The sequence below is a fragment of the Periplaneta americana genome, chromosome 4 (assembly GCF_040183065.1).
Source record: "Periplaneta americana isolate PAMFEO1 chromosome 4, P.americana_PAMFEO1_priV1, whole genome shotgun sequence".
NCBI classification, from domain to species: domain Eukaryota; kingdom Metazoa; phylum Arthropoda; class Insecta; order Blattodea; family Blattidae; genus Periplaneta; species Periplaneta americana.
The window spans coordinates 87,049,544-87,121,632 of record NC_091120.1 but is presented as its reverse complement, the minus strand read 5'-3'; positions in this window follow the sequence as shown (position 1 = coordinate 87,121,632).

Below are 72,089 nucleotides of genomic sequence, written 5' to 3'. Positions count from 1 at the left end.
AATGCACATAGTCAGTCAGTCAGACAGACACATAGACGGGCTGACAGACACACAGACAAAAAGACAGGTCCGAGCTATATTAAGAGCGCTATATCTGCTGAACATATATAGACAATATTAAATTTATTGAAATATTTTCAAATAAGAAAAATAATTATATCAAGTGTAGGCTGTAGAGATGACATATTTATGAGTGGAATTACTAGCGACGCATCTCAGGTGTTGGTTTGATCCCTTATTGTTATTATGATATTGGGTTCCGCGCCTGCACTTGTCTCAAGGGCCCATATAGATGTCAGTGAATACGTGTTATAAATCTTGGGAAATGCCACCTACCAATGACAGCTCTGCAGCAAATCCCATCTCTCATGTCCATTCCACAACTCCTGCGCAACGCAATTGTGCAGCGTGAAGGAAGGGGGATTGTGTGAGGATGGGTTCTCAGTACAAGAAATTCCACCTCAGCGAGGCTGTCGATCGTGGAAATAACTCATCTGCGAGATTGGGAACTTTTATTAGGAACCTACCTTGGCGCATACCTAGTTGGCTTCCCAAGCCTCAGACATAAAAAACGGCTTTATGACACTTTTCTCTCGGCACTCCCAGGCCCTCTCTACAATCATTAGAGTATAGTAAGTCGTAATATACAGGGACATCATTTTATTTTTACTTCAATTTTTATTGTACCTGCGTTTCTAAATGTACTTGACTCCCACCCCTTTCACTAATGTCCTTGCTAACGTCAGTCACACAAACTTACGGCCGCTGTTGCTATCATTGAAATAAACAGTACGGAGTACAGTGTGTTTCAGAAATATGTTGCATTTTCTATAGAAGAAAGACCTTATATTATTGAAGTTTATTTTCACACAGGTATCGTGTGTAGCATAACTGAATTTATCTGTGTGGACTGAGCAAAAGTGAAGATTAGAGTTATCGAAAGTACGGTACTCTATAATATGGTACGGTACTTAACAGCATTATTTAAACAAGAGTTTTGTTTTACTGTTTGTAGGTATGAAGGACGATTATGGAAACTGGAATTGCAATATAACCGAATGTGAACAGCAGTTTTTTCCACAATTTCCTGATCATATCATTACGGAATATTTTCGTAGAAATGTCATTAATCTGATAGATAAATTTAGAGCAACAGAGTGTACAGAAAGAAAGAAAAGTGTAAGAAGGCCAACAAAGGTGACAGAAGATGATGTAGAAGATGCCAGAGAAAGGATGCAGCGAGGTCCTAATAAGTCGGTCAAGAAGTTAGCTGTAGAAATTGGGGTTTCTTACGGAAGTGCTCACAAAATTCTCAGGAATAAATTAGGGTAGTAATATGCTGAATAAAGTAGACATTACATAATGAATATAACCGCCTGAAGAGTTGAGTTTGTGAAAAAAAAATTGTTACTATTCTACTGTTTCTTGATAAAATACTGTAAAAGTAATAATCAAACTGAAAATCGTAATACTGTATTTCCCTGTAACATAAATGGATACACTACTTTTCTCTCCTCCTATAGCTAGTAAAATGATTTGTTTACATATTGCACTAGTAACACCAAACTCCTGTAATAGAAAGGGGTAACAGTGTTTCCGAGTATAGCCAGGTTAATGTTAAAAATGTTGGTAAAAATAAAGTGATGTCCCTGTATAACATCGACGCGGAATTAGCTATATTTTAGCCAACTATTTCAATCGGGGTTTGATTCCGCATATATCCTGCGAGATCTGAGCTAGAAAAGCGGCGTAGGAAAGATGCTTTCTAAGTCCTTCGTTTCTGCCTGTTATTTTCTTGAAGATGTAGTGATCTTATTGTTGATTATGTTTATAGCAATACTGACGATGGTGGTAACGATGCTGATAATATTGATGTTGATAATGGTGTTACTGATAATCGTGTCGATATTACTTTTATTATTACCTATTATTATTATATTATTATTATTATTCTAATAGATCGACTATTGAATTCTTTGTAAGTTCATGCATATGTATATACACTTTTTGCTGATTGAGTGGAAGAGAAGGCCTTACGGCCTTAACTCTGCCAGCTAAAATAAATTATTATTATTATTATTATTATTATTATTATTATTATTATTATTATTATTATTATTATCAGATTTGTTGTATTCGACAGATATTGGAGAAAAAATGGGAGTATAAGGGTACAGTACATCAGTTATTCATAGATTTCAAAAAGGAAGTTTTATATAATACTCTTATTGAATTTGGTATTCCCAAGAAACTAGTTCGATTAATTAAAATGTGTCTCAGTGAAACATACAGAAGAGTCCGTATCGACCAGTTTCTATCTGATGCTTTCCCAATTCATTGCGGGCAAAAGCAAGGAGATTTGCTATCACCTTTGCTTTTTAACTTCGCTCTAGAATAAGCCATTAGGAAAGTTCAGGATAACAGATAGGGTTTGGAATTGAACGGGTTACATCAGCTTCTTGTCTATGCGGATCACGTGAATATGTTAGGAGAAAATCTACAAACGATTAGGGAAAACACGGAAATTTTACTTGAAGCAAATAAAGCGATAGGTTTGGAAGTATATCACGAAAAGTTAAAGTATATAATTATGACTCGTGACCAGAATATTGTACGAAATGGAAATATAAAAATTGGAGATTTATCCTTCAAAGAGGTGAAAAAATTCAAATATCTTGGAGCAATAGAAACAAATATAAATGACACTCGGGAGGAAATTAAATGCAGAATAAATATGGGAAATGCGTGTTATTATTCGGTTGAGAAGCTTTTATCATTTAGTCTGCTGTCAAAATATGTGAAAGTTAGAATTTATAGAACAGTTATATTACCGGTTGATTTGTATGGTTGTGAAACTTGGATTCTCACTTTGAGAAAGGAACAGAGGTTAAGGTTGTTTGAGAACAAGGTACTTATGAAAATATTTGGGACTGAGAGGGATGAAGTTACAGGAGAATGGAGAAAGTTACACAACGCAGAACTGCAGGCATTGTATTCTTCACCTGACATATTAATTAGGAACATTAAATCCAGATGTTTGAAATGGGCAGGCCATGTAGGACGTGTGGGCGAATCCAGAAATGCATATGGAGTGTTAGTTGGGAGGCCGGAGGGAAAAAGACCTTTAGGGAGGCCGAGACGTAGATGGGAGAGTAATATTAAAATGGATTTTAGGGAAATGAGATATGATTGTAGATTCTGGATTAATCTTGCTCAGGATAGAAACCGATGGCGGGCTTATATGAGGGCGGCAATGAACCTCCGAGTTCCTTAAAAGCCGTAAGTAAGTAAGTTGTAAGTAAGTAGGTTGTAAGTAAGTATTATTATTATTGGTAGTTTTTGCGATGTTATTAAGTTACTGAGTTGTGTTCTCTGAGGATTGTCTACGCCAGAAATTACAAGCGATATAGCCATTGAGCACCCGGGGTTATATTACCCAGTTGACGTGTATAAACTGTAGGCTTCGTATGCCCTTCTGCAACGTAGGACGCATCGCTCTCCCCAGTCCCAAACACCTTATTAAGACAGTCAGTCACCAGGACGTGCTGCCATCTATCTAGGAACAAGTCAGATATTGGAAACTCATAATACTCTCCTTCTCTCTCCATTCTATTTCCACTATCTGAAAACTCAAAGCCGAAGTACCTCATGACAAGGGAAATCCATCTCAGCGTGTTTCATCTAGAACCTTTCATGATATTAGCTTCATTCCTAGCTTAAGAATACCATTGGAAATGACTGCTTTCAGTCAGCTCTCAGTCATTTGCATCACCATACTCTGACCTGCGTGGGAACACGAGAAAATAACTACTTTGTCCTATCATGTAAGGAAATTTTACAATCACCGTCATCATTAGCAGAAGCAGCACTTGGTTATTTTACTTGATTATTTTACGACGCTTTATCGGCTGCTATGGTTATATATCTAACGTCTGAATGAGATGAAGTAGTTAATGCCAGCGAAATTAGTCCAGGGTCCAGCGCCGAAGGTTACCCAGCAATTGGTCGTAATGGTTTGAGGCAAAACATAAGAAAAATAACCTCAGAGAGGTAACTTGTTCGAACCAGGATTTGAACTCGGATCTTCTCGTTTCACGGTCAGGCATGTAAACCGTTACTCCACAGCAGCGGTGGACAGTATTAGGTTCAGATTCCGGTCAGCTTACATCTCCATTTGCTCTTTCGTTCTCTTTCAGGTCGCCCTAAAGTGAAGGACAAAGGAGGAGATAACGGAAACCAAGAAGAAGAGGAGGAAAACGAAGGAGACGAGGGAGACGAAAAAGGAGAGAGGAGGAGGTAAACAAAGGAGAAGAGAGAGACGAAGAAGGAGAGGAGAGAGACGAAGGAGAGGAGGGAGACGAAGGAGAGGAGGGAGACGAAAAAGGAGAGAGGAGGAGATAAACGAAGGAGAGGAGGGAGACGAAAAAGGAGAGGAGGGAGACGAAAAAGGAGAGGAGGGAGACGAAGAAGGAGACGAGGGAGACGAAGGAGAGAAGAGAGAGACGAAGAAGGAGAGGAGAGAGACGAAGGAGAGGAGAGAGACGAAGGAGAGGAGAGAGACGAAGAAGGAGAGAGACGAAGGAGAGGAGAGAGACGAAGAAGGAGAGAGACGAAGGAGAGGAGAGAGACGAAGGAGAAGAGGGAGACGAAGAAGGAGAGGAGGGAGACGAAGGAGAGAAGAGAGAGACGAAGAAGGAGAGGAGAGAGACGAAGGAGAGGAGAGAGACGAAGAAGGAGAGGAGGGAGACGAAGAAGAAGAGGAGAGTGACGGAGAAGGAGAGGAGGGAGACGAAGAAGGAGAAGAGGAAGACGAAGAAGGAGAGGAGGGAGGCGAAGAAGGAGGGGAGAGAGACGAAGAAGAAGAGGAAGACGAAAAAGGAGAGAAGGGAGACGAAGAAGGAGAGGTGGGAGACGAAAGAGAGGAGAGAGACGAAGGAGAGGAGAGAGACGAAGAAGGAGAGGAGAGAGACGAAGAAAGAGAGGAGGGAGACGAAAAAGGAGAGGAGGGAGACGAAGAAGGAGAGGAGAGAGACGAAGAAGGAGAGGAGAGAGACGAAGGAGGGGAGGGAGACGAAGAAGGAGAGGAGAGAGACGAAGGAGAGGGGAGAGACGAAGGAGGAGAGGAGGGAGACGAAGAAAGAGAGGAGATAAACGAAGGATAGGAGGGAGACGAAAAAGGAGAGGAGGGAGACGAAGAAGGAGTGGAGAGAGACGAAGAAGGAGAGGAGGAAGACGAAGAAGGAGAGGAGGGAATGAAGGAGAGTGGAGAGTTGAAGAAAGAGAGGAGACGAAGAAAGAGAGGAGGGAGACGAAGGAGAGGAGGGAGATGAAGAAGGAGAGAGGAGAAGGTAAACGAAGGAGAGGAGGGAGACGAAGAAGGACAGGAGGGAGACGAAGAAGGAGAGGAGAGAGACGAAGGAGAGGAGGGAGACGAAGAAGGAGAGGAGGGAGGCGAAGAAGGAGAGGAGGGAGGCGAAGAAGGAGAGGAGAGAGACGAAAAAGGAGAGGAGGGAGACGAAGGAGAGGAGGGAGGCGAAGAAGGAGAGGGAGGCGAAGAAGGAGAGGGAGGCGAAGAAGGAGAGGAGGGAGGCGAAGGAGAGGAGAGAGACGAAGAAGGAGAGGAGAGAGACGAAGACGAAGAAGAGAGAGACGAAGAAGGTGAAGAGGGAGACGAAGAAGGAGAGAGGGAGAAGAAGGAGAGAGGGAGACGAAGGAGAGGAGAGAGACGAAGAAGGAGAGGAGGGAGGCGAAGAAGGAGAGGAGAGAGACGAAGGAGAGGAGAGAGACGAAGAAGGAGAGGCGAGAAACGAAGGAGAGGAGAGAGACGAAGAAAGAGAGGAGGGAGACGAAGAAGGAGAGGAGGGAGACGAGCAAGGAGAGAGGAGATAAACGAAGGAGAGGAAGGAGACGCAAAAGGAGAGGAGGGAGACGAAGAAGGAGAGGAGAGAGACGAAGAAGGAGAGGAGAAACACGAAGAAGGAGAGGAGGGAATGAAGGAGAGGGGAGAGATGAAGAAAGAGAGGAGAGAGACGAAGAAAGAGAGGAGGGAGACGAAGGAGAGGAGGGAGACGAAGAAGGAGAGAGGGAGACGAAGGAGAGGAGAGAGACGAAGAAGGAGAGGAGGGAGGCGAAGAAGGAGAGGAGAGAGACGAAGAAGGAGAGGAGAGAAACGAAGGAGAGGAGAGAGACGAAGAAAGAGAGGAGGGAGACGAAGAAGGAGAGGAGGGAGACGAGCAAGGAGAGAGGAGATAAACGAAGGAGAGGAAGGAGACGAACAAGGAGAGGAGGGAGACGAAGAAGGAGAGGAGAGAGACGAAGGAGAGGAGAAACACGAAGAAGGAGAGGAGGGAATGAAGGATAGGGGGGAGATGAAGAAAGAGAGGAGAGAGACGAAGAAAGAGAGGAGGGAGACGAAGGAGAGGAGGGAGACGAAGAAGGAGAGAGGAGGTTTATGAAGGAGAGGAGGGAGACGAAGAAGGAGAGGAGGGAGATGAAGAAGGAGAGGGGGAGACGAAGAAGGAGCGGAGAGAGACGAAGGAGAGGAGGGAGACAAGAAAGGAGCAGAGAGCGGCAAAGGAGAGAAGAATGACAAAGAAGGAAAGGATGCAGACGAAGAAGAGGGTAGAGACGACAAAGGAGGGGAATGCGACGAAGAAAGAGATGGTGCAGATCGAGATGATAGAGGCGAAGAAGGAGTGGAGTGACGGAGAAGGGAATGCGGTTAAAGACGAGGACGAAAAGAAGGGTAACGAATAAAAAGGGTATGCAGACAAAGGTGAGAACAGTGACGAGGAGAAAAGGAAAAGGATATCAGAATACTAGAGAAACAGAGAGGAGAGAGAAATCATTCTAGAAGTAAGAGGAGAGAGACGAGAGCGACGAAGAAGTGGACGAGTGTACAGCAACGTGATAACTGTAACACTACTCCCATTGGACTGTCCAGTCAATATACGAAATAACTTTGCCATTTGCATTTTCTAATGTAGGCGTTGCAGTTCGTTGCGCAAATCTCCTGACAGCGCTGGTCAGGTAATTTCCACATTTGTGACGCAATACACTTTTGATATACGTCACAGGCAGACGTCGTAAGAAGCACCTGGCTATACTTTGTACAAGTAGGAGGATTTTAGGAGCGACTTGCTATTATTTTCGAAATTTAAATTCGTTCTTTTCAACAAAAGAAGGCTCCTGCAAAGAACAAGTTCGAACGAAGACAGACAAGGACTTTGTCTCTCCGGATGTCGAAGATGTCTCTCCGTCTCCTGTCTCTCTTTTTCTCTCTTTAACTCAGACTCTTTTCCTCTTCTTGAGGACCCTGCTCTTTCAATCCGCGGCTGTGGGTAGAGTTTTCATGCCGGATCAATTTTAATCCCAGAACATTCCCCAGGCACAAAACAACTCCACCTTCTCCACTTTATGTAACAGTGTTACAAGAGCCAGATATTGTAAATAATGTCTGGAAGGGACTGTCTACTTTTAGAAACAAGTTTAAATAATGTCACAAATGTACCTATTATTCATCATAAACACATCCGTTCTATTTGTCTTCTCCGTGTGTCCGGATGTGTGTACGAATTGTCAGAGACTTTTCAACTTTAGCTTTAAGTGTCTTGTCTACCACAGAAACTTTTTCATAATTTATTGTCTGGGCGATGTTGAACAAAGCAAATACAGCGCCAACTTTACCAGACAACAAAATAAAATATTCTGTGACATTTATAGCCGGATAGCTCAGTTGATAACTGGCTACGAGCTGAGAGGTCATGGATTCAATCCTGGAATGTAGCGGGATATTTCTCTTTGTCGAAGTCCTGAAACGATCCATAGATCCACTCATCGAACTGTCAAATCGAGTACTGGATCTTTTACGGGGGTAAAAAGGAGATCGGAATATGGTGCTAACGAAACCATCTTACTCTAGTTCCGAGATTACAAAACAAAGTTTCATGCCCAATAGCTTTCCTTGCTTCTAATTGGGACCACGTTTAACATCTAAATATTTCAATAAAATAAGTTTATTATTTACAGAAGCATATATTCTGTAAACAGCTGTGAGCAGTCTGGGATGAAAATAAATGCAAAGAAGACGAAGACCACGGTTATCGGAAGAAAAATAAAGGAGGTAAACGTGCGAATTCGAAATGATGCAGTAGAACAAGTGGACAGCTTCAAATACTTAAGGTGTACCATAAGTAGTAACATGAGCTGCTGCCAGGAAGTCAAAAGGAGGATAGCAATGGCAAAGGAAGCTTTTAATAGGAAAAGGAGAGTGTTCTGTGAACCTCTGGAAAAATAACTAAGGGGGAAAGTAGTATTGTGCTTTGTGTGGAGTGTAGCACTGTGTGGGGCAGAAACATTGACATTACAACGAATTGAAGAGAAACGATTAGAAGCATTTGAAATGTGAGTATAGAGAAGAATGGAGCGTGTGAAATGGACAGACAAAACAGGAAATGATACTATGCTAGAAAGGGTGGGTGAAGAAAGAAACTGATCAGGAAGAGAAAAAGAAATTGGATGGTTTACTGGCTAAGAAGAAACTGCCTACTGAAGAATGCACTGGGAGGAATTATGGACTGGAGAAAAGTTCGGGGCAGAAAAAGAAATCAGATGATAGATACATTAAGATATAAGGATCAAATGCGAAAACTAAGAGGAAGGTGGAAAATATTGGAGAAAGCTGGGTTTGCAGTGGGAAACCTGTCCTTTGGCAGAAAACTATGAATTGATCTTCTGTTGCAGGGTTTATTAAAAGAAGCGACAATAAATTAAATATTATTAAAATTAAAGTATATTCCCAGTTATAAATGTAACATTACCTCACATTTCTTGTAAATGAAGAATCAATTTCAAGCTTTTTAAATTCATAACAATCCCATAAGCAACTTCAATGGTATCCTTTAAAAATGTTGAAAGTTAAATTTAAGATTTTCACGGTGACTGGTTTATAGCGTAGATTTCTAATGTTTCAGAGATAATTTGGAACAACAGATAGTCCTACAACAACATACACTACCATTGTTAGATGATTATAAGTTATTAAGATTCATATGACGTGACATTGTTATCTGTCACTGACGTTGGAACAAGTGAGTATTTTCGAAACTTTAATTACAAAAAGAGAGAAAGAAGAGACAAGTTGAGTTCACATATTCTCTACACATGACTTCAAGTTATGTTATTATACTTTTTGCATATGAGATTCGAACGGCTGGCCAGAACAAGGCTGTAACTATAATTTTTTTTGGAGTGTTGAATTAAGCATAGAACAAGGTTGTTTGTAAATATCTCTACATGTTGACATCAGTGTTTTATCAGTAGGAGATTTTATTATACTTCACTTTACTCTAGTGATAGAAACTTTAGCGAGATTCTTATGAATAGACTTCGTTGAATTGCCACACGCAGCATGCTATCAGGTTGCCGATGTACGGTAGTATAGAGGAAGAGAGCAACCGCCCGGTCTCGTTAGTATAAGCAGTTCATGTTAAGAGTTGTGACCGGTGCAAATACATAGAGCAGCTACAGCTAATGTATACCTATGTAAGCACTTGTTTTTGCATTACTGTGGTTGGAATAGTCAAAGCTTAACATTTGTTCAGTGCATACAAGAATTCAATCAAACATACTACAATGAGAGTGTTGCTATTCCAAACAATTGCCCCTGGAATACCCTTACCCCTGCAGTCAGTCTTGACCCGTTGAAAAACGTGGTTAGATGCTGTTAATTATTATTCAGAATATTACGGCAAAATAATGGAGGTAATTGATGCATTAGATAGCACAGACAGTTCTGCTGTTGCAGCTGTAAAATCATTGCCTCCTGAACAGCTATTGGAAGATATTCTGTTCATTGATTCTAATTTTAAAATCGTGTCCAAAAGCATCACCCTGGTAGAATCGTCTAAACTACAACTCTCAAAAGTCCTTAATATAGTGGATAAAGTATCACAAATCGTTATCCAAAATATCACTAATTTCAGAAAAAGTGAAATGTAAGTTGAGAAACATTATTGCTAAAAATTCTGCCTATTCACAACTTCGTACTATAAATGATGTATTACCACGACATGACGTCTGAAGTTGGTGTGCTAAAAAGTAATGACTTCCCGTTCTTCAAATATGCACCTATTACGTCGTGTTATGTTGAACGTACATTTTCCCAAAATAAAAACTGTTGAAGTGATCATCGGAGGAGGTTACTTTGCAGTCGCTCAAAATGTACGTAACTCTTCACTGCACTGCACATACAGTATTCAAGGATGATGTGAGTATATTACATTAAATTTTAAGAGCTAATATATCTCACTACAAAATAATTGTGTATTTACATGTTTAGACATTTGCTACTTCAATGATTATTCATTATATTTCTTGAATGCAGGATACAGGTTTTATTGTAACCGCAGTATACTGCTCAGTGTTTATATCAGAGGCTTACTCCATCCGTTGCACGTCCCCTTCTCATACAGTCTATACCGCGTGCGTAGTAAACCTTACGATTCTCGTGGCAATTCCACGAAGTCTACTTATGAGAGTCTCACTTCTCAAGAGTAGAAGCTAAGATAACTAAGAAGATGATACAATAGAACGTCTGTTATTCGTGGTAATAAAGGAGGTAAGATTGAACAATTAATATAAAAATCCGATAATCCGTACCATAAAAGATTTTCATAAATTAAGTGCATCATGCATACAGTTTCATAATTTCCGCCGTGCTCTTGTGTTTAGTAACACGCCAGACAGTGGATCATAAGTTCACTAATTTAAGTCCGTTTGTGGACGAAGGGTTTTAAGGGCCAATGGAACTCCTTGTAATGGTTGTCTGATGAGAGAGAGGAATAGTAAAGATCTCGTTAATCTCCTATTCTGAAACGACATACTATAATTTACAGTTTCTCCTTTTCCAAACCTCCAAGTTATTTGATTTTTTTTCGATACTTAGCATAACATGTTTTCTTTTGACACTCATGGAAGACATTTTGCATAGAAGTTAGACAGTACTAGAGTAGACGCAAGTAGAGCTTGCCACGGAAAGCTGCGCGAACTTTCGGAAACGTTCGGGTGCACTCGACCTCGCTTCGATTCGATTGGCAAACTTTCGACAGTTCTCAGTCGTCTGCTGGCTTGATGTTTCGAGTGAGATTTATCACAGCGCATGTAACGAAATCTAAACCTTGTTGCAGAGTAAATAATAACGTAACATTGTTGAAAATACAGAAGCATGATTTTTTTTATATATAAAATCACTGAATGAAATGACAAACATGTTATAAGAAATATGTAATTGTTGAAAATACAGAAACACGATTTTTTTTACATATAAAATCACTGAATGAAATGACAAAGATGTTGTAAGAAATATGTAATCGTGTAATAATTGATATTTGATGTTGTAATAAAAAACTTATAGTGATTTTATTAAAATTTCCGATAACTAGGGTACTATGGTCAGTTTATTGTAATCTGTATATACTCCATATGTTTCGTTTTTCATAAATTTATGAACGTTATAAATAATTCCCTAGTTTAACTGTGTAACGTTTTGTTAGCACTTCCTAATTTAGAGCCAAATGGGAGGCATTGTTAAGGACATAGAATGTTATACAGAACTCTGTTATTTAACAAACACACTTTGAACTATATAAAACTTCTAATATCAAGGATAAAACACAGAGTATGTAATGCATATGCTGACTTCTACCCGCTCTGCACAATACACTACTCGATACGAACAGCTCAAGACCGCGCTTTCGAATGCGCCCTGTAATCAGCATTAGGTGATTCATAGCAGCCCTGTAACGAGCATGGCGGCACGAGGACCGAATATCGTTCTATGCGCATCAGTCAAATGGGCAAGCTTTCTTTGCGCTTCCTCTACCACACGAACAGTAAGGGCAAAAAATGAATGCTGCACGGGTTTATAATTGCGTGGAAGTTCTTGGGATAATTTATTTGAAAACAAGTAGTAACTATTTTACAAGTTATTAAAAGTTAGGTAGCCACCGGCATGGCTCAGTCGGTTAAGGCGCTTGCCTGCCGGTCTGAAGTTGCGTTCGGGCGCGGGTTCGATCCCCGCTTGGGCTGATTACCTGGTTGGGTTTTTTCCGAGGTTTTCCCCAACCTTAATGTGAATGCAAGGTAATCTATGGCGAATCCTCGGCCTTATCTCGCCAAATATAATCTCGCTATCACCAATCTCATCGACGCTAAGTAACCTAGTAGTTGATACAGCGTCGTTAAATAACCAACTAAAATAAAAAAATAAAAGTTAGGTTTAATTTTGTATTCTCTGTCATTTAACACTTAATTTAGGGCTCCGTAATTTGATTAATATTTATTATATGTTAGGTACAAACAACCACGTGCACCATGTATACTGTATAAATACATTCTCTCATAGTTTGTAAAGTAGCCACGTTCGATTAGTAGGCTAGCGGTGTCAAAGAGGACGGAAGCTTTGTAGTTTCAATAATTTTAATTATGTCGCTGTCCATTGTCGTCGTCAAGTCTTTTGAAGGCCGCTCCATTGTCGTCGTCAAGTCTTTTGAAGGCCGCTCCAATACTCCACGCGGAGTATATAAACCAGAGTTGCAAATTTTAGCAGTGTGTCTTGTTCTAGTTCACAGTGAAAATTAATTATATTACAGTTCAGTGTATAATAAAAATGTGGAGGCCGTGGGAAGCGAGTGAAGTGTCGGAACCGATACCCATAAACGTCAATAACGACGATGGTAATAATAATAATAATAATAATAATAATAATAATAATAATAATATATCAGAGTTAAATAACAATTCAAATTCAAAAGCTAGACCAAAATTATGTAAGCAGTGTCAAACGTTTGTGTGCAATGCTCACACGTATGTTCTGAAAAACAATTTAGGTCAAGTAAAAATTTCGGAGACATCTAAAATTCTTAAATTAAATAGAAATACTGAAGTAAAATTGTATAAAAGGGACCTAAGACACCTAAAAAGCGTGGGCACAAAGTCACAAAATTTAATAAAGTAGATTGTTTTACGTGTGATTACATTCGCCGTGAAATATGTAGTTCTTACAATAAGGGCCAATCCTTAACAATAAAAGAATTATTACAAAAAGTCAAACTTTCCGGTTTTCCTTATGGAGAAATATTTAATTATTTCTTTAAATAATTAATTTAAAATAAATAATCTAAATAATATAAATAATCTTCAAATTAACTCATGCTTTGAGCAATTAAGCCTATCCTATATCCATGTTATATTAATATATAGCAGCAACAAACAAGACGTGACAACGTCGCATTTTCATTTTATTATCGGTGCATGCAATAAAGATCTACAAATCTTAAAAGGAATGCCGCTGCCTAATAATTAAACGAGGCAACTTTACTCTAAGGTTTTCATTTTGTCTTGATATTTCGAATATAGGTATGAAATTACATGTGAAGATACATTATGACTAAATGAAAATTGTATATAATTTTTAAGTAACATTTCTATATATGTTTAGTCAATAATCTGAAGACCGGTTAGAACCTTGTAAATTATACAAATAAGGATCACTCATGAGGCAACTAAGCCAGGAGGTAATGGTGTATGGTTTCCAGTTTATTTCTCTCTCTATTGCATACATCGCTGAATAGTAAAATATTTCACTAATCAGACTTCCGATGTATGCAACAATTGAACGAAGTTACGCAATAATAGACCAACCGGCAATTTGAAAAAAAAAAAGAGAGAGAGAGATATTTGGACAAATCTGTTGATGGCAGGCTAATTTAACTCGGAAAAAATCAAGAATGCGATATCTGAATTTTGCTGTTATTTATAAGCAAAAATTCGTTTATTGCATAAAATTAATTTATTTTGCTTTGAAATATTAATTCAACTCCTGGTCTCTTATCAAAAATCGGTTAGCCTTTTGGTATTATTTATGCTATTTTTTGTAAGAGTATGAATGTTATAATACTTCTTGCATAAAATGGTTTATAAAAATAAACAGATTTATTTCAATGGCCAATATCTCGAAACAGGTTATTGGCGCTTGGCCTCTTATTGCGTAACTCCGTCCAATTGTTCTTCCTCTGACACATATCGTCAAGCGAGATGTAGGCCTAGTGTCCGATAATAGCTGATGTATCAGCCAGAACCTCAATCGCAGGTAATAAGTAGGCTAACATAAAAATCATAAAATATTTGTAATAATAATATATAATATATTATTATTATTATTAGTCTATTATTATCATCATCATTGCAAATAGTTCATAAATTATAAGATTCGTCTGATCAGGCTCCATGTTATGTTTCAATTCATACGCTTACTACTAACTACTAACTACTAACTACTACTACTACTACTACTACTACTACTACCAATAGTACAATTTGTAATTGTTATCATAGGTTATTTAGTTCCAGATATTTCCTCTAATACTAGACAGTATCGATTAGTAAGCGAGATAAACATAGTTGAACTTAGAGCATCAAAGAGCAGTTCGAATTTCAGAGTAATTACTCTGAGTTACGGCAAACCGACAAGCAAAAGGCTTCAATAGTTTGCAAACTTTTGCAAACAAAGTGTCAAATTAGAATTAACCAGATGAAAGCAGGCCGCATAATTCTCGTGGTAGAACGTGTATGTGACGTATTTTACTAGAGAAAATGTAAACAAATGAAAGATATCTTGTAAATTAATTAAAGGTATTTATTTTATGTTCATTGCAACTAGTCTAGTGAGAAAGTAATAAAGTGACACGAAACGATGTCTACAGTATGTTTTATGGATTATGTTAAATATTCGAAATGGCGACAAAAATATCTATCCGTCTCACAGATCGTAAGCTGAAGACAAATGGTCCAGATTCAAGTATACTTCCCAGAGGACAAAAAATGGTATATAGCGTGTTTTCTTGGGATACTTGTTACCCATTATCATTGTACTATTTCGCTACAATCCGCATCTTGTTATCAGCAGTAGAGAAATCAAGGGGAAATTGTTGCACCGTAAAAACACACTTTCCAAAGTTCTTGACTATTTAAAAATATAATACTTATTTTTATACCTATAATTTATATGAATATACGTAAATATTGCTGTATTTTATTTACGATACCTACACTTTTGTCCTCATCTTCAAGACCTATCTTTCCGAAGGTGTTGAAGTACCAAAAACAACTTTCTGAGATACTGATTAAAACACACTGCCAAATTTGTGTTGAGATACCTCTTTGGCATACAAATGAGTCTCAGTTCAGCTACGACAAACCCCATTTACTATGATATTCTCATATGGATGTACACTCGTTGGTTTGAATAACATGAAATTTATAAAGTTGGTACTTAACCTCTTTGGAAAGTTGGGTCCTCATTTATTATTTTTCTCTAGTTCATCCCATTAAGACAGATTTCTTTCATTTAATTTTCTTACGGAAAACATTTATAAAAAGATTATTTGTATTGTATTGTTACATGACAGCGAAACTTGGAAAATTGGAAAACAAGGAAACTAACATATGAAAGCCGTGGAAATGTGGGTGTGGTGCATAATTTTAAACTTAAGCTGGAGTGATATAGTATTAAATATTACGCAAGTTTCAAAGGGGCTAGATAAAAACAGAACTTTAACGAAGAAATTAGAGGATTCATTCATTTATTCATAGTTTTCTGCACAAGGACAAGTCTTTCATTGCAAACTCAGCATTCTCTAATCTTTCCTATTCTCTGCCTTTCTCTTAGTCTCCGCATATGATCACATATCTTAATGTTGTCTATCATCTGATATCTAATTCTGCCCCGAACTCTTCTCCCGTTCACTATTCCTTCCAGTGCATCCTTCAGAAGGCAGTTTCTTCTCAACCAGTGACCCAGCCAATTCCTTTTCCTCTTTCTGATCAGTTTGAGCATCATTCTTGATTCACCCACGCTTTCCAACACAGCTTCGTTTCTTATTCTGTCTACTTCACACGCTCTATCCTTCTCCATATCCACATTTCAAATGCTTCTAGTCGCTTCTTTTCACTTCGTCGTAATGTCAATGTTTCTGACCCATACAATACAACACTCCACACAAAGCACTTCGCTAGTCTCTTTCTTGGTTCTTTCTCCAGAGGTCCGCAGAAAATGCCCCTTTTTCTATTAAAAGCTTCCTATGCCATTGCTATCCTCTTTTTGACTTCTTGGCAGCAGCTCATACTACAAGTACTGTATTTGAAGCTGTCCACTTGTTCTACTGCTTCATTTAGAATTCGCAGTTTACCTTCTTTATTTTGTATTCTGATAACCAAGATCTTTGTCTTGTTTGCATTTATCGTCATCCCATACTGCTCATAGCTGTCATTTAGCTCCAGTAGCATATCCTTAAGTATGATATCCTCGTCTGCTAACAACGACATATCATCGACAAATGTTATGTCCTTTTTCCTCCTATTATAACCTCTCCCATGTTCTGAAAACAGAAATTAGAGGATAGAAAGAGAAGAAAATATGTCAAGAACATGCCGAATAGTATGAAGTGCATCAACTATTAAGAATGTAAAATAACGGCGGAGGAAAGGAAAATATGTTCGAGGCGACAAGGCGAAGCCTTTAGAATTAAATGAATGAATGATTTTTGATCTGCTGATTATTTCAAGTGCTTCATCTTTTACACCTGACGTATTTTAAGGTACTGAATAAGAATAGGTGTGTCGAGTTTATTATTTGTAACTTACGGAAGTTAAATTTGTTAATTAGTCATAAGGCAAAAGTAAAGGATCTGTTTTTGGGAGACTATATTAGGGCACATTTAGCAGTTTTTTCACAGCCCTTTACAGGATCTCATACGATCAAGCAATACAAAATCCACCTTATCTTTTTCCTCTCACGACTAGAACAATGAGCTGGGAATTCAGTACTCACATTTAAATGAAGTGCGTCACATAAATTGCAATCATACTCAGTAACCCGATAAAGGTAGTCCGCAGTTCTCGGTGAGTTGTGTAAAGATAGATGCAACTAAAACTTGGGCTTTCTCGACATAAAGGACTCAAAGGAGTGGGATGACTCCTCTATGAGGCTGCATTACATTTGTTACTATTACGCCTCTAAATGGAAACGGTAGGAATATCGCGAATAAAAAAAAACATTGCTGATCCGTACTATCGTAACATCCAGAAAGGTGCATGATAACATTTATCACGTTTGGAAAACGAAAGAGGGTCTTTATGCCATTGTTGGAGGAAGTACAAAGCCCGCTGGCGCAGATAGAGAGGTGTTCATTTGTGTGACTCTTGTCTCTGGGAACTCCTCAACTCTTGGCGGAATTTCGGTGCCTATAATGTGAACCCTCTCCACAGCACTGGTCTCAAGAGGCGAATCCGGACAGTTTGGGTAGTGGATCCACTTGCGTACAGCCACCGCCATGAAAACACATAGCTGCACAAAATCATATACAGATTGCTCAAGATTTTTACTTTTTCACTATCACCACTTCATAGAAGTTATCAATACACTATTTATATTCATCCTCTTTCTACTTATTACCATAATCATTATTACAATCACCATTATCATCATATTGCAATAAAAATAATCACTCTTACTACTACAATGAACATCACTGATAGTAATTGGTAGAGAAAATTCTACTTTTTAATTTATTTTTTATCAAATTGCCTTCCATTGAAGGTAACCCTAAGATTCAGTGTACTCACAATATTAAATTTGATATAGTAATATAAACATGCAGTGAAACATAATTGAGTTATGTGAAACAATGGTTAATTAAAGTCTAACATGATTTTTGAGAATACTTGCAACAATATTATCTTCAAGGAAAATGGCAAGCCGAATGTATTTTCAAGATTCTCAAAGAATTTTGGATTAGCTCCTCAAGAACCTACTTATGTAATTACTGCAACAAAAGTATATAATAAGATAGCTACAAACATAAAGGCACAAAATTAGAGACAATTCAGGCATAAAATTAAGACTTGGTTACAAAATAATCCTTTTTTGCACGATCATGTTTTTTGCTGTATTTACAGCTATTGTTGTTAGATCTTGAAAGTTAGAATTATTCTCACACAAACTTATTGCTAGGTAAATCATTCTTCATAACATAAAACTATACTAAAATAGATCCATTACAGTGCACGTATTGTTACTTAGTTACCATTAGAGTGCAGCTTTGCGGAGACTTTGGAATATTATTGCTCTAAATTTCAAATGCAAAATATATTTTATTACAATTTAAAAAAAATATAATCGTGCAAAAAATATTGAACAAGGTCGTTTGTGAAGTACATTACAAAATCTATGAAACTGAAAAACTCGCTCTGCTCGTTTTTCAAACTTTTCTTCAATTTTGTCAAAAGCATTTCTCAACTCTATATCATAATATAGATTAAGAAAGGGTGAATAGGACCATTAAATGAAAAATTATCTGCAACGCGTACCAGTTAAGTTACTCTGTTTCAACTATACTCTAGTCAGGTAACCTGTTTCTTCCTCTATCTCCCATATTAAACTTAAATTCGTTGCTTTCAAGTATTAAATGCTGTTTTGAACCAAGTCGACATACTGCATGGTCCTATTCGACGAAGTCGTGCGGGTGAATATGTCCACATAGATGCATGAAAGGGACCACTTCGAGGAATGTGGAATTATAACAGAACACGCTCTATTTATACCTTTCAGACATATTTAGTATTTTTATAACTTTTTACAATAATTAACATTATTACAAGCACTATTATACGAGTAGGTATGACATGTAGAATAAACAAACCAATTGATGAGTAAAAATAATAGATTTTAAATGTTACAAAATTTAAGATAATATTACAAAACCCCGAAATATTAGAATTTTGATAGAGTCCATTACCTGATCTATATTAGAAATATACGACGTTTCGAGACTTGAATCTGCTCTCGTCTTTAGCTCTTTTCGTGATACTGAGACTTTTTAGATGTTTTTTTTTTAATTTCCAAGAGATTAGCGGAGACAGGAATTTAAGTCTGAAATTATTTAACACTAATCCAGAACGTTAACCATTAGAACACCGAATTGTTAGCGGACTGAACTAATGTTTAACCATCTCAAAATAAAAATAACAAAAACCTATCAGTATCATGAAAAACACCTGAATAGGAGAGTATACCCAATTCTCTAAACGTCGTGTATTTCTAATATATCAAACAATGGACAATGTCAGAAAAAATCGAGTCATTAATCATATACCATTGTCAGAGAACTGCAGACATTTAGAGATTCATTAGTAATGTATATTTCATGATTTTATTTTGTCAGAGCTGGCCGATTCACCCGAAATGATTTAGTGACTTATTTCAACAGTTGGCAGCACTGATTCATGAGGCAGACATCCACTCACCACCCAAACAAGAATCTCTGTATCAGTTTTACTTATTATCTCACACAGAACAAAATTCTAAACAGAATTCACACTGTACAATAATCAAAATGTTGTGGAGTATTTTAAAAACAGCTGTATTTGCTCCACCTAACTCATTCCTCCTGCAAACAATGATGATTTTCACAAATAAAGACTATTTCCTCTCGAGTCCAGTTCTGTCAGCTTCTACGATATTCTAAAGTAACCCATGATAGGAAGCACCTTGCAAACCAGTTTCGATAGCTCTGATATTAAATATTTTCTAAAATTGGCCCGATTCGCTCGCTGGGCCTATTCGCCCCCTCTTACCCTACTATTACAACCTGAATTATTTGATAATGATGTAATATTTTAGTTGTATGATTTTAGTTTTTGATCTTTTTATCATTGACATACTATATTATAGGTATTATCTTAACAAGGCCTCTTGCACTAATGTACTTTTAGACAAATAAAGAATATGAATATGAATTATCACCAAAATTAATTGACATTATTGCTAATCTTTATGCAGGATTAAAACGATTATGGGAAAAAGAAATAAGTGGAAGAAATCTAGTAGTAAAGTAATAAAATATCCCTTACATTAAAAATATAGTTATAAAAGTTATAGTTTTTCTGATAATGACGATTGTTATTATTATCATCAATTATTACTTTCCTCCTTTACCTTTCCTTGCTCTTCTTCATGTTCATAACTCCCATCATTATCACCAACATGACTACTAAAATCACAATCATCATTACTAACATAATTACAATTAGCACATTGTCTTGTCCATACTATCATCTGTCACCACTACCATCATCATCAAAATGAATTGATAATAGGCCTATTGCAAATCTTCGTACAGGATCAAAGTAATACTTGGAAAAAGAAATAATTAGAAGAAATCTAGTTATAAATTAATAAAATATCCCTTATATTAAAAATAAACTACAAACGAAAGCAATAATCACCGTACACTCTCGTGTCTCGGTTAACTGACCAGGAACGTTCCCAGAACGGGCAGTTTACACTGACGCTACTAAATTAACAGTGTTCATCTTATCTCATAGAAGATGTTGGAAATGTTTCCCTCGCTGTGTCAAACAAAAATATCTGTTAAAATCTTTTTATTATTCGTTAGAGCTCGACCACTGGAATGTTTTAAATCTGCCGCCAGATATTGTATTTCAATTCCTCCAATGTATGAAGGTTTGTTGCCTGACCGTGAAACGAGCGGGTCCGGGTTCAAATCCTGGTTGGGACAAGTTTCAATGGAAAATTTTATTGGAACATAATATACAGCAACTGTTGACCTATTTTTAAACATATTCCCCACCGGAACTGAGACATTTGTCATAACATGTGATCAACAGAGAGGTATAGAGGACTGTCACATAGTGGTTCCCACCTCAGGCGGCAGACTTCTACGACACAGAGATACAAAAGTTGGTCCAACGACGATATGAAAAGTGTGTGGGAAATATGTTGAAAAATAGCTCAACAATTCATGTATCTGTTCCAATAAATCTTTCCATGAAATTGTGTTTTCTTTGTGTAAACGGTCCCAGGAAAACTTTTTTAACTGCCCTCGTAATTGCGCTCGAGTGGCCAAAATTTGTGTAAGCACTTGTTTCGAAATAATTAACATGGTGAAAGAAAAAAATAAATAATTTTTTTATGTGCCCCCATGACAATGATTGCTTGTGAAATGGACTGGGCTGAAGTTGACTTTACCCATGGGAAATTGTTGGGTACTGATAATTTTGACACATAGGCCGACACACAAATGCACACACACACACACACATACGAACGCATACGTAATCATTTAGATAGCGGTAAAATAACAACTAACGTTATGTAGACGTGCATGTTCTCCTTGAAAAGATCACACTTTAGTGGACACAATCATTTACTATTTTGATAGCCTCCTTGCAGGGCACTCAGAAAGATATCAGGTTATTATTTAATGGGCGCACTGCATATTTACAATTAACATGTTTTAATTTATCTGAAATGGAACTGTAATATTACATTTATTCACTGATGTAGATGTGATGGTTCACTCATGTGTATTGCTTGATGTTCAATGGATGCACAGGCGATCTGAATCTGCGATATTACAGGTACTGTACGTTCAATGTACTGGATAAGCCGCTTCAAAGTACCATAACGCTTCCACCTTCTAGGTCAGGAGTTCATGTCCCGAGTTCGGATATCTTGATAAAATTTTTGAAGTTCTTCAAAAGTAATAATACTGATAAGTAATACATGTTTCATGACTTTTCTTTATTATTCCTTTCTACTTAAGTCAATATTTTTAGGCCCTAATTGTGATATTAATTCCGCAATAACAATAGTAATAACAATAATAATAATAATAATAATAATAATAATAACAAAACAACAATAATAATAACAAAACAAGAATAATGATAATAATAATAATAATAATAATAATAATAATAATAATAATACGATGTTCCTACATTGCTTTCAAAACTTAGTGTCTAATGAGACTATAGAAGAATTTTACTGAAAGAAGCATCGAACGTGTTAAATCTCTGGAGTTTTATATAAGAAAAAAAAGCTTGTCAGTACTACCAGGATACATGAATAATTTTACGAAATATAAGACACTCTACTGTTTGAAACTTCTAACATATTTGAAGAGTTTTCAGAAGAAATTCACTCTCTCCACGTTCGACACTCAATAATTTGTAGTTCATACAGAATCGTTATGTAACAGATTTAAAAATAAGAAAGCATTTTACGATTTCCTTCGTCTGTATCATCTTGACTTGAATAGCATTGCTGATTTTGAATACAGATTATTTTTCATATATGTTAAATCTTCGAACTAGATTAATCTATATAATTAATTCTATCCTAATAACATTATGCGATCGATGTGTTTCTATATTTTAACAACTAAAGGAACTTTGTTGCCCCTTAATACTGTAAATTCATCTGTTATATTGTACGAGTAACTACATATTTACAGAGTATTTAATATTAATTAACATAATATGTTAATGAAGGAAGGAGTAAACATGGTTATATAAAATTCCATCTGTGTTAATAATTTTACAAATTTTTAATTGTACTAGGCCTACATACTAATGGACATGTAAAAATATTTAAAACAAATTTCGGAATATAATCTGTGTAAATTGTATATTTTCATATAGTGGAGCTACATATTTAAAAATATGTTTATTATAATTTTATATTCCGCTAGTTTTTCCCCTTTGATTACTATTACTTCTATTTTCTGAGATGCAGAATGTATCAGCCTATTTCCAACTTCATGAACTTTTAAATCTTAATTCGCTTCTTTCTTGCTTGAGGGTATACTCGTACATTCCGTCCAGAACAATTCTGAAGCCTACGAGAATATTTCGGTTTTTCTAAGTTAGATTAGATTTAAACATGATGAGAACGTAGTGGTATCATTATTAAGTCTAGCACGTGCAAAAAGTGTGCTTATCGGTATGGAAATCGATATAGTAGAATATCGATATTTTCATAATTACACTATCGGTATATGAATATGATATCAATATGATATCTGATATTTCGTTTGTCTACACATGTCTCTTAGCTTATAATCTGAAGGGGAAAGAGATTCTTTGGTGTTTTCATTAAAGAAAAAGGCCAAAAAAGTGACAGACGAATTCTTGTAATTGCGTGAAATATTTATGTTATTGGTTGGGTGAAATATTTAAATGTTTAAGGAATAACCGGTTCTTATATATTAGGTTGGTGCATAATTAGATTTTTCATAAGTTTTTGTAACACATCAGATACACATAAGTTAAGTGAAAAGTTAATCATCAACAATACAGTCTCATTCACTATTTACAACAGTCTGCCAAGGGTATGAAAAATGTATCAATTTCGGTGGGAAATATGTTGAAAAATAGCTCAACAATTGCTGTATCTGTTCCAACAAAACTTTCCGTGAAATTGTGTTTTCTTTCTGTAAATGGCCCCAGGGAAACATTTTTACGGTCCTCGCAATTGCGCTCGAGTGGCCAAAATTTGTGTAAGCACTTGTTTCGAATAATTAACATGGTGGATGAAAAAAAATAACGCTGGAGCGGTTTTTCGATTCCATGCCTGTAGAATCGCGTGGTTTTGAGTTAAAGAAGTTATCAAGTCATGTTCGGAGCGCATTTTCTTCCAGAAAGGAAGTTCCTTGAAGATTGTTCGATAGAGAGCGGAAAAAGTGAGAATCTGATGGCGCAAGATCAGGTGAATAAGGTGAGTGCGAAATGACTTCCCAACCTAACTCCTGGTTAGTGTTTTGTGTCAGGTTAGCAGAATGTCTCTGTTTATGCCTCATACAATACCACATTCCACACGAAGCAATTCACGAGTCTCTCCCTTAGTTCTTTTTCCAGAGGTCCACAGAAGATAACATGTATTGATAATATGGATATTTATCTCCCTTACTGATAGATGGAAGTGATAATATATCGATAGGTATATCGATATATCGATATCTTGATAAGCACACCTAAAGCATTATAGGACATTTCATTGACAGTAGATATCCTTGCAGTGGGCAGGAATCAAATCAAAACTGTCCCTTGTATGTTGCGTCAGACTGTAGATATAATCAAGGTTGGCATTGAGTTCTGAATTGTAAAAAAAAGGAGGTGTCAGTCAAATTCCTGCTGATGAAACTGTAGACCAGGATTGTCAAGCTCGACAATCTATCGCTATTTCCGATATTTATAGGGGAAGTTTCACCCGTCACAACGAGTTCCTCAGTTATCGGAAACTGAAACTCTGTGGCCGTTGAACCGAGAACCTGTAAGATGAGGTGATTATACCCTCCTGCCCTCGGTGGTTCTTTTTGCGAGCGAAATGGGAAATTCTCTTAATCCGGATTATCTGTCAGCTTGAATGCACTTAGCTAATCCTATTGCAAGAATAAACAGTCCATGAATGACGTCATGTGTGCGCGTAAACTTCTGGAGGGTTCCCGATGTCGTAGCTTTATGTAAGGTCAGTAGTGGACGGGATTTCGATGCAGTATTCACGAGCATTTAGCACAGTCATGCATAATTCCTCACACATCGATATCCTTGTAGGTGCAGTCCGATCATATGTCTGTCCATATTATGATATTAACAACTCGAGAACGGAGAAAAATACGCACAACGTTTCATAACGCAAATATTTATTATATTACTATGATGTACCGAAGTACATATGGAGTTTCAGTGTAGTAATTCTGCATTTCCATATGGTGAAGAATCGGTAGAACGGAGAAAAATTCTCTCCGGCACCGGGACTCGAACTCGGTTTTCCAGCTTTACGTGCTGGCGCTTCATCCACTAAGCCACACGGATTCAAGTTCCGATGCCGGACTGAATCCCTCTCATTTTAAGTTCTATCTACTGTGTTCCCCTTTGGTGGCCTACCCTCGTGCACCTCTGTACTTGTGGTTGAACATTGTGTCTACTGTCACACATCCGATAGGGTATACTAAAATGAATAGAAAATCATGCTACGTTTTGTAATTAAATGCACGGTTAATTACAGAATTAAGTTTGAAGTTTCAGCAGTCCGACAACATAACCTCGAACACACGCTTCTCGCGATGCAAATGTAAAAGGTCAACGAACTCGGTAACACGGTGTGTCTAGCTGTTCTCTGGCGCTGTGTTGCAACCAACTCGCAGCGTGCAATGGCTTGAATTTAGAGGTTTTTAAAGTTAAATTTACAGAAAAGCGTCCAGAATATTGAAATATAACAAAAAGATACATTATTATTATTATTATTATTATTATTATTATTATTATTATTATTATTATTCTTTATTAGTATTCCTATCGATATGGACAAAAATCACGATCCTATTCGCAATAGTTGCCGAATAAGAGGTTGTTAAACATATGAGAAAAAAAATTTCTGAAATACTATTAACTTTCCAACAATATGATATTATAGTTTTTTGTTACATACAACATGAGCTATTCGGTCTGAAAATCTGCAAGACTATTTCACATCCACTCTGTATATAAAAACGTTTTTCATCAGCTGTGGAACTAAGGTATAAAATACGTCGTTTTCTTCTCTTGTGGCATTTATCCCGTGAATTCACAACTTCCTGTAAAAAAAAAAAAGAGCAAAAAAAAAAAAAGGTTTATAATCGGCTAAGCCTATTTTGATATTTCTTTCACGTTTTTGGCAAAGAAAAGCTCATCACTTTATACCTTTTTATATTATCTTAACCGTGCATGACTACCATGGATTTACCTGCGCCTGCTTTGCCTGCGACGATTCTCATCCCAGAAACAGAAGCTCCTCTCCCTCTGAAGCTAAATCCGTGAATGACACACTTCAGCCCAGAACCAAAATAAATGCATGGCGTATCGCGCGATCTACATCGCCGAGAGAATAGAACGCAAAATCGTTGCGTCCTGCTTGCTGCGATATTAACGATAATCGCATGTGTGTGAACACAAATATTGAACGCAATGAAAACATTTATCGCAAAATCGTAACGCTATATGAGACGCCTTCCGCATCGCGTCTGTTTGGGGGAGCCTTGCTCTGGGCTGGATGTTATTGTGATATAAATAAAAACCAATTCCTTAAAAATATAAATAACGATTGTGAATGTGATTGAGAGTGTTTATGTATTGCATTAGGATTGATTATTTTCACATTATTTCTTTATTGAATACATACGATAAACGTATAAAAGTAGACCTATTTATAATGACATTATTTAATCTGACTTGGGTGTGTTGGGAAGCATTGGTATGAGTCTATGATAAAAGAAATAAATATAATTAATGTAAAAAAGTAGCCTAAATCTATCTGCTAGTAAAATATTATTATCAATGCAAGAGTTTGATCCATTATTAGTAAGTGACGTTAGAATATTATGACATAACCCTTCACCGTTGCTAAGCAAGCTTCCGTAATAATTTTCACAATTGTCTCTTGGGCATAAATCTTTCACGTTAAAATAATATTAATGATATTATTATTGTACAATATTTAAATCAGGTTGGTAGGAAATGTCTAATTTCTCCATGTACTACACTGGATTCATGTTTAGAATCGAATCCAATGTAATAAAAAACCACGTGACGTGTGCCTCACATCTAACAACAGTCTGGAGTAGTGTGAAGTATAAACTGCAACCAAAATTTCAAAACTGAAGAACTCTTCTCATAATTGTACATTTTGTTCCTTAATGTTATTTGTTACATTCTTGTATTTTATTTTACATTTTATGTTGTGTAATTACATTTACCGGTAATAATATGTGAGCGTTGGAATGAGTCACAAAAGGCGGCGTAGTAATACACAAACAAGACATGTATTGCTACCCCGCCGTCTATTGCCTACTCACTGTGTACATGCCACAAGCATATGGTGGTTCTTTTCAGTGCTCACTTATTAAGTTTACACAACAGGAATTACAAAATAAAACATAAAGTACAAAATGTCATTAAGAAACAACATTTACGATGATGACAGGAGTCAAAAATTTCAATTTTGATTGCGAACTATATTTCACAAGTTGCAAGTTGTGAGTCACGCATCACGTGGTTTTTGTTTATATTAGGTTCGGTTTTAAACGTGATTCCATATACAGAGTGATTCACGAGGATTTACCGTCCCTTACGAAGCTTATTTCCGAAGACATTCTGAGCAAAAAAGTCAAATATTTTCAGAATTATATACTAATTTGAAGTTGTTTGTAAAATATCACTGTTCTTTATTTATGGTGTTATAAACTTAACGCGTAAATATTAGTATAAACAAATCATAAATTTAAGGCGTAAATATCAGGATCAACAAATCCACGGAACACCTGTTCATTGTTGTGGGATTTTGTAGTATGAAATTAGTAAACATAAGGGGAACAGCATAACCTGCAGGAAAACAAACTTTCATTTTGTCTGCCACATATATTATTTAATGGTGGGAAGTGAATTAAACTCGAATTCGTGGAATGATTAGATCATGCGCCAGCACTGATCTCTGAAGGGAAAGTACATGGAATCATTGTGGTGAAACATTCTGCGAAATACACGCATGTAACAAACGCGAATTACTATAGCTGGTGTGAACTTGTTAGTGTGTCAATACACACTGCAGTAAGTAGTCAGCTTAGTCTGCCTCTCAACCAGTAAGTCAGTCAGGTTAGCTGACGTTAGTCTGTCTAAGGCGATCAGGTTTGTCTGGTTCTTAGTAAGTCAGGTTAGTCTATCACTCAATTATTAATAATGTTAGTCTCTTTCACGGACAGGGCATGTAGCACGTGTTGGCGAATCCAGAAATGCATAAAGAGTGTTAGTTGGGAGACCGGAAGGAAAAAGACCTTTGGGGAGGCCGAGACGTAGATGGGAGGATAATATTAAAATGGATTTGAGGGAGGTGGGATATGATGCTAGGGACTGGAATAATCTTGCACAGGATAGGGACCGATGGCGGGCTTATGTGAGGGCGGCAATGAACCTCCGGGTTCCTTAAAAGCCGTAAGTAAGTAAGTAAGTAAGTAAGTAAGTAAGTAAGTAAGTCTGTTTCAGGCAGTGAGTTTGAATCAGTTGCCGTCATTGACAAAGGCATCTCGAATTAGAACGCTTTTAAGAATAAACAATCACGTGATACCTCCAACCAATCTCTTTTAGTCAGATACTAAGCACTGAAGTAAAACATCAATAAAATTTTATGTGAATAAAGTACTTAGTTCACTATTTCTAGAACTGTAGGCCAGTGGTTCCCAAACTTTTTGAAGGTGCGACCCACTTTTGGGTGAGACATTTCTTTGCGAACCCCCACCCCCCGTTATCATACCAGTAATTAACCTCATTCGAAAAATACAAATGCCTGTAAAATCGTGAACAACGATAATTTTACTCAAAACCAGTAGATACCACCCAAATTCTAATGTGTCGATACCTGCAAGACGAGAAACTGCAATATGCAAACCCATTTTTTTGCACGATTGTGGTTTTTACTGTATTTACAGCTATTGTTGTTAGATCTTGTAAGTTATAATTCTCACACAGAAACTTGTTGCTAGGGAAACCATTCTTCATAACATAAAACTATGCTGAAAGACTCATTACAATGCACATCTTGTTGTTAGTTACTTTTACAGTATAGTTTTGCTAAGGCTTTGGAATAATATTGCTTTGAATTTTCAAACCAAAATATATTGTATTTGCAGTTTTAAAAACATGAACATGCAAAAAAATGTTGTACAATACACGTTTGTGAAGTGTATTACAAAATCTCTGAAATTGAAAAATTCGTTCTGCTCGTTTTTCAATCTTTTCTTCGATTTTGTAAAAAGCACTTCCCAACCTTATATCGTAATATACTATAGCAATTCTTTTTCGCTTCTTAGACTGGTCTTCCTTTCTGATGTATTTTTTTCTAAAACTTAGAACATTTAAAATATTAGTATGCGAAGCCAAGATTTTGACATTACAGTCAGAGATAAAATCGTCGGATTTATAAAGAAACTTGCTTTCTGGTAGACGTTACTGGACAAAAAGAAAATTGATTCATTCCAGTGCATTAAAGAACTCGCGAAAAATTTAGCTACATATCGTATGACACGATAGTTTGTTTTTGCGGACATACAATTAACTTTGCACAATTTTAAACTACAGCTTTTTGAATATCTTCCGAAAGAATCTCAAAACAATCATGACAGTGAGAGATAGATACTGAATCCGTTTCTAACAGTTGCAATCAATTGGATGAAATTAAAAAAAAATAAAGAATTATCAAAATATGTGTTTACTGATGAAAGGTTAAATGTATAATTTTTTTGCAGTGTAGATTAGTTTTAGATCAAAAGAATGTAAGAATATCTCGAGCTTGCAAAAGAAAACTCTTACAATTTTGATAGCATTTGCAAATTCGTATTTGTGCAAAATAAGTTTTCAGTCTATGATTTCCATCAAAAGAAAAGCGAGCAATCTTCTAGAAATTGGAAATGATACAATTGTGTGCATATTGAATACAGAGCGAAGATTTGAGAAGCTGTTTTCTCAAAAAACAGACACAATTATAGCATTAAATATTTTTTACTTTTGATATAACTTTTTCATTTTATTTTTATGTTAAATTTTATTTATGTTCCTTAAAACAACATAAATGTGTTAATGAGGCACTTATTGTTTTGTTTTCAAAATCTTCTCGCGACCCTCCTTAGCTCTTTAAGCGACTCCGCCAGGGGGTCGCGACCCACACTTTGGGAAACGTCGCTGTTGGCTAATATAAAAATACAGGAACATCATTTTATTTTTACTAACATTTCTAATATTAACTTGGCTATACCTTTGGATTAACGGTTGAGAACCGGAAACACCGTTTGCTACCCCCTTCCACGACTGGAGTTCGATGCTACTGGTGTAAAATATAAACAAATCACTTTACTAGTTATAGGAGGGAAGAAAAGTAGTTCATCCATTTACGTAAACTAGGAAATATCGCGATTTTGAGTTTGATAATTTTTATTAGGTTTTTGTTTAATCAGAATACAGTACTGTATTAACAATAAGTGTTTTCACTCATGAACTGAGCTATTCATTCGGACGTATTCATTATGTAGTGTATATTATACTGTCTACAGCACATTAGCGTACAATATTGAGAATGAATGATTTGCTCATATAGATTTGGTTCCAAGTCTGATCAAATCTATATGAGCAAATCAGAGAAAATCAACAATATAATGAACCTTAAGTATGAAACGTTAAAGAAAAAACTAAACGCCCTAATGTGCAGCCAAACACAACAACAAACCGACAATAACAATGTAGTAAAGGACAATAAAATAGTTAACCTAACTAACCTACAACTTAGTAATCAAGAAATAGACATACTCAAAAATGGCTATAAACATAATTTTCCCCCCAGCAACATACACAACATGATTGACATATTAGCAGACATCGGATTCTAGGGCAAATGTCTATTTTGTTTCTTTAGGAGAAAAGTAAAAATAATTATTAATATTTCTGTTTCATGGAAATTGAAAGGTATTCAAAGAGTTTTATAGTGCCCTAAAATGCCCTAAAACGGTTATTAGAGCCTAATTTGTTAATATTCGCCTAAAAATGCCTAACTCACTGTAAAGTTTCGCATTTCACTCTTACTTTTTATAATTTATACATGCATTCACTGCGAAATTTAAGGCATTTAAAAAGTGGAAAATTTGCTTCACACTGGCCATGAAACCATTGATAAAGGAAACAAAATGTTTTGAATCTCACGACACTTGCAATTGATTTCGCCGAATTTAACATGTTTGGAGGCATAAATGCCGACAAAGAACCAACCTTAGTTTTGAAGCAGGCAACAATCACAACATGTGCTGCTACCGATTCAAATATATACTATACTATAAAAATGACTGTTTTCGGTCTGAAACCGATTAGCTGTACTGCCCTTCAGAGTGTCATAAAATCACAATTTTTGGAGAAAGAGTGTTTTTTGAAATATTTATGAAAAGTCGTAAAACTGCGAATTAGTAGGGTAAACCGTTACAAAATATTTAAAAGAATGGCCCTCCTAGTGTTAACACTACCAGGAAATGCAACAATAAGTGGAACTTTGTATTTTTGTCCAATTGAATCTCAATAACAACGGTTCATTTGAATGCTTGTTAACAGTTGCTCTTTCCCTCACCTTATTTGTGTTGAGAAGTTTTGAGCGGTTAGGACGTTTTCCTGTGAAGTGCAAAATCTACATTGATCCGGCAATGGCTAACAGAATATTCAGAATTCACTTATGATGGAAAAATAATATTCTGCAAGATTTGTAGCAAACAGGTATGTAACAATAGTTGAAATATATAAATTCTATTAATTTTAATGAGTAGGCCTATAATATTTATACATTGACTGAGCTATCCTGAGGTATAATTCTTTTTAAGACCACTACACTTTAACCTTTTAAATTCCGATAGTTAAAGTATTTGCAGGTCATTAAAATTTTGATTGTTCGAACCCACTAACTTTGTGATAGAAATACGGCAATACAACAATTAGGATTTTATTTTAATTCAGATTACTTTACATTTTTAGATTTCGCAAGAAAAGAAGTGCCACCTAAAGCAGCATGTGCAAGGAGCGGCTCATAAGGCTAAAGCTCAGCAGAAAAATCAACTGCAACAAACTTTACTAACACAGCCTACTTCATCCAATCTCAGCAGCAATTTCTATGCTGATTTAACCAGAGCGTTTGTTGCTGCTAACATTCCCTGGAATGCAATTGAAAATCCGGTTTTAAGACAGTTTTTACAAAAATACTGCAAACAAAATATCCCATCTGAGTCGACCCTAAGAAAAAATTATTTAGACAGAATATACAATGAAACTTTAGCTTCCATTCGGGAGGATATAGGTGATTCTTACATATGGGTCTCTGTGGATGAAACCTCAGATCCTATGAATAGGTATATAGCAAATATGGTAGTAGGAAAACTTAGTCCTGATGGACCTTCGATTCCACACCTCGTATGTGTTAAGGAACTTTCGAAAGTGAATAGCCAAGCCATTGCTTATTTTGTAAATAAAGGCCTACAGTCTTTATACTCAGGTAATATAGACGATTCTAAAGTTCTGTTGTTTTGTACTGATGCTGCCTCATACATGGTTGCTGCAGCTCCACTTCTTAAAACATTTTATCCTAACCTCACGCATGTAACCTGCCTAGCACATGGCCTTCACAGGGTTTCTGAAACAATCAGGAATGAATTTCCTCTTGTCAATTCGTTTATTTCTAACACAAAAAAAAAATGTTTTTGTAAAGCCCCATCCAGGATTTCAATATTCAGAGAGAACTTTCCAGATATCCCACTCCCACCTCAGCCGGTTGTTACACGATGGGGAACCTGGATTCAGTCAGTGGTGTATTATTCTGAGTATTTTAAAGAAGTGGTCACAGTTATTGATAAATTACCTGAAACTGATAGTGCAGCGTGTGTGAAAGCAGTGAAAGATTGTCTGAATGACTCACGAGTGAAAAACGATATTGCCTACATAACATCAAACTTTTCTTTCATACCTGCAAGCATTGAACAATTAGAACGTGAAAAACAATCTATTTGTAGCCAAATAGCAATAGTAAAGGAAGCTCAAGTGAACATACATTCTGCTTTGGGAGAAACTGGGAAAAAATTTAAAAATAAGTGGGACAACGTATTAAATAAGAATGTAGGATTTTCATAGTTGGAAAAAGTATCAAGAGTGATATCGGGGGAAAGTGTAAATGTTCCAGTAAGTATTGATGTTTCTATTGTACCTAATTTAAAATTTGCGCCTCTCACATCAGTTTCGGTTGAAAGAAGTTTTTCTGCTTTCAAAATGATTCTCAGTGACAAAAGGCAAAGGTTAACTGTGGAGAATTTAGAAAAAATTCTGGTGGTGTACTGTGCAAATAATTATAATAATGTCTGAGCATGGAACTGAATTTCAATAACTTAAAATGAGTAATCTTGATATCAATAATCATTATTTCATTAGTTTCAATATATTAAATTTGTGCAGCTCTGTTTATAAATATAATATAGTATTCTTTTTTAATGTTTAAACATACTTTTTGTGCGTATTTTAGTGTATAACTAAAAATTTCAGTGAAAGAAATAAGTATGATACCTTGATGTGCCTAAAATGCCTATTTTCATTAAAATAGAGCCTAATTTTACAAATTTTGAGCTTATTTTAGGCGCCTAAAACTGCAATTTTTAGTGCCTGAAAATGCGATGTCTACATATTAGCAATAGAAACTCCGCATATAATATCAGAAAGCAACCATGAAAACAAAGAATATCTACAATATAGCGCAGCTAAAATAATTGAGAAATATATCACAAACACCAATACCAAAACAGAACTTAACAAAGCCAAAAAACAATATCATGAAATAAAGAAACTAAAACAGAAACTTGAAGATAACAATATTATACACGTAAAAGCAGATAAGAATGATGCCGTCGTGTTAATCATAAAACTGAATACATTAACAAAACTAACAGCTTTTTCAACAATAATCAAATAACAGAACTTAAAATAGACCCAACCGAAAGATATCAAAAATAAATTAAAACAGCTATCAAGAATGCACCCGACATAATACCAAAAAATAATAGTCATACATTCCTACAAAAAAACCCCAAAGCGCCCACATTGAAAACATTACCTAAAACATATAAAGCCGAAGTATCCATGAGACCCATAGTTAATTGCAGAAATGCACCCAACCACAAACTAAATAAATTTCTATACAATTATTTAAAAACAACCACCATTCAAGAAAATCAATATACCATAAAAAACACTAAACAGTTAATAAATAAACTACGGAAACTAAAAACCACAAAATTCACAAAATTACTTTCACTGGATATAACCAATTTATACACCAATATCCCAATAAAGGAAACCTTAGATATAATTTCTTCCCAAATGAGCGATCTCCAAAATCCATAACAATGTAATCCAGCAAGTAATCAACCTCTTACATACGTCACTGAAACAAAATTATTTCAAATTTCAAAATAAGTTTTACATTCAACCCGCAGGATTGGCAATGGGAGATCCTTTATCAGGCCTCATGGCCAACATATTCTTACAACAAATCGAGAAAGAACATATTAATACCCTCAGTAACAAATTTCAATTCGCCGTGTACACCAGATATGTTGACGTGTGTAAAACGTCTGCTGCTGTTACAATGATTCGAATAAATGTATTCATGGGTAATACTGCTCGGTTGTCTATAATCATATATGAAAACAGAACTAACCAGGATATATTAATTCTTGAAGAATTCAATAAATTACACAATAATTTGAAGTTCACCCTTGAAACAGGCGTAAATAACAGTATAAATTTCCTAAACTTAAATGTCAGTATCAAACTTCCAAAAATAGATCTCGACATATACAGAAAACCTACCGCTACCACACATTCCATTGACAGCAAGTCCACCCACCCCAAAACGCACAAAATCAGCAAATTCAGATATTTAATAGATCGGCTAATTATGACACCATTAAGTAAAGAGAATTATAAAAAAGAATTAAATCACATCCAAAACCTTGCCACAGAAAACGGTTATGACAAATACTTAATTCACAAATTTAGTGAAAAACAGGAAAGCCAAATTATCCATGAATAAACACACCACACTGGAACCAGAAAGAGAAAAATCAAACATCAAATGGAAAACCATGACTTACTATGGAAAAATCTCCAATAAAATTAATAATTTTTTCAAATAACAAAACATCAACATTGCCTTTAAAACTAATAATATATTACACAATATAATCCCCAACAAAACAAACATTAACGAACCATACTTAAACAGTGGCATATACCAACTACAATGCAATAACTGTCCTAAAATATACATTGCTCAAACTCGCCGCAATTTCAAAATAAGATATAAGGAACATGCCACATATTTTAAATATAAAAGGAATAAATCTAAATTTGCTTATCATCTTATTGAGGAAGGTCATGAGTTACACAATATAAAAGATACACCAAAGATTATAAAAGCCACCAATAGCCCCGCAATAGATACAATAGAACAGTACCATATTGAAAAAAGTTTTAATCAAGGAAACAAATTACTAAATGAACAAATAATCAATCCTAATAACCCGTTATTTAATCTATTTAAATTAATATCAAACAATCGAACCATACCACCTCCGAATCCGACCGCAGGTCCCCCCCACCCCTGTGTCACTTCCGGTTCCGCCGGACACACATTAGGTTAAGAGCTAATGTACACCTTGAGCGATTCTCAGTCACAACCAAGCCATCGGGAAACAAACATCATACCCAGACCACGCACGTAAGTCATCAACTCTACCTTTGCATTTCAACATCAGTATTCATTATACGTAAATTACAATATTTAAAATTTAATGTTCGCAGTGCACAATGGCTAGACTGAAAACCGCACGAGGTCACTAAGAATTCTGTACCTGTTTTAACAACTCTTCCAATCAAGCTACAACCAGGTAATACAAAACCTACATTACGTACGACATATCTAATGGGAAATAGTGCAACATACAGCATATATGAACATAAATGTACATTAATACAACTCAACAAGACTACAGTGTTTTATAGTGATTATCTGTGCAAGTTAATTTTAACATTTACCATTCTATTGGACATTTTATAATATTCTAACCACGATGATCCACATTAAGAGAAGACTACTCTAACAACATGTCATCGAAGTGATCACGTGAACTATTGTTAACATATGTATTTTATATTTTATCCTTAAGTTGTGTTTTAAGTAGTTTTATCAACAACACCCATAATGTTCATGAATATTCCAATCCCACAGTTATGTAGACCTATTTAAATGTAACAGGCATTCGCATTTGAAAATAGTACACACGTACTGAAAACGTTAATGCTATAAATGTAATACTAGATAAGCATAGACTGTTTTAATTTATTCAATATACTTAAGATGCTATCTACTGTCCATTCAAGTGGTTTTGTCGCAGGGTCGTAGAAAGGGGGGAATTACGTGACAGTTAATTACTTAACGAAGCCCTTTTATTTAAGTTATTTTAAACAATTGTATAATATTACATACTATAGACGTCCAATTTCTAACAGAAATTGATGTTTTCAGAAAAGAGCTAAGACAGCCCAGCCACTAGCCTTTACAGAGGGGCGAGTACAAGCGAGTGGGGGAAACAGGGATGCGACGTAAGCAAGCGGACGATAGTACCTGTGCGAAAATATGATTCAATATTGAAAGCTCGTCACTGGAAAACGCGAACGTATTTCTGGAACGTACTATACTCATTAACTCACTGGGTCATTTGCAAAATTTGTATAACAAATGGACGATTGAGATCGTCAAAATTAAAGTACTATTTAGTGCATATTCTGCATGTATTAATGTAGTGCAATGTCTCTGCCATAGTAATCAGCCACTGTACACTCACCTTGCTTTACAGCACTGTTTTGAATGATGTAACAGACATGAAGGAGTAACAGATCTGACAAAGCAAACATAAGGATGTGCTAACCTAATTTTTTTGCTTAAAAATCTTCAAAATAGCATCTTAACTACTGCACACGTGCACTATTATGTCCTCTTGATCTTGACTTTGTATGTTGTTATTTGTGGAAAACATAATACAAACAGATCTGACAGAGTAAAAATGCACGCTTAGACTGAAACATAAAGCAAGAGTATGACACACAATCTCGCCAAATCTAAATGGGTGAACATAGCAGTACAATCAAATTGACTCTTTGTACATCATCTTGGCTTGTGCTGACATCTGTGGGATTTCTTTTTTCAACTGTGTATCCATAGGAACAGAATGGTGTAACAGACCTGACTGACTTACTGGACTAGAGTAATTATGCAATAAGTTAATATTTAAGGAACTATAAACGCAGACATAAATGAAAAATTTTTGATAATATCAAATGTTTCTTTGATTTTTTTCTCAATTACATTATTAAAAAAACCTTTATCTGGACATAATCATGCTCCATTTTAAAAACTTAACTAGTATGGACACAGCATTTTAGTTGTTACTATGAGAATTTTATTTTATTCTCGTGAAATATTTCACATGAAGGAAATAATTCTTGTGACGTTTACTACATTAGTATTGAAACTACTCACTGTTAGGAATTTATAACTCTATGGTTATAAATGCAATAATGGGAAGGGCAAGAATTGATGGACGTCATTTGTTATACAAATTCTATGACCGCATACGCGGCCTTGGTTCTATGTGGAGAACGGTTGGAAGTTTACTAGTAGAGAGGATGGGAGTGATGTACATTAAAAAATTCAGGTATAATAAAAATTGAAGTAAAAATAAAATTATGTCCCTGTATATACTTTAAGTTATGTTCAATCAAGAGAATTAATTGTGTGATTAAGTCACAACTACTGCTAATTAAGAGTACCATATAGATAAATAATGGAGTATACAATGACTGTAACTTCTTTAAGCGCAAACAACTGAGTGAAGGTGTTTGGTTTACATAGTGACTAAGTATGTGGAAAGCACTTCAGATTAGGCCACATTTTAGTATAGTCAGATCAGGTCAGATTAGGTCAGTCAATTCAGTTAGCAACTCATTTATTTGTTACACTGTCCGGGGTTATTGGAGACTCTTCTAAGCAACAGGAATGAGAAATGACTTCTTACGACTTCACACGATAGGCATTCGTACGTTATTATAGCCATTGTCAAGATCAGCTAGAGTCAGACTTTCTGGGACTTGCAAGAGAATAAAGAAAATCTAGATGTTAACAGAGTGCACTAGTCAGTGTAATACATCATTCCTCTCCCGCCTTCAAGCGAACGAACAAAATAGTTCATCGTTAAGCAATATCAATCAATACACATTGCGTTGCGTGCTGCCTACAACAAAGGTGCACAATCGCCTGCAGCTGAAGAGCTAAGCGAAAGAATAGGGTATATGAAACTTTGCCGATTTCTCATGCAGTTTCGTCGACCTCTGAATAAATTCGAAATGACTTCAGATTTCTGAAGACACTTTGAAAGTAAGCTTCATCAACTATGGCTGTCTGTATTAAGGATACAATCTGATTGGACGAAGTTCAATTAAACGACAGCTCGTGTTGTTTTTCTAGTTATAACAAAACGTCTGGTGCAGGACACCTATAACGTATGTCTAACATTATGACCAGGGACGACACTTTGTCCCAGCGTGGACGGATTTTAGGTTGGTTGTTGCTTGCCTATATTGACGTCTCGGAGGCCATGGGTTCGAAGGTACTGCACTGTGACAGGAAAGGGCAACCTGTGTGTGCTGCACCGGAGAACGAACATACGTACGTTTGATTTGTTTAGGATTCGAACCTATGCTGCTCTCTGCCGCTACCTGCTTGTTTTTCATTGTAGTGGCTTACCTACAGTTCCTACAGTACTACTGTTGCCGTTGCCACTTAATGGTAAGTTGCTTGTGATCGTCTCTGTGTGCAGTAGTGTAAACATAATACATAGAGCTCTAAACTGAATGCAATTGCAACTGCGTTTGGAAGTGAGTATTTTAGTGAGGAGGGCGACAACGTATGCTGTAAAGAGTGCAACATAGAACTAAAGGTAAACGTGCGTAAAGATTTGCGAAAGCATTGTCAAACGAAAAAACATAGTGAACGTTTACCGTTATTTCTCTCTTCTGCTCGGTTTACAAACTTTGAGTTTTATAATGATTTGTGCGAGGTGATGGTATCGGCGAATAGTCCAATACACAAGCTCAGTAATCCACATTTTCAACGGTTTATAGAAAAATACACGTCTAAAAACTGCCTATTATAACATCAATGCGTACAACCTATTTATCGTCTGTATATGAAAAAACTCTGATCACATTCGAACAGCTATACATAGGTAGTAACAAAATATTTGTATCTATAGATGAGACATCGGATGCTGTGAGACGATAAGTAGATCACGTTGTTGTTGGAGTAATGTTCTCCAATAAACCAGGAAAGAAATTTTTGTTGGCATCAGAAATACTAGAAAAAGTAAACAATGCAACTATTGTTAATTTTTTTGAGATGCACCTATGTATAACATCGTGCGATGTTGAGCGAACTTTTTCACAGTACAAGCATATTTTTAGTGAAAACGAATTTCTGTTTTCACACTTAAAAATGCATGTTGTTATACAGTATATTGTAACGGACTACAGTTTGTATCAGAATAATGTACTTAACTCGATTGCAAATACTTGTGTGTAATTTGACTAACTCGTCGTTGTTGTAAATATGTGTAAGTAATATTTTAAAGATGTAACTAATCAAGGCATATTTATGTTACGTACATAAGTTACATACTATATGGCAGTGGTAACCTGTAGAAACGTTGAATTTTTGTTCCGCCGATCTATACCAGCAAACAGTCGCATGCTGTCGCTGGACTGCTCGTATCAACTAGTAAACACAGGTACTCTATACACCAGTATAAGTGAACCTCGTGGCGAACTGGGACAAAATGTCGTCCCTAATTATGACGCTTCTCGGGTGGAAATATAATTCGAAATCAGTGGAATAATAATGTAGCAGAAATAGAGTGATGCTTTAATGAGATTTACAGGCAAAATCGAGGCGTCTGAGAAAATCTATCGTAATGTGATGGTTTTATTATAAGCCACGCTGAATTTTGGGATAGAGCTCCGGCTTGGTTTGTGAAAAATCGACAGGTGCATAGCTTTACCATGCTGCACATCTATATATAGAACTAAACCGTACGTATGGGTGCGATCACCTGTCGACGGGTACTTAGCAAGGGGAATGCGAGGAGAACAAGGGGAAGACAGGAATACCAACGATAGACAAAGACAACAAGGAGAATGCAAGGATGGCAAGGGGAAGCTAAGAAAACAAGTGGAAAGCATTAAGAATGAGAGGAATAAAAGAATAACAACAAAGGGAATACAACGAGAACAATAGGAATACGAGAACAAGGGAAATAGAACGAGAACAAGAGGAATACAACGAGAACAAGGGAAATACGAGAACGAAAACAATGAGAACAAGGGGAATATAACGAGAACAAGGGAAATACAATGAGAACGAATACAACGAGAACAAGGGTAATACGAGAACAAGGAAAATACGACGAAAACAAGGGAAATACAACGAGAACAAGGGAAATACGACGAGAAGGGAAATACAACGAGAACAAGGGAAATACAACGAGAACAAGGGAAATACGAGAACAAGGAGAATACAATGATAACAAGGGAAATACAACGAGAACAAGGAGAATACAATGATAACAAGGGAAATACAACGAGAACAAGGGAAATACGAGAACAAGGAGAATACAATGATACCAAGGGAAATACAACGAGAATAAGGGGAATACAACGAGAACAAGGGGAATACACGAGAACAAGGGGAATAAACGATAAAAGGGGCATACAACGAGAACAATGGAAATACAACGAGAACAAGGGGAATAAACGAGAACAAGGGGAATACAACGAGAACAAGGGGAATAAACGAGAACAAGGGGAATACAACGAGAACAAGGGAAATACAACGAGAACAAGGGAAATACAACAAGAACAAGAGAAATACGAGTACAATGAGAATACGAGAACAAGAGGAATACGAGAACAAGGCAAATATAACGAGAACAAGGGGAATACAACGAAAACAAGGAGAATAAACGAGAACAAGGAGAATAAACGAGAACAAGGGGAATACAACGAGAACAAGGAGAATAAACGAGAACAAGGAGAATAAACGAGAACAAGGAGAATAAACGAGAACAAGGGGAATACAACGAGAACAAGGTAAATACAACGAGAACAAGGGAAATACAACAAGAACAAGAGAAATACGAGTGCAATGAGAATACAACGAGAACAAGAGGAATACGAGAACAAGGCAAATATAAAGAGAACAAGGGGAATACAACGAGAACAAGGGAAATATAACGAGAACAAGGGAAATACAACAAGAACAAGGGAAATACAACAAGAACAAGAGAAATACGAGTACAATGAGAATACGAGAACAAGAGGAATACGAGAACAAGGCAAATATAACGAGAACAAGGGGAATACAACGAAAACAAGGAGAATACAACGAGAACAAGGGGAATAAACGAGAACAAGGAGAATAAACGAGAACAAGGGGAATACAACGAGAACAAGGAGAATAAACGAGAACAAGGAGAATAAACGAGAACAAGGGGAATACAACGAGAACAAGGCAAATACAACGAGAACAAGGGAAATACAACGAGAACAAGGGAAATACAACAAGAACAAGAGAAATACGAGTGCAATGAGAATACAACGAGAACAAGAGGAATACGAGAACAAGGCAAATATAAAGAGAACAAGGGGAATACAACGAGAACAAGGGAAATATAACGAGAACAAGGGAAATACAACAAGAACAAGGGAAATACAACAAGAACAAGGGAAATACGAGTACAAGGAGAATACAACGAGAACAAGGGAAATACGAGGACAAGGAAAATATAACAAGAGGAATACAACGAGAACAAGGGAAATACAATGCGAACGAGGGAAATATAACAAAAACAAGGGAAATACAACGCGAACAAGGGAAATACAACAAAAACAAGGGAAATACAACGCGAACAAGAAAAATACGAGTACAAGAAGAACATAACGAGAACAAGGGTAATACAACGAGAATAAGGGTAATACAACGAGAACAAGAGGAATCAAAACTAGGACAAGGGGAATACAACTTACATAACTTCTTCTACTGTGCTTCTCGTTCAAGGATTAGGTCACTCACTTGATCTCTTTCAGCTCTTCACCTTGTTCGTGGTCTTCTTATACGATGTCTTCCAGTTGGTTGATAATGTTATAACGTAAACGTGTTTCTTACATTTTATCTAGGTGTGTTAATCAATTTTAATTTCTTCAATTATATATTTTATATTACAAGACTACATTATTTATATGCTATAATTATAAAATACGGAGAACTTACGCGAATCTGGCCAAAAAATATTTATTATAATCATGAATCATCACATTAATTTGAATCAAATTTACGATTTTCTTATCCTTAAATAATTATTGCGAATGAACCTATTGGGTTAAGAATCTAGGACGTTGGAGGAAACCTATGGCTAAATAATTTTAAAACGTGAAGTCGGAATGAAGCAGAACGTTTTATTCCTGCAGCTAATACGAGTAGGCCTATGTACTGTATATATACCTATATTCATATAAATGCTCGAAATATAAACACGCCAACCCTGATACGTGTACAAAAATTTGAACTTTTTTCTTAATTTATTTATATTTACTGCCATAGATCGTGATTTAAATCTGTCATATAGCTCGAACATTTGTCTGAATATTTTCCCACAAAAGTACAGTCCACCATTAATCACAGCTGTAATCGATTGTGAATGTACACCATATCCCAACAAAAGCGATCCGCGGGCGGCTGGCCGTATCTTATACAATGCAAGCTGGTCCTAATGGTACATTTCATGGTGAGTAATGGATCATCCCAACGTCATAAACGCATTGTAACCAAAGACTGCTTGTTAATACAGTAAGGTAGTAGGTGGCCGTGGAATGCCGGATAATGATGCACTACTCCATTACTTGCAATCCAACATATTCATTAAAAAAAATTGGTTACTAATGTATTGGGGCGCCTTCAGTGTTCGTTCTTCAGTGAAGAACGTATGATAGGTTCTCTTATATCCAGATACAGATGAACTGTATTTTTACTTGTGATACCTGTCAGGTTTTACAACGGTGTGTCGTGATAAAATTTCTCCAACGTTTCATAACTATTTCCAGCTTCCATTTAAGTGGCTTGTCTTCTATGCTTATCTCTTATCCCAAGTATTACACTTTAAAATCTGACCGAAACGATAGATTTTTAATGGTCGTTAGATATGATTTTTTTTTAATGAAGCAAAACTACAGATTCCATGTTATAGATTCTCGGAAAGTAAAATATTTCTGGTTCATCTAACAAGGTAACCGTCCCAGGTCGTGCAGCTTGAATTGAATGAAAATAAATATTTAAGCTAATTTTCGTTCGTTAAGAAACGTGGTGATATTCGTTCGTTTCGCTTTTTCCTCATTTACGAAATATATTCAATTGAAAATCGTTGCTACTTATGCCGCTCCTTGCGCGCACTCGGATCCTCATAGTTCCGCGACACCGTATCACAGCTCTCGCATTAAAGCTCTAGTCTATTTATTTTCTCTTAACTCACATTAATACGTGTACAGTAGTAGTGCAATCCATGGCATCTGTCATTCATTCGTACACCATCCAAATCCATAGGTATGCAGCTGAAAGTCTAAGAACACGACTGTACATATGCTTTCAAGAACCGACAAGGGAATTTGGACCGAAAGTAAAACAACATGTAGACAAAGATGTCATTTAATACAAGTAGTTCCGGTATACAGACAAAAAATCACGTGAGAATTGGTTAAAAGCTGTATTTCTGCCGTTAAGAAAGACACACTACTACTTCTAGACTCTTGGAGTGATCAGATAGATAGCATTATATTTACTGTTGAAGTAAACAGAACTTTACATAGTAAGACAATCAAAACAAATTATCACTCCAAAAGCTGCAAGATTTGTATAATCAATGGATGTGTATTTTATAGGCGATATAAAATTTTAATTCGAAGGCTAGAAGAATATTTTAGACATAAAATATCTCTGAAAACATTTCAGAAACATTGCAAGATATGGGACTTCATAATGACATTACATTCTGTTGTGCATCACCAGTTTCATTCACCTGTCCTCAAAGACATGCTAATATACGCGTGGCAGAGTTGTGGATATGTGACGGAGAAACATGTGAGAAAGTTTGATAACGTCCTTGCAACAATGTTGTATTTTAGAAACTATGTATGTGTGTTTTTTACGGAAGAATGTGAAAAACCAGCGTATATAAAATGTTTGTACTGTTCAATGGTTCCTTGTCCCAACCACTTCATAATTAAGGTGTGTCACAAAGTTAATACATATTTTAAATTTAAATTGAATTTATATTTCAGCTAGAGTACTGTATTAACGTGAGTTAAGAAAAAAATAAAATAGACTAGAGCATTACTGCAGAAGCTGTGATACGGTGCCGCGGAGCTATGAGAATCCGAGTGCGCACAAGAAGCGGCATCAGTAGCATCGATTTTGAAGTCATATTTCGTAAACGAGAAAAAAGCGAAACGAAGCACTATCACCGTGTTTCTTAACGAATGAAAATTAGCTTAAATATGAATTTTTATTAAATTGAAGCTGCACGACCTGGGACAGTTCACTTGTAAGTAAAATTATTGACCAAAACTATTTCTCGTCTCACCAAGACTCCTTGATCGGCGAACATATGTCATTGCGGGCCAGCATCCCAATTGAGATTGCAAAGATCTTTACAGGACGTCTCGAGAGACAGACAGAAAAATCAGGAATATTCAACATAAAATAGGACACCAGACACCATAGACGTTGGAAAGTCGCGATGTTTAATACTTTTACAATAGAATCGCCGTTATACAGAAAATTACTTAGATTTATATTTATAGAACATTCGAGATCTAAAAAGTTCATTTAATCTTCTGTTTCATTATGTTTAGTTATCTTGAATCTAATAAGGCATACTGTGAAAATCTTAAATATTTTACTTCTCGTTTTATACTAAGAAAATCTGGTAATGGAATGGCATTATTGATATCGATATTATTTGATATTTTTGTTAGTATAAAAGTGTCAGTTAAGATGGCGACACACAACTCAACACTTTCACTAGCACTGTTGACATATATCTATCATCTAGTAAATTAATTTCAAACCAACTATAAATAGGACAATAAGTTTATAATGTGTAAGGATAAAGGGTTACGTTTTATTTAAAGACGTTCGCAACTGCCGAGGTTATAATATCAGCGTCGCCGGTATGCCGGAATTTTGTACCGCAAGAGTTCTTTTACATGCCAGTAAATTTACTGACACGAGCCTGTCGCATTTAAGCACACTTAGGCTAAATGCCATCGACCTGGCCCGGGATCGAACCTATAGCCTCGGGCATAGGAGACCAGCGCTATACCAACTGTGCCAACCAGGCTGACATGTGTGTGGAAAATACCTGTCCGCAAGAAGCAAATTTATGTTTACTATTACACTTTTACTATGTCATACTATTTTTGACCAACCAAACAGTACGATAGGATGTGTTTCAACAAATCATGGCTATTTATCCCTACAATTTTATCACTTCTCTAGAATTTTTTGTTTTTATTACTTCCCTAGCATCTGTTTGCTTTTATTACTTCCCTAGCATTTGTTTCTTTGTCTGCCAACATTTAAAACTGCAAATTCTTTACGGTATTATAAAACATGCTTTGCGATTGTCATTTGTTTTCCGCAACTGAAATGGGCGGCTCTGTTCAAACGTTTTCGTGAAGCTAACATTAGTGAAATAGAATTTTAGTAAAGACTGGTCCACAATAAACCGGGAGCGAAAAAGACATTGTATTTAAATGTGAGCATTCACAATAGTTAATTGTGAATGCTCACATTTAAATACATTTAACATTATTTCCGTTCTCGTTTCCGTTCCCGGTTTATTGTGAACCAGCCTTAAGTCAATTAATATTTTATAATAGTAGAGTACTTTATTTCTTCTAATCTTTATGTACTTTCTTCTTCTAATCGTGTAACAATTCCCATTCGAGTTTTGGTTTTCTCTAGATAAATCAAAACCTCTAGTGAGATTATTGTTGATAATTACATACAAATAACGATAAACACAATCTTCGTTTTGTTTGAAAACATTGTAAAGCCGTAAATGTGAGAAAAACCTGGATTCTTAATTCTCACCATTCACTAATGGGTGAAATTTCAAGATCCAGTATATTTAATTCAATTTATAATAACCAGCTTTATTGCTGCATGCTGTCCCACAAAAGATCAAGGATAAGAATGGCAAGAGCGTCGGCTTTCTACGACGGTAACTCGGGTTCGAAACTCATGTGGAACTTTTGGTGAAAAAAGACAATGTTTGGTGGCAGGTTTTCGCGAAGTACTCCCGTCCCCTTACTGGCATTCCACTACTACTCCATTAATCATCATAATCATCACACTGATGTACTGCGTCGAGGGCAACAGTTTGCGGCAAAGAGTCTGCAAATAGGGAGTGTTGCTCATAAAGAGGGGCACTGCAATGGGGTAAATGTCACAGGAGTAGGCCTACCACTCCATTGGAAATTATACAACCAGATATGGTGTTTAAAACTAAATTCAGAGGGTTTAGATGTGTTGAAATGAATTAAAAATTGAATAAAGGATAGAGAGTGGATGGGATGTTCGGAGAGGAGTTAAGAACTGGAAGACTTAGACCTAATTAGAGATAGAGTTAGTAATGAGAAAGTAAACAAATAATATTACTCAAAATTGTGCAGGGTTCAGCTCCTCAGCAATACACACATTACAATGTGACTCTTGTTCGAGCCAGAAAGTGTGGCAAAATGTGTTAGTGTAATTTTGAAAGTTCTGAAAGTCGCTGTGCACTGACCAGAGAGTTTTGCGTTTGTTTTACTGTTGTACGATATGAGCTGATGCCGAGAAGAAGTTTTCAAATCTCACGGGATGTCCCTAGGATACCGTGACTTCCATCTCTTTCTTCACAACTACAGACAACAGGAAGCGTTCATTTATTCTTAAAGACGGGGAAAAAGTTGGGCGTCCGAGAAGAGTGATATTTACATGGAATTTGCATGCATCCTTCTTCTTTAAAAAACAAGTCCTTCACGATGCCAGATGTTTAATATGTAGCATCAGAAACAGAATAATATTTATTATGACACTAATAACTGTAAATAGGTAAATAACTACCGGTGTATTACCCATTCATTCATAGTTTTCTGCAAACCCAGCATTCTCCAATCTTACCTCATTTCCACCTTTCTCTTAGTCTCTGCATACGATCATATATCTTAATGTTGTCTGTCATCTGGTATCTTCTTCTGTCCCGAATCTTTCTCCCGTTCACTATTCCTTCCAGAGTTTCCTTCAGTAGGCAGTTTCTTAGTCACTGACCCAGCCAATTTCTTTTTCGTTTCATAATCAGTTAACTATTATTATATATTATCAAAATGAATGTTCATTGATAAAAAGAGGGGGAACACAATAACGGTATTAGTGAAAATAAAGTTACACTATGTAGGATTAACATTTAGTAGTCACGTTGGGCAGAAATCAGAACAATTCTTATAATCAGAATAGCGAAGACATTAAAGGAGCAGTCCGCGATAAAATTCGAAATTTTGATTATATTATAGGATGTTTACCTAAGTAATCCTTAGATTAACGGCGTTTGTCTCATCTCTCTACGCCTTTTAGTTTGTGAAATATTAAAGGTCTTATTGCAAGCTCTGACGTCATAACCACCGATCGCTTCATAAGACTGCATTGTAGTTCCGTTTGACATACAGTGGTGTAGAACGAGTAAATACATATTCATATGTTACAGTCAGTTATTATTAACTCACTTAGGACCTATCACATGCATATACTGTAATAATAATAATAATAATAATAATAATAATATTAATAATAATAAACAATAATAATGCTAGTAATAACTTACCCAAACTCGATCCCACTTCAAACAATGCATTCTGTTCCATTCTGTGATTAGAACGACTTGGGTCTGATAAGGGTTCAAACTGAAAATGTTTAATATTTTGATCAATTATAACCTAAGTCAACGTCTTCACTGAGTGAGTGACTGTATGTGAGACGTGAAATATTCGTTATGTAGGGACTACAGATACGTGTTTATCTCACGTCAGCAATAAATTAGTACATGGTTTATATTATTCTATTGCACCATAATTGTTGAGTCACACGGTTTAGGCACCGGGCTATGTTTGAGAGAACCTCTAAAACATGTGGATCATCGAATTGCAGTAGTTGATAACCACGAGCTACTTCCAACACGTTTCTCTGTATATCTTCTCTCCATGCTTTTTCCTTCCTGCTGTACTGTATGTTTTCTTTTCCACCAATCGTTTAGTGGCTTTAGAGTACTGGAGTCTGGAGCCAGTTACATCTATTTTCACGTTGTAATTATGGTCCATTATCGTGTGACAAAACTGATTAGTCTGCTTTAAGTCTTTTAAAGGACAGGGTTGCATACAACATTTTTCAGAGCATTGTTGGTTCGGATCCAGGTTCGGTCCATTCCCTCTCGCTATTGTATGGGTGAATGTTTGCACATTTTTTATATGTCTCTGTTCGTGTATATTACAAATATGATTTAATACAGAAATGAATCTGTCTTCTAAGTCGTCAGAATCACCTTCACATGTAGCACATAACCACCACGAGTGATTTATGATGCTGTCTTTCCACATTTGTATTTTCTCATATGTTTTTGCGGCGGCTTTAAGGTTTTTAGATAAGCTTTTTGCAATGTGCCAAATGTCAAATGATGGTCCACCATTCATATTTGGTCCTCATAAATTTCCTAATTCTTCTATTGCGGTCCGACAGAGAGAGGGTAATGTTCATTTTTTTCTTTTAGGCGATCTAGAACTTTTTCACATGCTGCTTTTTCAAGATTGCCTACAATTAGACCCTTTTGCAGAACTACGAAGTCTATAAGATTATCTGAATCGAGGTCCATTACACTGTAAGTGACATATTTTGCACTGTAACCAGGTGAGTCAAATTGGTCATCACCGCGATTCGCACGTTTTTATCTTTTACAGAATTGATAAGTTGTTCATGAATCTGAAAATAACTACAACTACTGTTGGTTCTACGAATTTTGAAATTATTTTATAAAATGTTGTCTTGCCGATGAAATATAGTTGTAAAGTTTTTGAAAAATGTTTAAATAATTTGTACCTTATACCTGATGAATTAGAATTTGAAGTTTCTTCTTGTATTTTAAAAGATCTGTCTAAGACAGTTTATGGCTCACTCACATCTGATTCACCACATACATTTCTTAGCGTCTCGCACCCTATCTCACACTGCACAGCTTTGTTTATATTACGTTTCTGTGAATTTTCAGCCTCATCGAGAACTACACATACGTCAATATTTTCAGCTATAGGTGCATCACTGCAACTTGCTATTACTTCTTCGACGACCTTTTTTTTCCATTTATAAGCAGAGGAGCGCTTAGTATTAGAACTGTCTTGGGGAGATTCTCCTTTCAAAAATAAGGAACAGCAGTTTTATTCATTTTCATAGGAGTTCTATTGTCTTTCATTAAACGTCTTTTTAATAGAGATAATTCTTTAAAATTAATTTCATGGAAATGATTAGAACACACAACAGCAGTTTTCGATGGTGTAAAACCTTTTCTGTTGATTGTCTTCACCCATGTTTTAAATATTTGCGGTGACTTTTCTCCGCTCGGAAATACATGAAATGATACCCCTTCTCCGTGTTCTGCTTTTGTTCTTCCCTCTGAACACGAAAAATCACACCACCACGGCATTTTAAACTGTATTACGATACAATTTTTTCTGTTTAGCCTAATGTAGTTCAAAATCATTCATATAAAAGAAAATAGCCCTACATAAAACCACAACATTGGTATGTGCTGTTTTATGATTAAATGAAAAGCAAAATATGGCTTCACTCAATCACAACTAAGTCCGAAATTCTGTTCACGTTTACTACGGCACGAGAAGATTATTTAATACAAAGCGCTGCACTCGGGATGTTCTCGACCTACTACGCAATCACACCAGTTCAGTGGCTGTGACGTCATAAGCGTTTGTGCGGAGTCAGTAACTCAAGAACCATGCCTTGCATTGAAATGCGGTAAACTGCATTCTACTTAGATTGAAAAACGTGTTTGATTAAAGCCAACTTAATTTTATCGCGGACTGCTCCTTTAATTAACGCTTTATTTTGAGAAATTGAAAAGTATAGGAGCTTCTACCTACAATAACACTTTATGAGAGGAATAATAAGTTACAAAGTCGACACCATTTTTAAATAGTCTAGAAAGTTAGAATTTATTAAACAGTTATATTACCGGTTGTTCTTTATGGTTGTGAAACTTGGACTCTCATTTTGAGAGACGAACAGAGGTGAAGGGTGTTCGAGAATAAAGTGCTTAGGAAAATATTTGGGGCTAACAGGGATGAAGTTACAGGAGAATGGAGAAAGTTACACAACGCAGAACTGCACGTTTTGTATTCTTCACCTGACATAATTAGGAACATTAAATTCAGACATTTGAAATAGGCAGGACCAGTAGCATGTATGGACGAATACAGAAATGTATATAGAGTGTTAGTTGAGAGACCTGAGGGGAAAAGACCTTTGGGGAGGCCGAGACGTAGATGGGAGGATAATATTAAAATAGATTTGAGAGAAGTGGGATATGATGCTAGGGACTGGATTAATCTTGCTCAAGATAGAAACAGATGGCGGGCTTATGTGAGGGCGACAATGAATCTCCGAGTTCTCTAAAAGCCATTTATAAGTAAGAAATTGATGAGTGCTCATAAAATTCAATAACCTGGGAATTATCTTTCAGTGTAGAAATGGACGAGCAGTGCACCCATAAAATTCAATAAGCAAGAAGAAAACTTTCGAACGCTTATCTAGCAATCTATTACCATGAAAAGTGAGATACAAAACCCGACTACCGAGCGAAGTAACTCAGTGCCTAAAAACTAAACTCACATTGGGAATCAAATCCCGGTGTTGGCCAATCTAAGTTAGGCTTTAAGTGGTTTCCTCGATCATAACTTGGAATGTGGTTATTTCAGAAGGCAAATGCCAATTTGGTTTGGTTTCCACTTCCACTACAAACAAAGATAGTAAATATTGGTTTGCAAAATCTGAGTTCGTGGTTGTGTACGGTGGACATGTTTGCAGACTACTCAAGTATAGTTACTAGTTAGCAATATACTGTATAAAAAAGGAGTTCGTCAGCTGTAACATAAATATAAAGTTTTACTATGATTTTTTTCCTCACAAAACTTCTTAATGTAGCAATCGTCATATTAAAATGATAAAAATTGCGAGACATCAGATACTATGAGAACCTTTGTCAACTTGTAGCAATGCCTCCTAAACGACTGCTTGGAACTTATAGCCTACTTTGATTTCTAAACAGCTCAGTTTAAGTTAAAGCCCGAAATAATTCACATCGATCTCTTGAGATCTAAATATTCTGTATGAAGATGTTTCTGTGCCTCTGTAGAATCCAATGTACATTACTGGATATGAATAATGCCATGGTTTCTAATAGCTATACAGTAAGGTGATAAGCTAGCTGAAAAACAGGGGCCTAATAATAATAATAGTAGTAATAATAATAATAATAATAATAATAATAATAATAACAATAATAATAATTTATTTATTTATTTACTGATATTTATGTGCTGGACAACAGCCATTGGCCAATAAAAGACCAGCACAGTGATACAATTAATACATTAAAATGAATAACTACGGTACAAATTATATAATTGAGTTAACAACAAAATGAAGAACATAGACTACAATAAAAGATTAATTTACAAGAATTAATACTTTACAATTTAGGGAAAGGAGTTGAATATTAAAAAGTATTGCCAATATGTGTATAGGATTACGCAAATAATATCAGCAAAGACATGCCATATTCTAATACTTCTATACATTGAATGGATCGAAATCGCCTACCTGTAAGTTAGCATTTTTAATACATATGGAGACCGGCGAGGAAGATTTAGAATTTCTAATATAGAAGAGTAAAAAAGCTTGTTACGAATCCTTCAAATAAGCCTCGAAATGGGACTGATTCTCTGGCACGACCACAGCAAAGATTAAAATGGATTTGAGAGAGGTGGGATATGATGATAGAGAATGGATTAATCTTGCTCAGGATAGGGAAAAATGGCGGGCTTATGTGAGGGCGGCAATGAACCTCCAGGTTCCTTAAAAGCCAGTAAGTAAGTAAGTAAGTAAGTAAATAAGTAAGTAATATAGAAGAGTTTGTGGTGTCTCATGTCCTTCGTAGGAATACGATGGCTGACACTGTTTAAAAAAGAATGACAATTAATGTCATCTTTAAGGACCTTACATAAGAATAAGTTATCGAGATAATAACGTCTGGCATACAAGCTTCCACATTTAAAGTTCTCGCATTTTTATCATAGTTATACCCAGAGTTATTAGGTAGAAATCTGTACGAACATAATGAAATAAATTTCCTTTGAATATTTTCCAGTTTCGCCGAGTCAGTACTTGTAATAGAATTCCAAACTGCAGATGCATATTCGAGTAATAATAATAACAATAACAATAATAATAATAATAATAATAATAATAATAATAATGTTATTTAACACTGTGTACAGCTTAGCAGCCATTTTTGCGAACCCACTTACAGTATGTGCTCCAGTGTGTATATGGTGCGCAATTTACAAGCATTTCTGCAGGACACTATATAAATACAAGGACACGAGCGCCCCCAAGCCGTACGCTTCTCCGCTGTGTGGACTAGTAGCATTTTATCTATATAGCACCCGAGTATAAAAATTTCACGTCGAAATATTCTATTTATTTTCTGGAAAAGAAATTGAGGAGAATTTCGGGTATACCGCTATTTACTGTTATTTTTTAAATACTAGGAAAACCCGAAAATTAGGTTAACATTTTCTCTTTATATATTTAATAGCAGTTAAGCTAATAGGCCTATGTAACAAAGAACTGAATATGAGCTAATTTTTTGCATTGTCTTTTGTTGATACATCTGTTCGAAAAATAAATCAGTTTACCTTAGGAAATTCGTGTGCAACATTGAAGCACCTGATGGAGATTGTTACTACGCAACAATGGATAAATTAAGAGCCAACATTCGATAGGAACGACTGGGGTTAGTGACAAATGCTATTATTTTTTTTAACGATAAAGCTGCTCCACACAAACTGTGGTATAATCCTATAGAAAAATAAGCCACATCCTCTTCGCAATTTAGATTTACCGTTTTAAGACTTCTGTTTATTCAACACCATTTTTGAAAGGATTTTCAATACGATTATAACATTTATCGGGAAGTGCAATGTAGCAAAATAAGTTTGGGCACGAACCTTTTCAATATCGATATTTTTATAAAGTGATGTAGTTTTATGACAATTACATAAATACATTCCGAGAGTGTATGGAGATGTAGTCAATATCTACTTATTTGTTGCCATTTAACTTGAACTTCTTTTCATAAGCATTATCGGGAAAATATTGTGGAATTATTTTCCAGGGAACTAAGATATTGTAATGGTTCTTAAAATTAAAATCTAATGCAGGTCATTTCCAGATGAGTTTAAATATAAATACTGCTTACGAACGTAATTCTTTCAGTGATTTCGGAGAAATATATACATGAACGGACAGCAAGAGAAACAGCTGGCACGACAGAAGATACAATTTTGCTATCATGACTTCTGGAAGCGTGTATTTCCGTGAAAACTCAAATTCGATAATTACAGTTTTATTTATTTGAGTCTTAATTCGCACGCAGAACGAGATAATATCGGAGTTCTGGATAAATCCTCGAGGCTAAATCGGGAGCAATTGGCATCAGCACCCATATACAGTATAATCCTCGCCACCCGTGATTTAAATCTAATTATGTTAGATTGATCAAACTTGTTACATGAATTGTGAATTGTGGATCGATGCTCACTGTGAAGATTAAACTGCAAAAGCGAAAGTACCTTGCGTCACAATGTGATCTGATAGCAATTTTGTATCGAGCTTATAAGGCTCTAATTCTCTAATTCTCATACCGTTATCCGATAACGTGCAATTATTCACGAAGAGTCAACACAGTACTGACTATCTTTGCAGACTGTCTTTCAAAATGTGTTTATAAACTTGTGAAACAATTTTCGTGTAGTCATAGGTAGTAACATTAATTTCATTTCGTCATATACAAGGTGGAAGAAGTGAAATAGCCTTGCAGATTTTCAGAGCGAATAGTTCATGTTGTATGTAACAAAAAACTATAATATCATATTAGTGGAAAGTTAATATTTTTCTTTTTTAGAAAAATTGCGTTTTATTAAATGTTTAACAATCTCTTATTCGGTAACTATTGCGAGTAGAATCGTGACTTTTGTCCATATAGATAGGAAATGTAATAAAGAATAATTTATCCCTCTGGCGTAATGTGAAGGGTTTTCGTGTAAATTTAAATTTAAAAGCCTCAAATTTAAAGCCAAAGTAAAGAAGGTAAACTTGCGAATTCTAAATGAGGCAGTAAAGCAAGTGGACAGCTTCAGATACTTGGGGCATGCTATATGCAGTAACATGAACTGCTGCCAAAAAGTCAAAAACAGAATAGCAATGACAAAGGAAGCTTTTAATAGAAAAAAGGAGGATCTTCTGCGGACCTCTGGAGGAAGAACTAAGGAAGAGACTAGTGCTTTATGTGTAGCATTGTATGGGGAAGAAACATGGACATTACGACAAAGTGAAGAGAAGCGAATAGAAGCATTTGAAATTTGAATATGGAGAAGGATGGAGCAGTGTGAAATGGACAGACAGAATAAGAAACGAAGCTGTGTTGGAAAGAGTGGGTGAAGAAAGAATGATGCTGAAGCTGATCAGAAAGAGGAAAAGAAATTGGTTGGGTCACTGGTTGAGAAGATTGGCTTCTGAAGGATGCACTAGAAGGAATGGTGAATAGGATAAGAGTTCGGGGCAGAAGAAGATATCAGATGATAGACGACAGTAAGGTATACACGTATGGATCATATGAAGATACAAAGAGGAAGGCAGAAAATTGGAAAGACTGGAGAATGCTGGGTTTGCTGTGAAAGGCCTGCCCTTGGGCAGAACACTATGAATGAATGAATTTAAAGCCACTGCTCGATGCCAGTTGGTTGCAATACAGCTCTCAAAGAACAGCTCAACTAGCGAGACACACCGAGTTCGTTGACCTCTTACATCTGTATCACTAGAAAAGTGTGTTAGCGGCGATGTTGCCGGACTGCTGAAACTTCAAACTTAATTTTCTAATTAACCGTGTATGTAATCACAAAAGGTAATATAGATATTCTATTCATTTCAGTTTACCCTATGTCCCTTTCAATCTGGAAGGTTATTTCACTTCCACTCTTATGTTATAGTCCTACACTTAAAGGATATACATTTCTCAATAATTTAATAATAATTTATTTAGGCCTATTATTAATATTAATGAGCTAGGCAACAGCGGTTAGCCAATAATAGGCTACCGCAATATATAGATAAAATAATATTGCTACAAGAAAATGAAAAAAAAAAAAATTACAATGCTAACAAAGACAAATTACCATATACATATAGGCACATATAAAACTAAATCTACACATTAAATCAATTAAATTAAAAGTATAATGTTAATAAGTGCAAAAATAACAGAACAATAGTAATGAAAATTAAAATATAACGAAGATATTAATGGTTCTTATTTACAACTATTAAGAAGTTTAATTTTATGTTTTAATTTACAATGTATTCTCGACTGCTGAGTACGACAATCCGGATAAGCCAGTCCTGGACACAACGTGGAAGTGGAACGGAAGTCTGAAACCCTCGCCCATGTCCTTTCCGCTTATATTGCCTTACAAACAAATGAACAGTGGATTTCAGTGATGGATTTCAGGCGGCCAACGAGAGCGAAAGTTCGTAAAAACTATAATGTAATCGGTCACTGAGCACTACAGGTCTCTCGTCTCACTGTCAGCCGGGGAAGATGGAGTGGGGGAGTTAAGGGGAAATCTGTAGTGATTCCATTGAGCTAATAGCGCCCAGGCCTGGCATAAAATTCGGATAATACAGAGGGCGAGAGAGCTTTGTGGTTTCTGATCTTGTAATCTTAAAGGGACTCCGGTCGAACCCAGTAATGTAGACAGACGTTACTCATAAGAAAGAGTTTTTATTCATAATACAGTACAGCATGTAATTGACTTAAAAAACTTTGTTATTGGTGCTGTACATACGTTCACTACTGTAATTAAAAAAAAAAGCGATCCGGATAACACGGGAGGCCGGATAATCGAAGACGGGATAATCGGAACTCTACTGTATTTTTTTGTGTTTTTTTTTAAATGCAAAATACAGATAAATATAAAATAAAAGAAAAATAAGTAATAATACATAAAAAACAGAGTATATTATAATTTTTAATAAATTTGAGGAACGAATGAGATGTACTCTTGTTCGGTCGCAGTTCAAAACTATTATTTATTACGAGATGAATAGAAAAACAAACTAGAAACTAAAATAAGATAAGAGCTACAATGAAATATCACATATTATGCAATATGAAGATACTGAATAAATTACATAACTTTGTACGTCAATCAAGTAAAAGAATTTATGAAAAATAACTAATTAAATAAGAATTTTGGTATATATTATGATTAACAAGTTCCTTTTCATTCGTTATTTTCGCTTTCTTTTAAGAGCTCAAATATAGCCACTACGCCGCAGCATCTTCAGCCCTGTCACTGTAAGACACTCTTCCACGCAATAAAAGTCACAAATACATAACGTCATACTGACTAACGTGAACTGAATGAGCGAATCCATATACATTGAATGGAACGCTGAGCTTTTATTGATGTAGTCCAATAAAATACATGTAGCAGTGTGTGAAAAATGCAGCTTTATAAAATACTCGCTTCATATTTGAAAGCTACGTTTAAATTCATTCTTGGAGATTGAAATGGTCTTCGTAGCGTGATTTTACTTTCAGCGAAGGAAGATCAACTTCAAGGAATATTAATTTACGTTGCTTTATGTTGAATTAGTGTCAAATTAGTGACTGTTTAACATTTTTTCAACTACTATTCGAATACTTCAGGGCGCTGACAATGTTTAACGAGTCAACTTAAACCATATCTTCATTTCTTTCTCTGCAATCTCACAGTTTGCATGTAATCAGTCCCAGTATTTTAGAACGCTACTGCGATATTATAACAACAATGTATCGCAAGAAGGAATCCTGTTACTGTGTAAGCTACTAACACAAATTCTAGTAGTGATCAAAATTTCGCCTTATTTTACGGTCGGGTTGCATGATTTGGGGGTTATAGGTAATAATGCTTATAAGTTTCGTCATTCTCAGTTGGACGGCTTTGTGTTATTAAAATTTAAACAAATCCACAATTTCAAAATCTATCTCATCCTATAAAATGTGATTCATGCCTGACATTATGACAACATCTATGATGTGTATAAAAACGCAGGATCTAAAATTTTAAATTTAAATCTAGGTATAGAGAAAAAAGTTACATTCACTCACTTTCAAACTTTCATTCATTAAGGTGAACCTAGTATGTTTTATTTGTTAATTGAAACTATTTCCTCTATAAAAATGGAATTGGATTTTGTTAACCACAGTTTGTAGAAAATTTAATTTTTTTTAGAATGAAAATTGTGAGAACCATTACTCTTTGAGAAAATGTGCTGAAAAAAGTGTGAGGAAACGGCTTTTAAAGTTTTTATGCTCGATCATGCCGAAATGTAGTAATTATACACCTGGTAGCAGCCCTTTAATAGACTTCATTAAAGCAGGCCTACATCTATTCATTAAAGTTCAAGTGTTCCACAAATCAGAAAATAGCATTGTAGCAATATGAAAGCGCAAGTATCGATTATTCTCGGCTATGCAATAGAAAGACAACTAGCGAAACGTCACGGAGGCTGGATATTCAACACTGTCGCAGAAGGTTATGTTGAAGAATCGATCCAAAATAAAATTGAAATCTCAAATACAATATTAAACTCAGTCGAAAAAAACAACACACAAATTAACATCAATTCACCGTCATCTTTCAGCCTTTCACAAAGAACATTCCCGCAAATTCATTTCACCAATTGCACAATAAATCACCTACATTTGAAATAAAGTCAGTTCTGTTACTATAATAATTAGCGTTAATTGTAAATAATGTTCAAATAAATTCAATTTATCATCTCGTTTTTCATTGTCTAATTTAATTTCAATGTTATATCAAGATTAAAGTTTATTTTACTCTCTAGATTATATCAAGGTCAATGTGGACATTTGTTTCTCGGAAAAAGTCAATACTTTCGCGTCTGCGCACATCTCACAATTTACGAGCTATTACACAAGGTCAGTTCTGCTCCTCAGTCAGATAAGAATAAAATGAATACTTCTGAATAATTTCAAGCTAGAAATATGGTCGAGCATAAAAAGTCGTATGCAACTTGACTATAATAGTAATTAAGACGCTCGTATGAAAATTATGAAACTCGCTTGCGCTCGTTTCATAAACATACTCGCGTCTTAATTACTACTATTATAGGCTCGTTGCATAATGTACTATTATGCCATTCAAATTCGAAACGTAACCATTTAAATATGACGTAATTTTTATGCTTCCAAGCGCCACAGAGCAAGGAACTTGTTCAGCATGTGTGTAAGAGATTAGTCATTCATTTTTCACAAAAAAAAAATGTGATCTTTTTTTTATTGAAAATGACCAAAATTTTAACCGTCTTAAAGGTTCTGTAAATACAAAACAACCTGGTAATAAGGCAGCACAAAGACATTTCGGAGCATCACGAACTGAAACAAAAGTTTCGTTTATGCTGAAAGTAATAAAATCGCTTGCTAAACGTGAAAAGAAAATCATTGAAATTTCTCTATATAATCAATATGTGTTTTATAATGCGAGAAATTTGGTACTAAGACTGGAGTTTTGAATTTAAGAACGCTAGTAACATATAGATTATTTGAAGTACAGTAACTTATAACAACAATGATGACGAGACGATGATAATGCAGCAAAAATGAAATGAAAATGGCAGTAGATATCCAAGTTATCGGAGAAAATCTGTTCCATATCCATTTTCCTCACCACCAATTTCATAGAACGTGCTCAAAATATAATTCTTGTTTGTTTGGTGATACATCTTCAGATGATTAAGGCTTAGTGACAAGATTGTGGGACTTGGAGACTACGAGAGCCCAAACAAAAACAAATTGTGTACACCAGAAGAGAAAGGGGATACAACATATATATCCATATATTATGAGAGATTGTCGGTGGACGAATATTATATGTTATCAGAATAAATCCAGCATGCAATAAACAGTTGCACCACAGGGTGTATGATTGGTAGAATTTTCTGCGGTAATAAATATCAACTTTCAAACTTGTACGATTGTTAGAGACTTTTATCCCTTAAGTCTCGAATGGACTAGCATGAATTAATTACATTTGAATATTATAATAGAGAAAGAAATTTAGAAACGTGTCTTCTATTCGTTAACCTAGAAAAGACTTTTGATAAAGTAAACCTAGAACTCGTTTTGATTGCTCTAGAAAAGAAATAGGAATCCGTAAACAATTAATGGCATATCTGAAGAGCCTGTACGTCAATACAAGCCTGTACATGAACTCACCAGCAAATTACGAAGCATCATCATCATCATCATCATCATCATCATGATCATCATGATCATCATCCAAACAAGTATAAGGCCCAAGGTCTCAGTGAGTCATTCTCGGTCCATATTTTTTTGGACGGTCCAAAGATCTATTCCCCTGAGACGGTATTGAAGCAAATTTTTTAAATGTAAACCACGGAGTACGATAGGGGTGTACACTGTCACTCGTACTTTTTAATGAATATATTGGCTTCAATCTTAATAGGCTGGAAAAAATGTCATAAGGAGGAAGAAATTTTAATTAATAGAGATTTTAGATTAATACATATTATTTTCAGTTGACATTGTCATGCTACTAGAAAATGAAGTTGAACTCAATAATCTAGAATACAAATTTCAGGTAGCCTCCGAAAAATATATAATTACAAAACATCTAGTCACAAAATCTAAAGGTATGGCTTTCAGAGGAAAACTCCCAGTAAGATCTAAAGTAGCTTTCAACATGTAAAGGCTGTAGAGTTCGAAAATTTAACGTGGGTGAGAAATGTCCGATAGAGACAGAATTCCTTAACATCCCGCAAATCTACGAGCTTCCCATCTTTACTTTCATCCCCAGAGGGGTTTTATCGACCTTTGAAATCCTTCGCCCTCAACTAGGTTTGAAGCCGCGAAACTCTGATCTAACGATAGTATAATGACCTCTTTTAAAAATAAAAATAAGACAAAATTCACATACTATTACTTTCTTATATTCATAAATATTTAGTTCTCTACCACAAATCAAATCCTGGTGAGCTAAATATTAAACACCAAACAGTACTTGAACCGGAGGCAAGGATTTGGCAGGTTCCATGGAAAGTAGGAGATAAGGAATCTTTTAAATCAATTTGACACCCAACACTGGAAGTTTTGAGAATCGTAGAGTTTGGAGTCGACTTATTTTAGTGACAAAAAAAAAAAAAGAATCAAGATATCTGGTAACTTTTTTCCAATCTATGAGACGGCAAGTAGGTAGTCTCCCCTATCAAAGATCAGAGCCTTCTATCAACGCCATGACTGCCACCTGACACTGGAGAGAGTGAGAGAGAATTATATAGGAGGCAATCGAAAGTGGAACTCGGAATTGGAGGGGACGAACAATCAGAACGCTTCGTCAAGTTGAGACACTGAAGATGCTCTTTGAAATGCTGGGGATTCTCATTCGTACATATTGTTATGTGACAAACTTTGAGAGCCTCAATTCTGTCTGAGCAGATGTAGGGAAGACATTTAGGAAGTCGCATACAACTTTGAAGTGGAGTATAAATCTCTCAACGTTAGTAACCATGAAGTTCAGGATCCAAATCCTGATCACAAATCGTTTCCTCTTGAACAAATATCGTGAGCAGTTTTGAAGTGAGCTATACTTTTAGAATGAGGTTCAATATAAGTTTTTTAATAAATTCAAGGAGTGTGTTATCTGAAGCCTGCATGTTAGTGAGGGAATTACGCAACACCAATGTTAAAAAGACATTTTAAATGACTAAATAAATACTTGTGCTACTTATTTCTTTTCTTCATTTCTGTTATAATCTGTTTTCAGCTCAAGTGTGTGGTCAAATATGAAGTCCCTATTGTAGTTTAGTCAGCTGCCCGAAGAAAGGTCTGAACCTCACAAGTGATACCAACAAGACACCACTAATGAGGGAACCAGACCAGGAGATAATGGTCTAAGATGGCCAGTTCCCTTCCCCCTCCATTGCATACATCGCCGATTAGCTATATATTACACTAATCAGACTTCAGGTGCATACAAACAATTGTTTTTCCTCCGACACATATCATCAAGTGAGATGTACTGCCTGATAATCAGGCAGCGCATTTCCATTCCCAAACATACAGCGGGATCGAGTAGTTTCTTCTGGTACATCTATTACGTCACGTGGATGCATAAGCAGGGTGAATTGCAAGCAGGTACGCAAGGGGTCATTAAATAACAATGATGTAATGTATTATAAATATTCTCCTGTAACGTCATACGACGGAGAAAGAACATTCTCTTAGTTTAAACAAATTTTATGTGGTGTTCGTAAAAGATTTGCATTTCATAACCTCAGAATATAAATGTTTTCGTTCACTGCAATGGGATAGGTATTGATAAATGGATTATTTCGATATATTGTGAAAATGTAAATATTGCTAATTTGTATATTGATTTTTGTTAATATTATTTTGTCTCTGTAACGTCATGTGACATAGGAAGGGCATTTTCGTAACTCAAACAAATATTTACAGTTATAATAAAAGATATGAATTTCATAATCTCAGAATACATATTTTTGTTAACCGTAACGGAGTAGATTTCGTTAAATGAATTAATTGTATATATTATATGTAGTCTATTTAAAGTTGATGTGGTCATGTTTACTATTATGTTCTGTAATATAATATTGTATATAATAGTTCAGTATTACTATCGATCTAATTATATTTCTACCATATGTAGCACTAATATTTTGTACATAGCTAGTTTCGCAGTGTTAGTGCGTTTATATGGTTAAAAAGTAGCTGGACAGCCATTTCAATTTAGCAGCAATCCCTCTTACAGTTGTCATGTCTATTATTTTTATGTACCGATCTAGATTATACATTCGTAGCTTCCTGATGTAAGCATTTAGGGTCAGAGTTTGAACCCTAAAACTCCAGGATATACTAACAGATATCTTTCCTAACATGTTTGGGAACGAAAATGCGCTGCCTGCTGATAATAGATGTATCAATTAGAGGATCTCCCTATTGTACGTCTCGAAAAGTGTTGCAGCATGAAACACCTCGTCTGTGATAATAATGTAATGATGGATAATTCGTGAAATTTTAACAGTAGTTAGAGAAGGCAGTTTTCGACAACGTATTTGTGTCACAAATTCCACTTCTCTTTCCGAAATTTTAACCCGAGACTCCAGCGTGGAAAATCGACATTCTAAGTCTTACATAATATTGTAGCCTATTGGCAGTTTTATAATAATTATGACGAGTAGTTTTAAAACGGGATAATTTCAACTTATGTCAAGTTTGATAGGGCCTATACGAGGCGCATCTAGAACGTAAGTTTCCCTGGGGCCGTTTAAAGAAAGAAAACAATTTCATGGAGACATTTATTGGAACAGATACAGCATTTGTTGAGCTATTTTTTCACATATTCCACACCGAGATTAAGGCATTTTTAACATCGTAGGATCAACTTTTGTATCCCTGTGACGTAGAAGACTAGCGTCTGCGATCGGAACCAGTGTGTGACAGCCGTCTGGACCTCTCTGTCGCTGTGAAAATGCTGACCGGAAAGAAATTTCTTGAGGTGTAAGAAATAATGGTAATCGCTCAGCCACATACGACTCGATGCACAACAAATCATCTGCAGGAGTTCCGCTGTGTGGTTACAACACTGAGGCAATGAATGGCGCGCGCCTTCAGGCGGAGTGGTGTATTCGTCCTTCTCGTACGGAATAATATGAATATTATGAACCTGTCACAGACTACGCCAGGGATGAGACGATATTAGCTCTCAGTCACGGTAGAAGAGCTCGACCTTGATCAAGGGCGCATAGCGCATCCACTTATTGGCGTCGTAACGTAGACAACAGGGATGTACAGTACATGCACATGCAGCGAATAAAGGCAGCAATTATTACAATAACTTGCGTTACTAAATTTCTGGCTATGTAATAGAGCTAATTACTAAGTTATTTAATATACATGTACATATATAAACAAATCGCAAAGGGAAGGGTTTTTTAGGAACAAAAAGAGAAATAGGAAAAGTTAATTGTATGTAAACCATTTTATTGTTATTATGTAAATACTTCACTTCATTGGTTAGGAGAAACTAATAGGGTCTACCTGCTCGACGTGTGTGATCTCTACGTACTTTTGAGTATTTGTTGAAAAAATAATAATGGCAATATTAATTGAAATAGAGTATATTGATTATGTGATTGTGAAAATGTAGTCCTTACTCTCCAGTCGTGATTATGTAATGAGTTTTCTTAGAGTGATTTGTGAGATGCACGTAACACGAAAAAAGAAATTGATTAAATTAAGATATTGAGAGCTATCGTAATTTTTGGGGTCAATCATTTAAGAGGATGTGTATGACTTTTGAAAATTTCAGTCCACACCTGTGGAGTAACGGTCAGCGCGTCTGGCCGCGAAACCAGGTGGCTCGGATTCGAATCCCGGTCGGGACAAGTTACCTGGTTGAGGTTTTTTTCCGGGGTTTTCCCTCAACCCAATAGATCAAATGCTGGGTAACTTTCGGTGCTGGACCCCGGAATCATTTCACTGACATTATCACCTTCATTTCATTCAGACGCTAAATAACCTAGATGTTAATACAGCGTCGTAAAATAACACAATAAAATAAAATAATAAATTAAAACTTCCACAATTTCGGCCAAAAATGGTGAAATTTAAACTACATAAACAGATCTATAATAATATCATCTGTACAAAATTTAGTGCAATTAGGTCTAATAGTTTTGAAATTGTATTTTTAAGTATATTTTATATTGACGTTACTAAAAAAGCTCCTTGCATTAAAGTTTTCAAAATGTTTAGTTCATATTTGCCAAAAATCCTGAAAATAGTTATTGGAATAAAAGTGAATTAGCATTTTAAGCTTAGTAATAGTATAAGTTAAAGTGCAATCAAAGATAAAATATTATTTCTAATTTAAAGAAACACGTAGTCTAATAAAAGTAAATATCCAGAAACAAGCAACAAATAAAACATCAACAATACAGTCCACACCTGTGGAGTAACGGCTAGCGCGTCTGGCCGCGAAATCAGGTGGCCCGGGTTCGATTCCCAGTTGGGGCAAGATACCTGGTTGAGGTTTTTTCCGGGGTTTTCCCTCAACCCAATATGAGCAAATGCTGGGTAACTTTCGGTGCTGGACTCCGGACTCATTTCACCGGCATTATCACCTTCATCTCATTCAGACGCTAAATAACCTAAGATGTTGATAAAGCGTCGTAAAATAACCTACTAAAATAAAAATCAACAATACATTTAAAATAAAGAAATAAAAGGACTCTAGATACTATCTACTGACCCAAATGTAAATTAATTTACATTCGATGTCAATTCCGAAATTAATTTATTTCTCTCTTCTCCTGAATAATGCCTATATATTTTTTCATGTTGCGTCTCATAATGCCGTTTTATGTTGCTTTTTTGCAAATGAATATATATATATATATATATATATATATATATATATATATATTTTTTTTTTTTTGCACAACAAACACTGGACTTCATCACCATTTTCGAAGCATAAATATTGTATCTTCCACTCTTCCTTGGAAGCTTCAAGCGCTTGCATTCCGTCATGATGCGCTGTGTACATCCTTTAGCAATGTTTACAGGTAAAAGAGCTCCGCGCGCGCGCGCAGCGGGCATAAAATAGCTCTCGGCCGCAATTATTAGTATCCATCGCAAGACTGGACTAAGCAGTTTCTCCAACCTAAAAAACAATGATAATTTCGATGTAGTAAGGGAGAAACCGCCAACGTCTGTCAGACTTAAGTTGCAGATATGTGTCTTAAATATTCGGAGGAGTAAAAAACACAAAATTCGACCCTTGGCGGGCTCGCTCTTCTCTTACGGAACGCCTCATATAAAGTTATTATCAGATGGCATAAAAACAAGACTTTTTCTAGTGTACAGGAAGATTGACGTGTCTATAGTTGTGCTTCGTTATAATATGTAAGCTATTCTTTGCGTTCAGGAATATAAACAATCGTTTAAACCATTTTGTTTGCTTATTCTTCTTCAAAGAGCAATCCATGCCCCCTGTTAAAGAACAGCGCTGTGTTTGCACGAATTTCATGCGCAGCAAGTTTCGCTTTTGTTCTCCGCTCTTGCATGTTCTTTAGAAGAACGCTCATTCGTTTTAAATTAATTCTCTACAGGTGGTAATAGAAGTCTTGATTTCTAAGCCGCGAGAAGTAATTTATTTTTAATGATGAGGGGAAAATAATTATTTAGAAATAAGCGTTCAATTTAAGTAAATATAAATCTCTTTCAACTTACATGATATGCGAAATTAATGTTAACTTCCATTATATGAGGTCCAAGTCAATATACCAAAGAGTAAAGATACTACTAACCCATTATATTATATTCTATAAGTTCTATATACAGACACATATCATGCAGTATATGTTGAGAGGATGAGATAACAATTGTGTATAAAGTTGAGTTTCATAATAATCCATAAGAACTATGGTTTCAAAGAAAATAAAATATTGATTTAAGTAGATATGTCAAAATATCGAAAATACTGATTATTCTATGAAATTTTAAAGATTTTCAAATGTAGATGATTCTTTTTTTATAATTATCACGAATTTATTTTACTTGGTTATTTAACGACGCTGTATCAGCTACGAGGTTATTTAGCGTCGATGGAATTGATGATAGCGAGATGATATTTGACGAGATGAGGCCGAGGATTCGCCATATATTACCTGACATTTGCCTTATAGTTGAGGAAAACCTCGGAAAAAATCCAACCAGGTAATCAGCCCAAGCGGGAATCGAACCCGCGCCTGAGCGCAACTTCGGATCGGCAGGCAAGCGCCTTAGCTGCCTAAGCTACGCCGGTGGCTATGGTGAAGGATAAGTTACATTTTCAGTCATAACTGAATTAAAAGCATTCCACTTCACGCTCTACTCTTCATGTCTTAAAATTAGAATTAAACAGACAGAGGTGATATATCTGACAGGAACAGCTTGATAAAGCATGTTACTTCGTATCTCAGAAATGAAATGATAGAATTATATCAATAAAACTGATATCCAATTTGGACAAAATCAGCATATGGAAACGTAATTAGAAATGAGCTTAAACGATATTTCCAAGTATCTGTGATAACTGTGACTGTGACATATAAATCTGTGACTCTTGTCGGTGACTTTGTCACACCGATAAAAACACAGATGAATTATTCACGAAGAGTAAAATGTGAATATGATTTCTCAAATCTCAATGGTGAATAATGAATACTTTTAATTGCAACCTTTACAAACAATACCTACATGCAACAGATCGGTGGTTTATATTGGGAAATATAACGAATAAACAAAGTAAACATATCATTGACAGTAAATATATGCAAAATAACTTGTAGAGTGCCAAAATTTGAGCTCTTTTACCACGAGGTTGTATTACAAGTAGGAAGAAGTGGAATAAAGAATGTCACAGACGTAACCTCATAAGAGTACTAATTCCTGAATAACCCTTCTTAATCACAGGTCAGAGAAATATCAGTCAATGAACACTCGATATTCAATTCCATTTCGTATTACGTAGAGCAGAGATCGATAGTGATATTTTGTCACAGATATTTCGCGTCTTCAATACAGATATAGTAGTAGTAGTAGTAGTAGTAGTAGTAGTAGTAGTAGTAGTAGTAGTAGTAGTAGTAGTAGTAGTAGTAGTAGTAGTAGTAACAGATTTTTTTAAATTCTTAAGCTGGGTCCACAGCATAACAAAACAAGTTATATATAACAAACTTTATACTCAACATATCTCTTTAACTTGCTGTATGTTGTACTTGTGTTGGTATCAAAATAATATTCTTGTAACAAATTATATAACTCGTTAAATGAAATAAATTTCACGTTTGAAACTGTCGTCGAGTGCAGAGAATGTAGTTCTTGCTGCTGTTGCTTGTGTGATTCTGGCAGGAAGTAATAGGCCTTGTAAGCGAAAATGTTGGGCGCGACCATCATTACAAACTAGAAAACAATACAATGGAATAACCTTTTAGCAGATCTTAAGAGAGATGATGGTAATTCCTTGGCAGGGAACTTCGATGTGATGGAAGTTTCAAAAACTTTGTTTTTTATTTCTGTCTTTGTAGTCCATATCATTCGGATCCCATATGCCCGTTTCCTCTGAACAGCTCAATTAACTCACAAGTTGCAGTCTTGTTCCACTCCATTATGCCAAGTTGACTTCAAAACACAGTTGAACAATCACGCCAAGCGCACAGTGAATGCATACAAGATACTACGCAATAATGCAAAACATATGACGTGATGATTCCAGCAAGACTCAGCTCGTACCGTTTTATGCAGCGGGTATGTTTTATAACAAGTTACATGATGCGCTAACATGTTATATAACGATATTTTATAACATATTTTGATCCTTACCGACAACTGATGGATAACATATAACTTGCTATATAACATAAAAAAAACTCATGTTATATAACATTTTCTTCCCGTTTCTACAACAAGTTATGTAACGTGTTTTGTCATATAGTGTGGACTTTTTGTGCTACCCCTTAATCAATCATATGAGGTCTGATTCTTTATTATTGATAAGTTCCATGTCAGGATCATATGAAGGGTTCCAAAGAATGGAATTTCCTTCTCTCTAAGACCGCACATTCAAGCAGTTAGGGGCCTATGTCCTTCACAGTTTTTGTGTGCTGCTAGCATAGTCTACAAATGGGATCTCCTTGAAAGAAGGCCACAGTTTGTACTGTAGATGTTTCCTGAAATAACTGTGTCAGTAATTAACTCAACCGCTCTCTTAAGTGTTCTTCTGTTCACATAGGAGGGACTTTGTGAGAGCTTGGCTGGCAGCGTATTCCGAATCTCACCGGTCCGGTGGCATCAATGACGTCACGTTGCAGCGAAATATGGAACAAAACTGCTGGAAGGATCGATGGCTGTCATGGCGACTGTACAAGTTGTTGTCTGTGCTACGCTAGCAAAATTTTGCGAAATTTTCGTACTGCCATCTCGTTCAAAGAAAAGATAGTATAAACAATTTATTTCTTGAACCGGTAGTAATAACGGGTCCGTTGACATGTTCGCTCATAAGCCATTAACATATTGTTTTTACGTTGTGCTCATTACAAACAATGCAGCAGAACTAAAGCAGAACACACCGCCATAACACAACAGTGCACGATGTTATTCGTCTGCTAATTCCCACCCTATACAAGAACCAATCAGATTCACTGATGGCGGCTGATGGAGACTGCCACCACCTCTGCAAGTTGATGGCATCGGTGTGACACCGGTGGAGCATCAATGACGTCATCGGTGGAATTCGGAACACCGTGATGCCATCGGATTGCTCACCGGTGAGATTCGGAATACGCTCTGGGCCTTTAACAAGAGTTTTTCCAAGAGATTGGCTGGATATTTTGCCCATATCTTTTATGTTCTCTAGTCGTCCATAGTTTTACTGCGGTTTTGTATTTGATTTGCTCATATCGCAGACTGGTTCAGGTCCAATGTCAGAGCTTCGTACTCCTTTCTTGACCAGCAAAAAAGAAAAGGACGGCAAATAAAGTAATAAATATAACGGTAATTTATTAATTTGCTGACTTAACAGTTTAGCAATTTAAAAAACGTTTACCATGATAATTATAACTCCTCACTATAAATTTCGTTATATAGCTGAATTCTGTAGAACGACAGAACAAAGTGATGTAAACAAATGCATGTGGTCTTCAGATATTTGATTAACTCTTGGACGTATCACACGTTTTCTCTAATAAAATGCTCCTAGCGAATATTTATATTTTATTTTTAATATATGTTTTTAAAGATAGTTTTAAATAAATGTACGTCAAGAATACAAATAAGATTTTTTTTGTTTCTTGCTATGAACAGTTATATATTTTATGTTGTTAAATATTGTGCCATGAATATAATGGTTGAATGATACATTTGTATTTAAAGGGCACACTTTCAAGACCTGACATGTCCAAATTCAGAAAATGCTACAAATATCTGTCTCTGTAATAAATGAAGACTTTTCTAAGGTGAAATATTATACGAATCGATAAAATAATAATAATAATAATAATAATAATAATAATATTAATAATAATAATAATATTAATAATAATGATAATAATAATAATAATAATAATCTTTAATATTTCACAGCAGAAAATATTTTGTTCATTGCAAAGATGTATTTTTTGGCATCTGAAGCGTATTTTCTAAAAATGGACATGTCAAGTTTTGAAAGTTTTCTTGTCATTTGTAATTGGTGTTATGTGGTATACGTCATCACTTTATTCTTTCGCTGGACAGAGTTCAGTTAATACAATATAGCTATACATATGAATTGAATTGAATTTACGGGAGGGGGCACTATGGCCCAGCACTGCGACCTGTTACGATCTATTGCGCTAACCTTCAAGCTGGCGCATTCCCAAACCCACACCGGCTGACTACACTAAGGTTCGCTACGTACACAGGTGTGTCGTAGGCAACCTCCCTCGTCCCTAGGTCAGGCCCCTCCGTGCGTTGCCAGCCTGCGATCGGAGAATGCTATGGAATGATGACGAAATGAAGAAATGGCGACGGAATGATGCAAATGCCTAATATGGGGAAAAAGTAGCTATACATATACTCCCACAGATATAGACTAGATCTACCTATGTGTATGTAAGCGTCTTAGTGGTTGAATGTAGCCTTTCCTACCCGGTCGGAACCTAGATTAGTGGTTCTCAACTTTTCAGAGACCGTGCCCCGGTTCCAACAAATTTACTCAAATACCTTTCCAACTTTTTTCAAGTTCATACATTTAACTAACATGTATTAATACTTAAGTATGGCGGACGTAACCTTAAGACTTGAAGAGTACCAGTGGTTGAAACTTGGTAAATAATTTTCTAGTCTATTTTAAGTGCATCTATTTTACGCATGACGAATTCAATGGGTTTGTTGACTAAATCAGAATGTTTTGTGTTGAAGATCTCGAAAAATTCGCGATGGCTTTATAACTTCATTTCCCAGAACAGTAGCACAAATGACACATTGAGGTCGTGGCAATTGGTCAGTGTCAGGACATTGTGCGAAACAAAATTTTAAGTAGCTGTCCATGTACATAGTTGCGAATGAACTCAGACTTTTTCTTCTGTGTGCTGGTAGTTTTCCCCTCCTCTTTCTTATTCTGGAGATCGCTCTGTGGACTTGGGATGGATGCATCACTGCTCTATCATAAACACAAATACGAAATTTCTTAATACCAAAATTAAGCAAAGCCCCTTGTCTTTTATTCATGTTAATATTTAAATCTGAATTCCTATAACTTTTAAAAAAATCACGACACTCGGGTTTTGTAACAAGCACTAATACACTGCAATGCGAACTTGTGAAGAGAAAGTATTCAGTAATTATAGCTATTCAGTATCGAGAACCGGATACAGACTGACTTAATTTTCAATTGAAGTGAAAAAATTTTGTTAATACTTTCCAGCTAATTGGTGTCTGACACAGGGTTGCGAGATAGAGGAAACGGATCCGTCGTACAAACTTATGAAAATTGCCGTACATTCATAATTTTACTATTTTTATAGATAGTGCGCACAAATATATTTCACGTAACACCCAAAAAATGATTCATAGGTCTATAAATAATAATAATAATAATAATAATAATAATAATAATAATAAGGTTCACTCGATTGAGTATTTGTGTTTGAAATTTGTTCACTCTTTGCTGTATTCCGAAGTGTTTTTTTCCTGTTCTTGCACTTCAGGAGATGATATCTGTCACATTTTTGTCGTTGCACAAACTACACACGCAGTTCTCCTCTGGACTGTGGAATCTTCTCGTTGCACAGATCTTGTGGTGGAATCCATGGATCGCGTATCTATCTCCTGTTGGTTTTCTTTGGTCCAGTTTCTTTCTATCATTGCGCCGACTGCATAGAATTCCAGGTCTGTCTCGGCTCGTTTCTTTTCTAGCTCCTCCAGCAGTGTTTGGCAAGCTTTGGTGTTTGGTAGTGTCATTCTCAAGTCTTCGATGTAGTAGTTCTCCCTCGCTAGGACATATACCAGTCGACTTGGAGCTGTTGTTCCAACTCCTAGCACTCTTTTGAGAAATTTCGCCTTCACTTTTTCTATCCTTTGCAGATCCGTCTTTGATAATTTTTCCCATATTAAGTCAGTGCTGTATGTGACTATGGGGTTGATTGTGGTCCTGAATAATTTCATGACCGTTGTTAGTGATAGCAACGTTGTGTTCTTTATATTGTACATTGCTTTGATTGCTGCTGTTGTTCTGTCCATGATGTGGTTGCCGAAAGATTTCATGGCTGGCTGTAGTGTTACACCCAGATATTTGAATTTATTTACTATTTCTAGCGGTTAGTTATCCAGTTTTAATTTGTCGTTTGCTGGTGTTCTGCCACCTTTTCTGAATACCATCTGCATTGTTTTTTGTTTATTTATCTCAAGGCTATTTTCTCCTACCCATTTTTCTAGGTTTGCTAGTGCTCTCTGTAGTTCCGTCTTTGATTTTGAGCCTAGTGCAATATCGTCTGCGTACATGATTAAGCTGGTTGATGGGCTTTCTTGCAATGTGCTTGTGACATCCGCTGTCAGCACATTGAATAGTAGGGGGCTTAATGGGTCTATATATACTGTATATATATAATACAGCACATAAATATGTGTATACTGTATATATATAAAATATTCTACCACAAAACTTTAGTTCCAGTTAGGAATATTACTAATCCACAATGTCTCTCAACATTCAAACAAATTAGCATCCATTTCTTCATCCAATCAAGAATATTACTAATTTTATTATAGTTGATATCAACAGTGATATTTAGCATTCAAATTACCATTTCTTCACCGACACTATCATTTCCGTAAAGATGCACGATGACGCTTGGTCGGAAAAATTATTATATTGTAAGCCAGCAGAAACTTTATCTTTGGCCGGCGCGA